At 44.0% G+C, this 72089-nt stretch overlaps 1 long non-coding RNA gene across 1 annotated transcript; it reads right to left on the reverse strand.

Moving 5' to 3' along the window:
• Positions 1-985: 985 nt before the first annotated feature.
• LOC147441484 (uncharacterized) lies at positions 986-46873 on the reverse strand. The gene is made up of 3 exons (XR_015184369.1): positions 46851-46873; positions 1562-2201; positions 986-1492 (listed from the first exon to the last, which is right to left on the reverse strand). It is a non-coding gene; the product is annotated as an uncharacterized LOC147441484 (long non-coding RNA).
• Positions 46874-72089: the final 25216 nt, after the last annotated feature.

Raw genomic sequence — 72089 nt, forward strand, 5'->3', positions numbered from 1 at the left:
CCCACAACACCCTTGAAACCCCTTGGCCTTGCCCTTGCCCTTGCCCACTAACAAGTGAAATTGGTGCCAATGCACCTTTGCAACCATACATGCCATAAATCGATTCAATAATGTAGTTAATGAAACCCTAATCTTTACAAATTTTACTCTATTTTTCTCAGTATCATCCACCACTTGTAAGCCTTGCCCTTAAGAGATAGACTCGTCTCTTCCCTGTTTTTCTTTTTTCGTAGCCTATGAATATTACTCCAGTTTAGGAGAAATATTTGTTAACTCCTTATTTCGTTGGCACCCGTCTCCCTTGCAAGATAACAATGTTATGTTCTTGAACTTGTTTCCATCAATTGTCAAAGAAGAGGGAAGCACGCCATTAGTCCTTGCATCCCTCGAGGAATTCTCCTTCCACTTGTTGCCAGGCCCTTGACCACAAAACCCTTGAAACCCCTTGCCCTTGCTCACTAAAAAGTGGAATTGGTGCAACCGCACCTTTGCAACCTTGTTTACCGTAATTCGATTCGATTATGTAGTTAATGCAGCCCTAATTATTACAAATTTCACTCTATTTTCCTTAATATCTATGTAAGATTTTTCTTTTATCTCTTCCTTTTCCAGCATTTTCCAATTTCAAGCGGCACAATTGTGACACTTTTCCCTTAAGATGACTCATTTCATAGATAGAGGCAATACTGACATGCTGGAGTCTTACCATGAAGTCCCAATTGGCACAAGAAGCTTGGTAGTAAAGCCATGCCAAACAAAGCTTGCATGCAAACTAATAAATTTCACACGACCATGATGTCCACTTTAATAGGGAGAAAAAGAAAAGCTTCTGAAGTTTGCCCCCTCCACAAGGTGATAGAATTCTCTCACCGCTTGATCCTTTGATACAAAATCTTAATATTCAAGCATGGTAATTCTCATCCTTTGATACAAAATCCCTCGAGACGGCCATTATAGAGTGACAGAAAACCTTCCCTTCAGATCTCAAAAAATTGACTGCTCTTCACATCATCTAAATGCGTGAATGGCAGTCATAATCATCCAATAAAAAGCCACCATAAGAAATCATAATTGTCACATTGAATTCAATGCACATAACATATCCATTACGTCGCACCATAAGACACTAAAGCACTAACCACCTCATGCTTAGTAAGGTGAAAAGCATCTGTAAGAAACTGGGTCCAAACAAAAATCGTACAGAAGGTTTGAATAAAACCCAAAATCAAAACCCATGTTGAAGTAGCCAACCCTGAACATTTCCAAGTCGCATCAAGGTCCGGGGTGGAGGGGCAGTAGATCATAGCCGTCAAAGCGGCTAGCTTCCCTGGTGGAACTGGGAGCTGCAGCCGACGGCGGATGGCAGCCAGCTCAGCCTGCGTAAGGAAAAAATGCCATTGTCAGCTTGCTTTTCAGCAGCATACACCACCTCAGCACGTGGAATTTCTGCCACCTCAGCATCCGGAAAGTCCTCCAACCACATCCAATCAAACTGCAACACGTCAACATACGGAAAGTGATGAGGTGCTGACACTTCAGCATGCGTAATTCAGATTCTGACCTCTGTGCCAAGGGAGTTTCAACCCGTATACAGCAAAGTACCCCTCAAATTTTTCAAGGTACCTTTTATTTTTCTCCCCCTTCAATGTCCAAATGCCTTGTTTCCCCTACAACATATATTGTAAACACAAACTGTGATTCCAAACCCCAAAATTAAAGGTAATAAGTACTCCGAAATTCCTGGAACTACATTTATGACATCAACTTACAGCCCATCCTGTTTTTACCAGGTGGCTTACAAGCAAGTAAAATTATAAAGCAAACAGCCATGCTAAATACCGCTTGAAGATTATTTCATGTTCTAACTACATTGACAGTAAGCATTTTCGTCAGAAGCTGATCCTTCATTGTCAAAAAACAGCACGTGCTTCGAAATTCCTGGAACTACATTTATGACATCAACTTTACAGGCCATACTGCTCTCAACCTGTTTTTACCAGGTGGCTTACAAGCAAGTAAAACTAAAAAGCAAACAGCCATGCTAAATACCGCTGCAACTACATTGACAGTTTTATTCCATGTTGTAACTACATTGACAGTTTGCATTTTCATCAGAAGCCGATCCTTCATGTGCTTGAGACAGACTCCCTTCACCGAGACTTTCCAAATTCTTTATCTGATTTAGCGTTTTGCCATGGTTTCTGTGAGACAGAAAATTGGGCATCAGATATGGTGAGTGTATAAACAAGGGCGTTCACAAATGAGAGCAGATTTGAGTCAGAAAACAAGAAGTGAGCAAAATGAAAATCCGTCTTCACTTGTATAGGAAGTTACAAAACACCTAGAATGACTAAGCCCTTGGCTGAAGCTGATTTCACAAGCAGGTCCAACCTGTGTCACAACCTTTCCTTCAAGGAGATACATAGAGATTAGCGTGGGCGTTATCGTGGTAGATGTCTTGTTGGCTATGTTAGAAAGGCCACCATGATAATGTGATGGTGTGAATTCAGCCAGATGGTCATTTGGAGTAGAAGGATACTCAATTTTCATAAGCTACAAAATGTAAACTTATCACCATCTTGAACGCTGGTTCTAGGTCATGAAAATCTTGCATAAATACAGCGCCATCATCACGCTACAGCACAACAAAGCTTTCTACAAATGTGGTAATCCCGATACAGGTCCTCTGGTGTAAGCTTTTCTTTCGGCTTGGCAAAACACTGACTTTTCCTTTTCAACCAGAAAAAAAGACATACCTACAAATCCACACTCACAAACACTTACATTGGCTACAAAACCTGGCACAAGATCAGCGCCCAGGTTTCCACACACACAGATTGAGAGAGAAATGAAATGAAATGAAATGTTATATTAACTTCTTCAAAAGGCCAAAATGACCTATGAGACCAATCTGTTACAAAATGGTGAATCTAATACCATGTCTGGGTACAAAAGAACTAGAACAAAGATACTACTACTAGAATCCATCCTCATCTGCACTCGAGATGTCGAGAGAGTATGGCTCGAATCCTCTGCTGCAGTCGATGTTGTGTAGCCCCTCTCCTCAATCGTGGCCGTCTGGATCTCCGTAGCTCCAGTGCTCGGTCGATGAGAGTGCCGGTAGTAGTCGAATGAGTGTGGGCCGAGCTCTGCAATGATAGCTGCTCCTCTAGCTGTCCCATATCTAGTGAAAAGAAATATGTAATCTGTCTCTGGGACTGTCTCTCTCTATCTCTCCCCAGTAAAGTGTCTCTATATCTGTGTAACTCAAGTAGATATAGCCCAAGACATCTCTGATCCTCGTAACTCATGACCCTAGAGAAAGAACCTAAACCCTCTCTGAATAAGCAGTGGAAACGGCCCCGTATCTCATAGTACACTGTGCAATGACATATTGTCTCTGGCTCTAACTGGCATAAGCGGCATATCCTGCTGTCTGCTGGTATCCCTCTAAATCTACCAGTCTCAATCTCCAGCTGATGTGAGGATGTGCGCAATGGCACACCGCAAACCATGAGACATATGTGTGTCCATGTAGCTGGGTCGAATCACAAACCCATCTCGTGTGAGGTGGAGAAGATGCTCTCTATAGAAAGCCATCTTCATGCCCAACTCCTATGACGGCTCTATCCATGTCCTCCTGGTATCCAGCTGGATCAGGTCCTGACGAATGACTCTAGTAATCTTCACCCGTGTAAGAGACATCGAGGGTGCCTGAAGAGAGTAGTGGAAAGGGGGCAGCCTGTCCATGGTGAAGCCATGCGTCTAAAACCATGATGTCATTTGCGCATACCAGCATGAAGTGTCCCCCTGAGCAGCTATCTGTCTGGAAGACTTAAGGGCCAGTCTAGCATATTTGTCTCTAGTAGTATCCCACAAGTTGTGCACAAAGAAGATTGATCTAGTAAGCGCCTCAATCTCCATAGGAGGGGCAGCTAGCTCTGCTCGAATGATAGCGTGGGGTACAAAGGCCTTGGCTCTGATCAATCGAGAGATCATACATACCAAGGGCCTCTCCATACGTCTCCAACCATCCTGGCCTACAGAAGGTCCCCATGTCTGCACCCCATACAACATAGCTGATGCTACTAAAGTATCAAAGAGCCATAACTTTGTCCGAGGTTCCTTGAATTGAACCTGCAAACACATCCTCTCCAAGCCTCCCAAGGCCGCAAAAGCTCTAGTTAGTCTAGTCTCTGCTGCTCTTCCCCAAGAAAACCTCGACCAAGTAAAGACAACCCCAAGGTAAGTGTATGCATTTGTATACTCTACAATCTCTTGACCATATGTGAAAGTCGGTGTTGATCTCCTGATCCACTGTGGTGTGGTGTTAAACACCATAACCTTGGTTTTACCAAGGTTTACAGACAATCCACTGATTGTCGCTGCACACCCTCTGGTGAGTCAGAGATCAGCACAATATCATCAGCATATAACAACAATGGGATCCACATCCCTGCCAGTTGGGCACCTCTAATCAAACACCTCATCAACATACATGCAAAATAGAGTAGGAGACAATGGGCAACCCTGTTTCACCCCAATGGTGGAGTGAACTAAATCAGATATCCCCTCCAGAGTGCGTACATGTCCCATTATTGATCTGTATAGAGCCATAATCCCCCAAATCAACACCATGGGCACCTCCATCTCCTGCAATCTGCGCATCAATCAAGCTCTCGGTACCATGTCGAATGCTTTGCGGAAAATCCACAAAGCTACAATAAATCTGTCTCCCATGTGACCTGCCCTCCTCAATGATGGCTCTAAGTGTCACAATATGATCAAGAGTCGAGAAACCCCTCTTGAAACCGGCCTGGCCCTTTGCTCGTACACCCTCACCCTCTGCCCAATTACTCAACTGCTACTCAAGAATGGATGCATACAACCGTGCCAATGTGTGCCCAACCATAATAGTGCGGTAATTCCCTGGCTCTATAGGATCACCTTCTTTGAAGATAGGCACAATAGTAGACAACCTCCAAGTCTCAGGTAACCCCTCACACATGACACGATTGAACAACACTGCAAGAACCTTTGCCAGCATACCTCTAGCATGTGTAAAGTGCTCTGCTACTAGAGCATCATGACCATATGCGCTGCTGGTCCTCATCTTGTCAATGGCTCTCTTTACCATCTCAGTGGTAAAGAATGTGCAAGTAGGTGGGCATGGCTCTGTAGGATCTAAAGGGGGTCCTGTCCAGGAACCGTACATAACGATGAGGCATACTAGCCCCACACATCAGGAGAAGTAATCACTTCGGGAGGGCAGTGCTCATGAAAGAATCGCCATGCCTCTCCTGAGTCTCTACTCAAGAACAGCTGATAGAGTCTCGCTCCATCTGGGCCAAGTAAGCTCGTTTCTTCCGTCGCACAAGGCATCGGGAAGCAATCCGAGATTGTCTGAGAGAGAGAGAGAGAGAGAGAGAGAGAGAGAGAAGAGAATTTTAGCGTAGTAGGAAACTATCCCAAGAAGAAGAAGAAGAGAGAGAGAGAAGAAGGAGAAGAGAATTTTAACGTCATAGGAAACTATCCCAAGAGACCTTAAAGATCTATGCGACGAGGAGAGTTGAACTCAAGACCTGTTATTCAAGAGGGAAATGGCATAACCAATCTGCCACACTTGAGAGAGAGGGAGAGAGAGAGAGAGAGAGAGAGAGAGAGAGAGAGAGAGAAATGAAATGAAATGAAATGTTATATTAAACGTCTTCAAAAGGCCAGAATGACCTATGAGACCAAACTGATACAAAAGTGGTGAATCTGTTACAATGTCTGGGTACCTTAGTACTAAAGTACTGAGTGTGAAAGGTGTGAAAGTGTGAAAATAAATGTGAAAAACTAAATACAAAGTATTAAATTAACTTCTTAGGAGCATTCTGGGTGTCTGGCTAGAATGCTTCTAATCCTTTGTTGTAGTCTCCTCCGGTGAAGTGTGCTTCTGCATCTCGGTCGTGGTCGTCTCGATTTCCTAAGCTCAATCGCCCTGTCAATGAGGGTGCCTTTCGTATGAATCTGGGTACTCCTTTGTGCTGGCTGCTGGCCTCTTGCTTCTCCTTCCACTCCTGCTTCTCTCGATCCGAAGAAATCTGTGATCTGCCTCTGAGGCTGTAGTGCTCTTTGTCTTCTCATTAGATTATCCCTGTGTTGATGTAGTTCCAGTTTAGGTACAAGCCTACGCATCTTTGATCTTGGTATTGCATGACTCTATCTAGAGGTCCAAAGCCTTCTTTAAATAGGCAATGGGAACGCCCACGTATCTCACAATATACGGTGCAATGGCATATGTAGTGTAATTCTCTCTCCGGCTCCATTCCGCATAACTTGCAAATTCTGCTCGCAGGTGGGATTCCCCTAAATCTGCCAAATTCAATTTCCAGCTGGTGTGAGGATGTACGAATCTGACCAATAGCACATCTCAAACCATGAGATAGGTGGGTATCCATGTAGCTCGAGCAAATCACAAATCCATCTTCAGATAGCTGTAGGAAGTTTTCTTTGTAGTCGGCCATCTTCGTGCCCAATTCTTGTGTAGGATCTACCCATGTCCTCTTAGTATCCAACTAAATAAGATCCTGATGGATGATTTTATTAATCTCCGTTTGTGTAATTGCCAGTGATGGAGCCTCAAGAGAGTATTGGAAGGGGCGTAATCTTTCCAGTTGCGCATACCAGCATGATGTATCCCCTTTCATTGCTAATTGTCGAGAGGATTCGAGGGCCAGTCTAGTATATCGGCAATTATTTGTATCCCACAAACCATGTATAAAGGACACTGATCTAGTAAGAGCTTCGATTTCTATTGGAGGGGCAGCTAGTTCCGCTCGGGTAATCGTGTGTGGTACGGAGGCCTTGGCTCTAATCATTCGGGAAATCATAGATACCAAAGGTCTCTCCATTGACTTCCAATTATCCTGATCCACACAAAGAGAGAGAGAGAGAGAGAGAGAGAGAGAGAGAGAGAGAGAGAGAGAGAGAGAGAGAGAGAGAGAGAAATGAAATGAAATGAAATGATATACTAAAGTCTTTAAAAAGCCAAAATGACCTATAGGATCAATCCGTTACAAACTGGTGAATCTGATACCATGTTTGGGCACCAAAAAAGAGATACAAAAATGAATCTAGAAGTGCTACTAGCTGGAACCCTGTGGGGTACGTGTGACCATTAATACTATGGGTGCCCAATACAAGAGGGTGATATAATGCGTGATGAATCCACCCTCATCTGTACTCCGGATGTCAAGATAGTATGGCTCGGATCCTCTGTTGTAGTCTCCATCAATGTTGTGAAGCTCCTCTCCTCTGTCGTGGATGTCTCGATCTCCCTAGCTCCAATACACGGTCAATGAGAGTACCGCGGGTGTGAGTGAGAGCTGAGCTTTGCAGTGGTGGCCACTTCTCTATCTATCCAATGTCTAGTGTGAAGAAATCCGTAATCTATCTTTGGGATCGTCTCTCTCCAAATCTCCTCAGTAAACTATCTCAGTGTCTCTGTAACTCAAGTAGATACAGTCCAAGACATCTCTGGTCCTGATAGCGCATGACTCTGGAGAAGGGTCCAAAGCCCTCTCTAAATCTACCAGTCTCAAACTCAAGCAACCCCGTATCTCGTAATACATTGTGCACTGACATATATCATGCATCTCTATCTCTAGCTTTGTATGGCATAGGCGGCATACACTGCTAGCTGCTAGTATCCCTAGCATCATGTGTCCCACTATAAAGCTAATTGTTTGGAGGACTCAAGGGCCAATCTGGCATATTTGTGTCTGGTAGAATCCCACAAACTATGCATAAAGGAGACTGATTTGGTAAGTGCTTCTATCTCCATAGGAGGGGCTACTAACTCCGCCCTAATGATCTTGTGTGGCACGCAGGCCTAGGCTCTAATCAGCTGAGAGATCACAAATACCAAGGGCCTCTCCATACCTCTCCACCCATCCTAAACCACAGAGGGTCCCCACACATGAACCCCATAGAGCATAGCTGAAGCTAGAGAGAGAGAGAAAATGAAATGAAATGAAATGTTATATTAACGTCTTCAAAAAGGCCAGAATGACCTATGAGACCAAACTGATACAAAAGTGGTGAATCTGTTACAATGTCTAGGTACCTTAGTACTAAAGTACTAAGTGTGAAAGGTGTGAAAGTGTGAAAATAAATGTGAAAAACTAAATACAAAGTATTAAATAAACTTCTTAGGAGCATTCTGGGTGTCTAGCTAGAATGCTTCTAATCCTTTGTTGTAGAGAGAGACACAGAGAGAGAGACGCTTCATGTGCCCTCTTCTACTTGCGTTCTTTGGAGACGGATGCCAGCGCATTGACGCGCCCTCTTCTACGGGGTGAAGACACTCTTATTGCTGTCACCGCTTGTGCCCTTCGCCTTTCCTTTTCCTTTTGGAGAGGAAACTGAGGCGGGGATGCGCCTTGGAACACGGCAGAGCTTGAAGCTCCTAATACCATGTGGGAGTGCGCGTGTGCGGAAGCGTGCGAGAGAGAGAGAGAGAGAGAGAGAGAGAGAGAGAGAGAGAGAGAGAGAGAGAGAGAGAACACAAACGCAAGATATGGTGAAGAGGGGGCGATCAGCCCCCCATGACTACCATGAGCAGAAGATCCTATCTATACAATCAGATAGTAATGAAATGTGTACCCCCCCTAGCTCCCCTATATAGGAGTGCCCAAGGTGGGCACCCAACCCAAGTGGGCGGCCGGCCCCAAACTCGGGCGGCCAGCCAAGGTACAACCTATGCTATGGGTGGCCAGCCCGGAGACACTAGCCGTATAAGGAAGTGCCCTAGACCTGTGTGAAGCAGCAGAGTGGTGTAAGTCTAACAATTACATCTTGAACATGATATATGCGAAGGTCCCAATGAGGCACAATAGTGAAAGTCAAGTGTTATCCATCAAAGAGAAGATCCAGAAAGATGAGGTTACTAACCTATGGAAGAGGTAACATGTCAATAGCACCTATAAATTGGGTGGTGCTAATGAGTGATGGATCCTACTTGCTTAACCATGATGATGGAGCATCCTATTGGGTGGTGCTAATGAGTGATGGATCCTACGTGCTTAACCATGATGATCGAGCATCCTAGCATGGTACAATGGTGAAGGTTGGGGAGTCGCAAGGAACGCTTAAGAAGCATTCAAAACTCTTGTTTGATTTGTTTACACCAAGTTGCAAAGATTGGGGTTGTGTAACTTAGTACTTAGCAAGACCGCGGTGTTGCCCATTATATAAATGGCTAATCAAATCCTTGCTGAGCTTCTTTATCAGGGATCAGGGGTGGCCCTATGTTGTGCTTATAATCGCTTGCAAGCTTCGTGAACGTGAAATCCAGGATGTCCACTTGATCTGCTTCCGGCAGCCCCATCTAAATGTCCAGCACTAATCATGCGCTTTGTCAACTTTGGCACACATTTGACACCCTTTAACGTGCAGAAATCACCCCAATGGCACCAATACCCAAACCCCAATTAAAGCGGCAAGATCAAAACTGCAACAACAACAACAAAGGAAACAAGAAGAATGATTGGGAAATAGGTACAGCGGGAAATGCGACTAGCGATACAATGATAATGGCTACTACAATCGCGCAAAATGGGGACAACACCCACTTCATCAGCGACTGCATCCTCAAACGAGAACAAAACAACATCCGTCGGCAATTCAAACCATAGAAACCAGCAGCAGTTGCCGAGGCAGCCAACGTGGCGGTGAATGCAGTCACACTCGTGGAAGTAACCCCAAAGAGAAGGGTGCTCCTAATATGAACATCCTGAGACGGAGCAGAGAATACCAGCGGACCTTGTACAACCACCAGCTGCATCCAATGTTTGGGAAAAATGTGTCTCGGCTTAATATCGTGCCGCTTTCAGTTTCAAAATTGCCGGTTGAGGGCAAGGGGAAAAGGAGAAATTCCACCCCCAAATAGAGAAAAAAGGTGTAAAAACCTGAAAAATTAACCTAACTTTCTAGAATATGATCTTGGCAATTTCAACGAAAGGATTTTTTTTTTTCCGAGAAAAAGATCCTTCTATTAGTTAATAAAACTACCCATAGGGCTACAACCACCTCTACTAGAGAAGGCTACAACAACCATAAGGGGAGACTCTCCCAATGAAAAAACAGCATATGTACAATGAGGGCTAAATCAGGAGATGGGAGGAGGGAAAAGCCACACAAGTGGACGGTAGTGCCATCTGCGCTCACCCTAGACCATGGTGAAGAAAGGCCCCGGGCGCCAGAGTGGAAGGAACGCCTCTCGCGCTCCCACATGCGGTTGGAGCTGCCCTGAAGTCTCTCGAACTGTCCCGAGAGTATGGATCAGCTCCAACTAAAAATCTCAAACAGTCTCCGCTGGTGGCACAAGGCGAGCCTCGAAGATGCGGAAGCAGCGAGCCCGCTAGATGAACCAGAGTGTCGGGCCACAGACCTCTCACTGCACCACTCATGTGGAGTAAGCTCTGTAGCCGGCTGGAGTGTAGGTCGACCGCGCTGTGTCACTATCATCCTGCTGGTGGAGGATAGCTCAAACTGTAATGCAAGGCCTGTGAGAGTGGACCAAGCAGCTGCCCCCCAAGTGTATTGTCGTGCTGCGGAAAGCGTTGGCATCAGCCGAAGGACCCAAAGCCAAACTTATTGTGCAATAGGGCAGTCCCACAGACAGTTACACTAACTCTCCAGAGGATGGTAACAAGTAGCGCATGCTACCGAAAGGCCACTCTGTACTAGCCAGCTCCCCACTGTTGTAGCTCTATGTGCAACTAGCCACTAAAACAAAGAGACTCGCCGCGGCTGTTTGGCATCCCACAATCTCGCCTAGAAGGCTAACAAGAACTCTGCCGTGAGACCCTCCTCTGCCAATGAGGTGCTGCAGCAGGACGAGCCCCTCTCCGTGCTGCCAGTATGTGACGTCCCAGTCGAACAGTGTACTGAAGGAAAGGGACCCCTGGATGGTTGGCTAAAGAGCAAGGGTCACTCCAAAACCACTCTCCAGGATCCCACTACACTCGTGCCAGTGGACAGCTCTCCCAAGCCCAAAGCCTCCAATGGCTTGACTCAAGAGCTGCTCGGTCAGGATCGATGACACAAGTCCTCCCACAGATGCCCACTATGCAGATCCTCTGAAAACAACACTCTGCAACCTATGGAGCCTCCATTGAGACTCTGTGTAAATGACCCTCACCTTGGATCTCGAAGAACATGGAGGGTACAATCTTTGAGCAAGCTCGAACTGCGATGAGGATCTCCAGGCGCGTGAAGGCCCCCATCCATCTAGGAGCTGCTATCTCTACAGGTGTGAGCCACTCAGCTGGTATTGCTTCTGTGATGTCGTTATGCCTTGCAGCTGGATGCTCTGTAACTCCTCTGACAAAACTGAGAACTGCAGCCAGTCACCTAGAGTGCGTGTTGGACCCTCTGTCATGGGACCCCAAGAAACATGAGGCCTACTACCAACGAAGTGGCCTCTCTGAGTGCTGACCATGGGGTTGCAAACAAGGGGCTGTCTCAAGCACTCATCCGTGCAAGTGGGTTGGTGCTGCTCCAAGCCGCTTCGCAGCTGCTCCCAAGAGCGAAGCAAGCTAACAGCAAAACCGTCCTCCAGTCTCCTGCTCAGACCGACTGCGCATCTTTGTGAAGATCCATCTGATGGAAGGTCTCCAGGGGCCTCCTGCCTTAGGCACTTGAGCTCTAAGCCTCTGAAGCAAAAACTCCTTCTAGGGCTCCTCCCCTGGAAGCAGTCCTTTGACAACAAACTTCCCAAGGAGGGCTTTGCTCTGCTGTGCTGAATATATGATCTCCCCCCCCCCCCGACAACAAGGTAGAGTGATGACCTGCCAGGCTACATTGGCCCGGGCTATCTGAGTATCGCGCCCTGACCAAAGAAAGTTCCTGATCAGCCTCTCTACCTGGCTGATGGCGGAGCTCGAAAAGATCCAGCAAGATGTAATGTACCACATAGTAGCCAACAACATCAGGTTGGCCACTACAACTCTGTCTACCAAAGAGAGTCGTGCCGAACTCCAATGTAGTGACTTCCTCCTGATGAATAGGAGGAGGGGAGCAATCTGCTGCTCAAAAGACAAGTCCAGACCAACCTGACAGCCCAAGTAGCGAACTGCAGTCCCTGGGGGGATCAATCTAAAACCCTCGCCTGGCAACCAATCGGGCGTAGGAGCACTACCAACCCAGAAAGCCACTTTTTCCTCCAATTGATCAGTACGTCTGGTGCACAGCAAAACGTCGCTAGAGCCTGCTCACATCTGTGCAGATTAGCCTCCTAGCCCTCCAAGTACAAAGCTGAGTCGTCTGCAAACTCAGCATCCAGCAGCTCATCGCCCCGAATAGGGAGCGCGAAGCCACGCAGACCAACCTGCTGTGAAACCAAGAATCTGCTCATCGCCTCAGCATAGAACAGAAAGAGGAAGGGAGCTAGAGGACATCCCTATCTGACCGAGCGTGTGAGCATGAACCGGTCTCCTCTGCCTCCTACCAAAAGCACCTGACAATGTGCACGTCTGAAGAGAGTTGACACACCTCTGATCCAAGCATCTGAGAAACCCATCCTACGTAGAATACCCTCCAAGAAGTCCCAATCAACTTTGTCCTAGGCCTTCTCAAAATCAAGAAGAAGTATCACCAAATCCTCGCCTCGGAGGCTCGCGAGGGCAGATGCCTCCAAGAAAGTGAAGATGTTGTCAAGGATATTGCACTCCTTAACAAAACCTGTCTGGGTCCCATGTATAATGCTCTCTAGAAGTGGCTAAATCCTCAAACTCAGAGCCTTGGCTAGAATTTTCTAGGTTGAGTTGAGGATGGTGATGGGCTGCCACTGCCGAATCTCATCCAAGGAGCCACCCTCCTTGGGACTGAGGTAGATCAAGCCCTCACTCATGTTGTCAGGCATCTCTCCTACGTGCAAGATGTACTGAAAAGCGCTGCAAAGGTCTGAGCCAAGCAAGTCCCAATACTCCAGGAAGAAACTCGGAGTCAAACCATCCTCACCAGGACAACTACCTCAGGGAAGTGCTCTGAGGGCCGTATGTAACTCCTCTAACTGAAGAGGCAACTCAAGCCTCTGATGCATCTCCGCAGTCACAAGACAAGGCATATGTGCCCAAACCTGCTCTCTGCATGCATCCTGACGCTCTGACTGAGGCTCTGGTGACAGTAGGTCATGGTAAAAGTCGGTAGCAACTGCCACTGACCCGTTAGGTCTCCTCAACTGTCTGACACTGGTGTGCACATGACGGGGTCCCACAGTCTCAAAGAACGCCTCAGTCACTTTGTCACCCACCAGGGTCCATTGAGACGCCTGTCAATGGAAAGCAAACTCATGGCGCCTCTGCTCTATGTTGGCAAGCTCCTGGCAAGCCTGCCACAACTGCTGCTCCAACCAAGGACTATCTAGGTGTTGCTCCTGCATCCTCTCCAAGGAAGCAACCCCCTGTCGGAGGCGCTGCTACTCCTCCCTCGTTGCAGCTAGGCGAGCCGTAGACTCCTGAAGAAAAAAACGACTAAGCTGAGCAAGTCCATAGGCCACTCTGTCAGCAGCAGAGTCCTACGTGTCCAAGCCCTCTGTGCAAAGAGCCACCACTCGCTCTCTGAGCTCTGGATCCTCTCAGGGATGCATAGCATCGTGCTCCCCCTCCTCTGTCTATCTGTCACAGTGAAGATCACTGGTGCATGGTCCGAAAAAGATGTCCCAGCCAAAATGCAAACTGTCCCACCCAAGTCACAAATGTGGCCGCTAGCGTAGAAGCGATCTATCCGAGATAGATTCACTCCTCCCACTCTGCGGTCCAAGAGAGAGAAGGCCAAGCTGTCTGGGGGCCTCACAAAGCCTGAGTGCTACCAAACATCCGAAACCCTCAAAGTCATACATAGTCTCTCCCACGCTACCAACTCAGCCCCGTGCACAGTTCCAATCCTGTCAGAGGGTCCTCCAACATGTTGAAGTCACCCCCAATGCACCATTGCTCTGCATGCGGCAAAGACTCTACAATGTGAGACCAAAACTCTACACGTGCACTTGCCACATTGGACGCATAGATGTTCAGGAAGCCCATGAGGCAACCCTGAACCTGCATAGTAATCCACTGGGCCCCGCCAGGCACAATAATACCTCTACCCACAATGGCCTCCTACCAAGAGTCCGCAATAGTAATACATACCCCTCCTTTGATACCACCAGGTCCAAATGTAGTTGACCAAAACGTTTCATATCGCCCACGCAAAAGCTGACCACATCGTCTAATGCAACTCTCACAAAGATGATGCTCCTACAACATGAGAAGATCAATCTCTCTGCCCACAAGGCATCGTTGAAGCTTTTGACACAATTGACCCCACTGGCCCTGAAACTGGGGCCCACCTAGTCTCTGCACGTTCCATGAGACAATCCTAATGGAGAACGAGAAAGAACTGATGCTGCTGCAACAGCTAACCACGCTATCTTCGTGGCTTGCTTGGATCGGGAATAATCCGCATCCCACATCCCCGAGATAGGCGTGACTGCAAAGAATCTCTAGCCCAGGCCCAAGAAGAGTGTGTCATGCCCAGGGCAACCTCCTCTGTCCAAGAGTCCTCATGTGTATACATAGCATGGTGGGCTCCGCGTGTCAGCAAAGAGGTGGACCACAATGTGTCTACATCCTGCCAAGTCTGGAGGTGTCACTAAAAACTTGGCCAACGGCCACAAAGTCTGTACCAAGTCTGTAACCCCGAGGTCTCCCATGTGGTGAGAGAACGCAAGGACCTGTGCTTGCAGCCACTCCAACACTGAGTCCAGAGTCCACTCAGACTGGTCCCTGCCACATAGGGAAAAAGAGAAGCCAACCGCTATGTCCAGGGCCTCTATCCCTCTAGCTACAAGGAACAGTACATGAACCCTGAAGCAAGCTGCTTCAAAGTCTGGTGAAGGGTCACCGAGAAACCGTGTGAAGTCGTAGGCGAAGAAGTCCCACCTGCGACAAATGTCAAAGCTCGTCAATCCACGAGGAATTGCTGCAAAGGGAGACGTCTGCACCAAAAAGGGGGTTCGCAAGAAAGGTTGTCCCTCTCTTGCCAAGAGACTCGAGGCAAAAGCACTGCCAAGAGATCTCCTAGCAGCCGAGGAAGGTCCTACCCCATGGGTCGGCTATGGGGTAGGAACGGGAGAAGATGAGGAAGCAGGGGGGGTAGTTGGGGATGGAGGAGTGGGAGGGCGGGGAGCGGCTGAAGGAGAGGGGGGAGACGGGGAGGAGGAAGGAGGTGGAGGTGGAGATGGGGAGGGATGGAGGAGAACTCGGGGGGAGGGGGGGGCTGTCGAAGGTGAGGTTGAGGTGGAGGGCGGAGCGTGGACCTCATCCTACTGAAGAGGGTCGAAACGGTTCCCTGTGGGAACCCATTGCTGCTGGCTTGGAGCATGGCGACCAACCGAAGGGCCAAGCTGACGTGGTGGCCCCTCTCGACGCCGACCACGAACCTGCTACCAACCATCTTCGCCCTAAGCTATCACAAACCGGTGACGTGGCAGGCTCCTCTCACGCACACACACCCTGCAGACCTTCGAATGCGCTAAAAGGCTCACGTGGCAAACTATACGGACGCTACAATCTGCGTTGACTGCTAACGTGGCAGATTCTCCGCAATTTCCGCTGAGTTGCTGACGTGGTAGTATATAGGATTTCCGAAAATTACATTGGCTGATTTGGCAGCTTTTGGGTTACAGTTGCTTTTGAGTTTAAGAAGCTTTTGAGTTTAAACTTTTGGGGATCTGCTTTTGGGCATCCCTTGTAAGAATAAATAAGTCCAATGGCATCATTACTCATGGGCATCTAGACGCAGAGTCTGAGTGTGAGTTCTCGCGAACTCTCTTGTACTTTGCACACAAATTGATATGTATAAAAAATACCGAAAGGGGCACCAGTTTTTGGGGCCAATACCTCTTGGCACGGAACTACGCCGGGCCATGTCGTCTTTTGTGGACTCTTTTAAAGTGAATCTCTGCTGTGTCGCCAAAGAATCTCGACTTGGGGTGTCCAAGTTTGTTACATTGGCCCCAGGCTCGAAGGGTGAGTCTGCCTGAGTACCCTGTGACTCTGTCTGCTGCTGCTGGCCAGCCCTAGGGGGCTGGGATTGAGCCTGAGGTGAAGGTCAGGGCCTCCTCCGTGGACAAGCCTTTGCAAGATGGCCCATCTGTCGACAAATGAAACACTGATTCAAGAGGCCCGAATACTCCACGCTTTGGCAGAACCAACCACCACTCACCCGAGGTAGTAGAATGACCTTCGCGAGGGTGTGGGTGTCCCAAACCAAAACACGCATTGTGGGAATGCTAGTTGCCTTGGCAGCTACAAAGGCTGTGGTGCGAGGTGTCTCCAAGACGGTCCCAATCTTTGAGCCAATCCTGGACAAGAGCGGAGGGTACTCTTAGTCTCTCTCCTCAAGCAGGGGAAGCAAACCAAAATCGGCAAGTCTGCCTCCTCGACAAGAATATCGATAGTTGGGTCGAAATCATGGCGCCACTGTCGAAATGAGCTCGAACTGCTTGGATGGCCAGGGGACTCATCGCAATGACCTTGGACGCCATCTCGGGAGTCTCAAACTCTATCTGGTAGTAGTCACGTCCGAGAAGCTGAACATCGAGGATCTTGCCCACCTCTACGAGAAGGCGGGCCTAGAGGAGATCACGCACCTCCCCTCTATTGGGTCTAGTGCCGAGAATCTTGCAGATAACAGAGGTGGCCTGAAGGCATGTCACCTCTGCCTCTAAGCTCACTTGCTCTGTCGGTGAAAGAGCAAGTCGGATGGTAAGTTCTGCGGGGTCGGGCGAGGGGGCTTCAATGGAGTCTCTCTGTGGCGATGCAGAATCTTCCATTTGTGGCTGCTGCTGCGAAGGCGAGCGAAAGGGAGTCGATGGAGTCGAGGAGAGCGAAGTGAAGCAGTACGGCGAGTCGATGCCGCTGGGAAGGACACCGAAGGATAGCACGAGGAGGGAGTGGGGGGGGGATGGAGTGTAAGCTGCGGGCAGCGCAAGGAGGGAGTGTGTGTGGGGCGGGCGGGCGGGTGGCATGCTGGCTAGGCGGACAGCTCAGGGCACCGCGCGAGGGGAGGGGATGGAGCGGGCTGGCAGGGCCAGGGCAGCACGAAGGGGAGTAGGGAGGCAGGCAAAGATGGCGCGCACGAGGGATAGCAGCAGCAGCGAGCTTTCCCCTCACGAGCAGAACTTTGTGGAAGTATAGAGCAAAATAACGAAAGGAATTTTGTATGTTTGGAAAAATGATTTTTTCCGAACACTGGCTGCATCACAAGATAGCTCCACGTCAATGGTGAGCATAGAAATATGTCCAAACAGACGTCACTGTCGACGACAAACTGATGACCTGATGACCGTACCCTGCACCAACATAGGCGCAGTACCCAAGGAGACCCAAGAAGTGGCCATGATGTCAACGGAAGAATCCAGCAAGGAGTCTTTGTCCGGGGCAACAAGCACCCCAATTGCCACTATGGAGTGGCCAGCATGTGGCAGAACAGCACCAATGTCAGAGACAGCACCACAGAAGAAACAATGAAGGTTGAGCGTTGTTTGGTTGCCAGGAACGGCGATGGAGGATACCACCTTATGGGAAGAGTTGAAGCACATGCCACTGGAAATGACAGCACCACAGTTACTGCATCTCTTCCCTAATTCCAGGACATACTCATTAAGGGATACACATCAAAGCCGGCAAGAAGCAGGCCAATGAACCCTGAGAGGCGACCGCACTGGATGTCCAATTGCAATAGATAAAGGTAGACACAGCACCCATCTATGAGGACCAGGTGCCAAATACCAATATTGCACCATCGCACGCCGGCGTGCGCTCCCTGCAGCAAGTACATCAGCGCCGAGTCACGTGTCTCAATATTAGGCATTGACAAAATGGTTTCTGGCAAAGAGCCTGTAGATGTAAGCAAACTTCTCGTGCATCACAACAAAGTCGCGGCCAGTAGCTCTTAAGTTAGCGCCACCATGTAATATGGTTCTGCCAAAGAAGCCGGCTCGAGTTCTTAGGGAGAAAGTAAATATCACAGAGTAAAGCTGCAATTGCATCGTGAGAAAATCCCACACAGAAGACGCAAATCCATGCTCGATGGTGTTTTCCACTATCATTGGCAGAGCAATAAACATCTCAAGGTGAACAATGAATTATCGATTGATTGAGGCAGTGAGAGCACCATTTGCAGAAGTACTTGCAACTGCGCAATCCAGACCGCTCAAAGCTAAGTAAGCACAGCCCCATACTGTGCCACTCTACACGTCGTTGACGGCTGTCTAGCCTCCGTCATGGCTCTGCAGCGAGTGAGCGCGCCCTCAAGGCCTGAGTCACTTCCTACAGCAACGACATCCACACAGCGGCGTGCACACCATCACTAAACGATTTTGATATTCTTGAAAGGGAAAATTCTTAAAATACCCCTTTAATTTGTGAAAATTTCCAAAATGCCCCTCAAATTTCAAAAATTTCCGATATATCCCTCACATTTGACCAAAAATTCCAAAAATACCCTTCAATTTCTCCAAAATTCCCAAAATACCCCTTATTAACCCCGTAAACATCTCTAAAGAGAAAATTTTTTGCAATTCTTCGTAGAAAGATTGATTCTCCCTCAATAGAAGATGATAGAACTAGGATTTTTTATGGTATTGTGGGCTTTTAAGATGAAATTGTTCATCAGTTTTAGACACAGATGCCTCTATTTGTGAGCACATTCGTGAATAGTTTTGTTTAGAAAACTTAAAAATGACTCCCTTTTGTCATGAATATTATAATATGGATGGCCCCAACATGCAAGACCTTGCCCAAAGATTATTAAGCCTCGGCTGCTGTTAGAAATTTGATTGATCTCACTCATTGCTCGATGGTGGAAAAGGGTTTGCAAAGTCCAGAAATGAATATGTCAAATGTAAGGGAGAAAAGTGTGAAGCAGAGGAGGCCAATCTTTGTGGATGCAGGTGTGGTATTGGAGGAGGATAGCCATGGCTTGAGATTGTTACGGTCACCGAACCCATTTGTGGGAGAGGGTATGCATCTGCACATTGGGATAGAGAATATTGGCCCGAGGTAAAGGCTACAGAGATGGTATGGGAGATTAGAAGAACTGAACTAGGACGTAAGATCATAAGATGACATGTTTTGGGATTCTACAAAATTAAACAGATAGATGTGGACGATTCATTAATGATGGCTCACATGATATTAAGCATGGAATTGCCGCACCATGTTTATGGGGTCGTAGAACATATCTTGCAACCGGGTTGAACCATAGCGGGGTTGTGGAGGATTATGTTTGGTTTTGCAATACAAGCAACATGCACACATGGAAGAGTCATGACATGGTGGTGGGACCACCCGAACCTGCACATGTTTAAGAATCTTTGAGATGCACCATGTTTACTTTGCTACATTATCCTCTACGGAGTAATTATTGAGGTCTTGATCTAGTCTTTTCATTGAGTGTGCTCGCTCGGTTTCTTGTCCGCTGGGAAGTACTCGCTCGAGGATTGAGATTCCTCCTATATCTCATGGCCCGGACCTCTTTAGGTTATTTGCGGGAGGAGTGATGAGGGAGTCGTTGAACAGCTCATGGCCCGGACCTGGATAGTTATTTGCGCGAGGGGGGGGGGGGGGGGGGGGGGGGGGGTCATCCGCGATAAATGTTTCTGTGTCTTGTAACATGCATAGGTAAGCATCTGTGTTGCATTGTGATGTGCCAATTGGGTGAGATTGATTGGGTATGTAATTTTAGTGCATCGAGACACCCTTTACAAATCAATGTGGTCTAGTGTGATGGCTAATTTCACTACACCAAAATATCAAGAGCTCTGATATGGAATGAGAAAACTAAATGACCCTTAGATCGTTTTGAGCTAACTTGAGTTGTTTTGCAGTGGTAATCACGGACGATTACTCTTCTTTCAAGAATGGGGGATGTCACAAACTCCTGACGTGTCAATGTCACTGAAGACCGACTAGGTTGGGCGACCTAGCCCTAACCCTAGCCAACCTGTAGATCCTAACATAAGCAGAAGAAGCTGAAGCTCTCACCAACTTACAGCTCTTCGCCGAGTGGTCCAAGTATTAAAGAAGGGTTAGGATTTTAATCCTAGCCCCCGACAACTTATGGTATCCCCGTCCGATGGGGCCTAAAGAAAAACACACACAAGCGACTTGCGTAGAAAATATGATGACGTGGCAGCCATACAAACACCCGTGTTTTGTGCTAGCTAATGACGTAGCACGTTGTACGGACTTCCACGACATGCATTGGCAGCTTTGAGAGAGAGCTTTTGGGACCATATGCTTTTGGGTTTGATGCTTTTCACGTAAACTGCTTTTGATGGCCAAGGGCCTATAAATATGCACCAAGGGCCTATAAAATTTAAATATGTACCAAGGGCTCACTCTCTGGCAAGCTTCCGTGTGGAGATGCATAGCAGTGGTGCCGACGTTGTACTGAGTTGAAGCAATATAAAGAAATACCAAAAGGGGCACCATGGTTTGGGGTCAGCGCTCTCTTGGGACGGGATGCTCTTGGAAACTGATCCTTTAGAACTGAAGCTTTTTGGGGCTTTGCTTTTGGGCATCCCTTGCAAGTTTAAAAGAGCCCAGAGGGCCACTCTTCTGCAAAGCATATAGACGCAAAGACTCCGAGAGAGTTGGGCCCTGCGAGTTGTACTTTGCAAAGATTCTCTCTTTCTTAAAGTTCAGTGATTTTGCAGATCTCTTCATGTGTTGCTATTAATTTCTTGCTTGGAGTGTCCAAGCCTATAACGGCCATTACCCTCGTCACATAATTGCACAAAAAGTTCTATGAGTGGATTATGGTGGCCCTTATGTGTTTAGGGATGCCATTGTTCATATGAAGGTTTGCAATGTTTGTCAACGTTGTGCGCCTAAACCTACCATGCAAGCTTACCATCCTTTACAAGTCTCTATTTCATGGTTTCCATTCGAAAGATGAGGATTGGACTTCTTTGGTCAAGAAGTTACTGCCAATTTTGGCATGGCCCATTTAGGGCGGAAGAAATTCTACCTCAAAGTGTTGTTCATCTGCAAACTCTTGATGGCCAATCCATGCCTTTGGTAAATGGGTCTAGGCTAAAGACCTATCTTCCCAATTCTAACGGAATCACTTTGCTATAGTGTAAATCATCTACCTAGTCACTTCTCCTCTCTTTTGTGTAAGTCTGCACCAATGTAGCCATAAAGATTGTCAACCCCCCATTTTTCCTACCTCTATCTACTCTATCTGTACTCTATCTTGTTTATTCATTAAGTTCTCTGGTTATCTATATCAATCTCCTCAACTAGTATATGAGTAGAGCTCATGCCGATCTATAACAAACTGTTGATGTGTCGACCTACTAAAGAACGGAGCTACCAGCCGAGGGGCCTAAACCCTAAGAAGGACAAGTAACAGAAGAAGTGTCACAAAGTGATGACGTGGTTGCCCGAGAGCAGAAAGCCTAACCCTAATTTCTGCCAGAAACCCTAATTCTGGAAACCCTAACCCTAAAACCTGCAAACCCTAATTCTGCTGCCAAAAACCCTAAAAATGCAAAAAACCTAACCCTAACCCTAAGGGCAGATTTCCGCGTTTTGCGTTGGCTGATGATGTGGCAGGCTGTACGAATTTCAATGATTTACGCTGGCAGCTTTTGGCCTTGCTTTTTGGACCAAAAGCTTTTGAGTTTTAAAAGCTTTTTACTGTAACTGCTTTTCAGGCCAAGGGCCTTTAAATATGAGGCTAGGGCTCATTCTTTGGCATGCTTCCTGGCGAAGGTGCATCCTGGCGAAGGTGTAGAGTCTGGAGTACCGGCTTGTAATGTGTTGATGCAATATAAAGAAATACCGAAAGGGGCGCCAAGGTTTGGGGCCAATACTCTCTGGGGTGGAATTCCGCCACTCCGTGTCGCGTGTCGTCTCTCTCTTTCAATTCAGTTGTTATTGAAGTGTTAAAAGTCTGTTCAGTCTGTTCTTTTCTATTGGCACGTGGTGCCCGCCTTGTGACACGATCTGTATATTAGCTGGCAATTGTAGTTGTGTTTAATGAATGCTGGATTGTGGTCTGTTTTCTATCTCTGCTATGCATCATTCTCTCTCTCTCAAATTTCAATATAGTACAACCCAGACATCAGGAGGCAGGTCACACACCCGCTATACATTTACACTAGAGACTGATTCCGTTTATTCAGAGGAGATCTGGGACCGTCTATTGGAAGGCACAGCTGGCACAAATGGTACATGCCTCTCAGTGGAGGAGTGCACCACTCTACTGACTGAGACACTGGATGGGGCTGCATCAGTGGCATACCCACACACTCAGCCGGGAAAGAGACGACATTCTGGGAGCATGCCCCAGAATAGTTGGTATGATGAGGAGTGCAGAGAGATGAGAGCCCAGCTTCAAAGGGATCTTCTTTTAGGAGTCATCACTTACAGACAGTCTCGGATTGCTTTCCGACGCCTTATGCGACGGAAGAAGCGAGCTTACCTAGCTCAGATGGAGAGAGACTTGTATCAAATGTTCTTGAGTAGGGACTCAGGAGAGGCATGGAGACTCTTCCATGAACACTCCCCTCCCCCAGTGATTACTTCACCTGAGGTGTGGGGCCAATATGCGACATCATTATATACGGTTCCTGGACAGGAACCCCTTCCAGACCCTACAAGCCTTGCCCAGCTACGAGCACTTTCTTTACACCTGAGATGGTACGAAGGGCCATCGACAGGATGAAGACCAGGAAGGCATATGATCATGACGGTTTAGTAGCGGAGCACTTTATACATGCCAGGGATATGCTGATGGAGGTTCTCGCAGTGTTGTTCAATCGTGCCATGTGTGAGGGATTACCTAAGACTTGGAGGTTGTCTAATATTGTGTCCATCTTCAAGGCTGGTGACCCTACAGAGCCCGGGAACTACCGCACTATTATGGTTGGACACACATTGGCACGGTTGTATGCATCTATCCTGGAGCAACACTTGAGTAATTGGGCAGAGGGCGAGGGTGTACGAGCGAAGGGTCAAAAGCCGGCTTCAGGAGGGGTTTCTCCACTCTTGATCATATTCTGACACTCAGGGCCATCATTGAGGAGGGTAGAGCACATGGGAGACGGATCTATTGTAGCTTTGTGGATTTTCGTAAAGCATTTGACATGGTACCAAGAGCTCGATTGATGCGCAGATTACAGGAGATGGGGGTGCCCATAGAGGTGATTTGGGGGATTATGGTTTTGTACAGATCAGTGATGGGACAGGTACGCACTCCGGAAGGGGTATCTGATTTAGTTCACTCTACTATTGGAGTGAAACAGGGCTGCCCATTGTCTCCTACTCTATTTGGTATGTATGTTGATGAGGTGTCTGATTACATCCACAGAGAGGGTGACAGAGGTGCACAGCTGGCAGGGACGTGGATCCCATTGTTGCTATATGTTGATGATATTGTGCTAATATCCGACTCACCAGAAGGTATGCAACGACAGTTGGATGCACTACGCAGTTTTGCAAAGGATAGTGGATTGTGTGTAAACCTAGGTAAAACCAAGGTTATGGTGTTTAACACCACACCGCAATGGGTCAGGAGATCAGTACCTACTTTCAAATATGGTCAGGAGATTGTGGAGTATACAGATGCATACACTTACCTAGGGGTAGTCTTTACTGGGCCGAGATTTTCCTTGAGAAGAGCGGCAGAGACTAGACTAACCAGAGCTGGTGTGGCTCTAGGAGGAATGGAGAGGATGTGTTCGTAGGTTCAATTCCAGGAACCTAGGACAAAGTTATGGCTCTTTGATACTCTGGTTGCCTCTACTATGTTATATGGGGTGCAGGTTTGGGGACCTTCTATCGGCCAGGAGGGTTGGAGGCGTATGGAGAAGCCCCTAGTATCTATGATCTCTCGGCTGATTAGAGCCAAGGATTCCATACCGCATGATATCATTCGAGCGGAATTAATTGCTCCCCCTATGGTGATTGAGGCACTTACTAGATCAGTCTCTTTTGTACACAGTTTGTGGGATACTACCAGAGACAGATATGCCAGGGTGGCTCTAGAGTCCTCCAGACAATTAGCTCTTAATGGGGATACATCATGCTGGTATGCACAGATGGCATCATGGTTTCAGACACATGGTTTCACCATGGACAGGTTGCCTCCTTTTCAATACTCTCTACAGGCACCCTTGAGGTCTTTGACGTGGGTAGAGATTAATAGACTCATTCGTCGAGATCTGATTCAGCTAGACACAAGGAGGACATGGATAGAGCCAATACAGGAGTTGGGCACAAAGCCGGCTTTCTATAGAGAGCATTTTCTCCACCTCACAGGGGATGGGTTTGTGATTCGACCTAGCTATATGGACAGGCATCTTTCTCATGGTGTCCGATGTGCCATTGGCCAGATACGCACGTCCTCACATCAGCTCGAGATTGAGACTGGCAGATTCAGAGGGACACCAGCAGATAGCAGGAATGCCGCTTATGCCATCTAGAGCCAGAGACAGAGGTACATTACATATGTCATTGCACAGTGTACTATGAGATACGAGGCCGTTTTCATTGTCTATTCAGAGAAGGTTTCGGGCCACTATCCAGGGTCATGAGTTATGAGGATCAGAGATGTCTTGGGCTATATCTACTTGAGCTACACAGGCATAGAGAAACTTTACTCAGGAGAGCTGAAGAGAGACAACCCCAGAGACAGATCACAGATTTCTTTACACTAGATACTGAACACCCAGAAGAACAGACAGAGGAGCAACCAACAGTGGAGAGGTCTATCCGCACTACTGGCATTCTCATAGACCGTGCATTGGAGCTAGGGAGATCTAGACGACCCCGATGGAGAAGAGGAGCTACACAGTTTCGAAGGAGGCTACAGCAAAGGATTCGAGCCATACTTTTTCGTCGTCCAATGTGCAGATGAAGATGGATCTCTATGCAGATAGATCTCTACCTCCCAAATTGTCTACACATTATATAGCTCTATTCACACGTTTCACGCCTTTCGCCTTTCACACCTATCCGCTTAGTTTAGGATTCCGCAGTATTTATATCTTGTTATCCCTAGTTTAGTTTAATTTAATTTAATTTATTTTGTTAATCTGACTTGATATCAGATACACCGCATTGTAACTTCCTGGTCTCATAGGTCACTTTGGCCTTTTGAAGACGTTAATATAACATTTCATTTCTCTCTCTCTCTCTCTCTCTCTCTCTCTCTCTCTCTCTCTCTCTCTCTCTCTCTCTCTCTCTCTCTCTCTCTCTCTCTCTATACTATGTGTATTCCATCTTGTTGTGTGAATATTACCCATCAAGTTCCCTCTTTCCTTTCCTACCCACTTCCTCTCAACCCTCTCCATCCCTTCCCTACCACTCACCCTCGCCCCTCCCCTCCTACCTCTCGCTCCTACTGTAACATATTTAGCTACGGCTACAGATGAATGGAAATGATTTTTGTGCGCACAGAATAGGTTTATGAATTTATTGGTACTAATTCATAATTTAAATAAACGGGTAAATTTTCCAATTCAATGTGCATTCTAGAAATTCATCCCTGTCCGGATAGTATGATAAGTAGAACAATAACCGCAGACACAATGCAAAACAAATCAGAACAAGCACAGAAATAAGATGGTGTCCCCAATCCTCTGAGAAAAGTCATGATTTAATATTTTCACGGAAGCCGTTGTAACAAACTTGGACACCCCAAGTCAAGATTCTACCGCGACACAGCAGAGATTCACTTCAAAACAGTTCACAATTCACACTTGAGTCGACACGGCCCGACGTAGTTCCATGCCTAGAGATATTGGCCCCAAAGACTGGCGCCCCTTTTGGTATTTCTTTTTGTATTAATCTGTGTTCAAAGTACAAGAGAGTGGGTAGGTGCTCACTCTCAGACTCTTCATCCAAATGCTCTGAGAAGTGAGGCCCTGCCCACTTATTTATAGGTTACAAGGGATGCCCAAAACCAGAGCCCCAAAAGCTGCCATTCAAAAGCTTTCAACAATAAAGCAATAATCCCAAAAGCTGCTAGTAATTCTCAGCCAGCGCAAAAGTACGATTTCCGTACAGTTGTCCGCTTTTTGCGCCACAATTCACGAAAATTCCGTACGGGTGCCACGCCAACTTATCAGCGAGAATCGCACCGAGAATTGCGGAGCTGCCGTACTGTCTGCCACGTGTACATTCCGGGCATGTACCCTGCTGCCAACGGGTGTGAGTGTGTCCGGGCATGCCATGTCACCAGTTTGTGACATACACCCCTCTTGAAAGCATTGTAATCGCCCTCGATTACCCATGCAAAACCGATAGAGGCCATAAACTGTCTTAGCAGACACTGACTGTTAGTACCGACACACTAGCAACAACACATCTAGCACATGTATCAATTGACAGTCACATCACAAGACATCGCAGGACATCACTTGACATCATAGGACATCACATGAAAAATCACATTCAAAATATCATTCCAAATCTCAGACCATGATTAATCGGCAACGTATTTAGCAATCGCATCTAGATCCAGTCGGGACTTCACAGATGCCCGATTAACTAATCCATATTGCCATCATGTCTATAGAGATTTATGAGACCTAAATGTTGCAGTCATTTCGTCTATCAGTTCCTCCACTTAAACAAGTCAAGTACAAATCAATCAGTATCATTTTCATTATTGGAAATTCTAGTTCATAAATTCATACAGCAGAATACTGTCAGCTAAGCAGTATCCCTGAAACCCAAAGGGACATCAGTGACTCTATCAAAAATCGAGGCAATCTATTGACAAAGGAGCGGAGTGACTATCCTCTTCTGCAAACCCGCTACACTAGATTCACCCATGCTGAAATCGGGGTTCTATCGAAATCGACTATGCTTGTAAGGTGCAGCAGAATGAATGTTGAACTTTTCTCAAGATGAGTGCTCCGAACTGTGATCAAGGTTTCTTTTACTTATGGAAGGGAGAGCCTTCCGTTCTTAATGAGAGAGTGCAATGGACACAAACAAAGTGAATGGACACAGTGAATGGAAGTGCATGAGACTGAGAGATAGAGAAGAGAATATGACACCAGAGACGTTGTAAAACCCTCCTCCGAAGGCCCCACTCTCTATGGCGAGAGTGGTCTACTTATGATTGCATAAATCTCTACAATGATTGGACTTGCCGACGATGTCGACGACAATGAGGACCACAATGAGACGGGCTGAAATCTGGAAATGCTAAGGACTGAAATCTGCAAATCTTGTATCTGCTGAATTCTGACTCTATGTCGGTGACGATGTCGATGACGACAATGCGACAACGACGCGCTGAAAAAGCAGATTTTCCGGGCTGAAACTGCAAACTTCGATGGATCCCACCGTGCGGCGAGGAACTGCTGCGGGAAGGTTAGATCTACGAGGTTCAGGACTTGTTCTACGAGTGCTAAAGGCTGAAAACTGAAAACGCTGGTCCTATGGCTGATTCTGTCGCGATGATCTGCAAAAACGTTGAGGTTGATATGCAAACCAAAAACGCTAGGGCTGAAATTGGTCCTCCTGCTGCCGGTTGTCTTGCAAATGCAAAACGCTAGGCTTCTTGATGGGTCTTACTGTTGCCGGGGCTGATCTGCTGTTCAACAATCGCCAGGCTGCCTGTAGAAGAGAACGTTAGGTCCTTGCAGATACAAAAACGCTAGCCTTGCTGATAGGGGGGGGGGGGGGGGGGGGGGGAGGGAGGGGGGTCTTGCTGAGAAGTTGCCTGTTGAGCGGTGCTCCTGCTGCCTCTTCTGCTAGAAAGTGCTAGCGCTAGGTTTGCTTATATACAACTTAGCAAAAATGCCCTACCTACTTTCCAACAAAAGTCACTTAAAAATAATAAGTGAAAAATGTCAAAAATAGAGAAAATAGATCTATGCACTGTAAAAATGCTTCTGATGGGTTTTGATGGAAATCTGATGGTCATGCTGTGTGCAACCAGAGGATATGCATCTATTCTAAGCGTCTAGACATGCACGGTTTGCGAACAGACTCACGGCAGTGCCAGATCACTTCCTATTCTAGACTGACTTGACTGAACTGACCCCTTGTCATGTTGTAGCTTGTCCACGGACACATACGGTTGGATGTGTCACTTGACATCCCCTCCTTTTCAAAGTGAGGTACTGGTACCGAACTGTATGGCGTCAAGGGAGACCACCAATAGCATCCGGAATCCTCGAAAGGACTCTTCGCCGGCCCACTCTGAGGTGTGGGTCGTGCGATACTTGAACTTCATAAAGGTCTGCAAAGTCTTCTTCTTTGGGCCGCGCCGAAAGCGACACAAAGTCTTATGTGACTCCTTCAATGCTTCAACTTTGTCGATAGTCATGCTTCTTCCTTCTTCAAGAATCTCCGATGCTGAAAATTCATGAAACCACTTCCAACACAGAAACATGAACATACCCATTCCATGTAAAGTGACTAGAAAAATTCTACTCCTTCGAACAAATTGTGCATGCGATGCAAATGAACAAAGTGACGGAGTGCCAAACCGTTCATCAAACACATGCAAACAATGGGGTCGAATCTTGACTTTCTGATCTAAATCAATCAACTCTGGTAATTCACAACGGAAATGCCCATGCTTGGTGCTCATACTTTCTTGTGCTCTTTCTACAACTGTGTCGTGCCAAGGAAGATACATGAAATGTGACTTCCTTGAATGCATACTTTTCAGCTTTTCATGAATGATCCGCATAGATCCGTGCTCATTCATGAGTGAAACGTGTTCAACGTACAATATGTCATCCCTAGGAAAAGGGATCACATAAAGACGCTAACTAAAATACAGGAAACGATCACGAATGAAACACTCGAACAATACGTGATGACTAATCACACAAACACATAGTACTTCCTGTGAGGGTTCTTTGGACCTAGGCTCGAGAGCCAAGATCGGTTCTTCGTGTTTGATCGAATCTTCCTGTGGGGGTTCTGTGGACCTCGACTCGAAAGCCAAGATCAATTCTTCGTGATTGATCAAATCTGCAACGAGGTTAGCTTCGCGAGAAAAAGCATCAACTAACCCATCATCCTTGTGAACAATCACATCGTGATCATACAAATCATCATGCTCATGAGAAATCACATCTTGATCACCATGCAAATCATCATGCTCATGAGAAATCACATCTTGCTCATCATGCAAATCATCATGCTTGTCATTGTCATTCAAATCATCATGCTTATCATTATCATTCAAATCATCATGCAAACCATTTTCAGGCAATTTCTCATGCTTATCATCATGCAAAATCCTGTGTGTCATGCTTTGGAGAAGAAGAGACTGAGAGAGTCTCCTTTTCCCAAATCTCTTGCATCTGTGCCTGCACTTGAGAAAAGAGTCGCAACAACTCGTGCATGTGGCGCGCTTGCTCATGCTCACGCTCTATAGCTGCCTTTCTTTCTGCTTCTATTTCTGCTTTTCTTTCTGCGTGTCTGCGATCAAATTCTACCATTCTTTCTATTCTTCTTGCTTCGCGTTCTAACTTCCTGTCCATAAACATCTGCTCCAACTCCTCCATAGGAGTTAGTGCAATCCTTGGCGTAGATGGGGAAGGGGGAGGGTCGGAAAAACCTCCTGGTGGGGAAAATTCTTCTTCGCCTCTCTCTATTGCTCATCACTTCCAAGCGAAGTATCCATTCTGCTTCGAGTGATGACCATCCACTGAAGTCCTGGGTTCTTGTGGGTTCTTGTGGGTTCTTGTGGGTCTTGGGTTCTTAAGCTCACGAGGAACTTGGGTTCTTGGGTTCTTGAGGTTCTTGAAGTTCTTCTTTCGCTTGCAATCTGTGTTAGAGAAGAATCTTCTCTTCACCCGAGTTCTGCTCTTTTCCGCGGGCGCACCCCTTGGCGGCCTTTCGCTCACACCAAGGTTGCTTTTTCCCACCTCACGTCGATTGGCCGGCCGCTAAGTGCACGGTCCGCTCTCAATGAGTGAAAAGACGCACAAGGGGAGGCTAGACAAGCCCTTCTTTCTTGGGTTTCCTGTCACTCTTCAAAAACACTACTAGTAATCGACACGCCCAAGTGAACTTGGGTTCGTGCAACTTCAACAAGCAAAAAAATTATGTGGTTCTTGTGGTTCTTTCCTTGAGTGATACAGAACACTGCCAAAGCTCTGATACCAATGTAAGGTGCAGCAGAATGAATGTTGAACTTTGCTCAAGATGAGTGCTCCGAACTATGCTCAAGGTTCCTTTTACTTATGGCAGGGAGAGCCTTCCGTTCTTAATGAGAGAGTGCAATGGACACAAACAAAGTGAATGGACTTAGTGAAGGGAAGTGCATGAGACTGAGAGATAGAGAAGAGAATATGACACCAGAGACGTTGTGAAACCCTCCTCCGAAGGCCCCACTCTCTATGGCGAGAGTGGTCTACTTATGATTGCACAAATCTCTACAATGCTTGGACTTGCCAACGATGTCGATGACAATGAGGACGACGACGAGATGGGCTGAAATCTGGAAACGCTAAGGACTGAAATCTGCGAATCTTGTATCTGTTGAATTCTGACTCTGTCAGTGACGACACGCTGAAAACACAGATGCTGAACTCTGCGTTTTCCGGGCTGAAACTGCAAACTTCGATGGATCCCACCATGCAGCAAGGAACTGCTACGGGAAGGTGAGATCTGCGAGGTTCGGGACTTGTCCAGCAAGTGCTAAAGGCTGAAAACTGAAAACGCTGGTCCTATGGCTGATTCTGTCGCGATGATCTGCAAACCAAAAACGCTGAGGTTGATCTGCAAACCAAAAACGCTAGGGCTGAAATTGGTCCTGCTGCTTCCGGTTGTCTTGCAAATGCAAAACGCTAGGCTTCTTGATGGGTCTTGCTGCTGCCGGGGCTGATCTGCAATCGCCAGGCTGCCTGTAGAAGAAAACGCTAGGTCCTTGCAGATACAAAAACGCTAGCCTTGCTGATGGGGGGGGGGAGGGGGGTCTTGCTGAGAAGTTGCCTGTTGAGCGGTGCTCCTGCTGCCTCTTCTGCTAGAAAGTGCTAGCGCTAGGTTTGCTTATATACAAGTTAGCAAAATTGCCCTACCTACTTTCCAACAAAAGTCTCTTAAAAATAATAAGTGAAAATGTCAAAAATAGGGAAAATAGGTCTATGCACTGTAAAAATGCTTCTCATGGGTTCTTATGGAAATCTGATAATCATGTTGTGTGCAACCAGAGGATATGCATCTATTCTAAGCGTCTGGACATGCACGGTCTGCGAACAGACTCACAGAAGTGCCAGATCACTTCCTATTCTAGAGTGACTTGACTAAACTGAACCCTTGTCATGCTGTAGCTTGTCCACGGACACATAGGGTTGGATGTGTCACGTGACAATGCTAAACCGAATGCTTCAAGGTAAAGGTTCACAATCTGAGGAGTATCTGCTAGGTCCTCCTCCTCCATCCACTTCGCATCCAATGCGGAATAGTTCTTGAATTTAACCAAGAACCGCCTTATCACTTACCTTTCATCTTTCTATCTTTATGTGCCAGTATTTGTTCTAGAACGAGTATCTCCTCGCTTTCCTCCACTTCGGGTTGCTCATCTGGCTTCCCATCATCGGGCAAATCGCCCTTAAAAGGCTTCAAGAGACTCACATGAAAAGCATTGTGAATTCTCGAAGTATCCGACAGCTTCAGTGTAAAGGAGACATCATTTATCTTTTCTTTTATCTGGAAAGGTCCATAGTATCTCATGCTAAGCTTTGGAAAAAGCCGCTCATTTACCTCTTTCTTTCTCAGGAGTGCCTTCTCAAAACGTAAGAGCACCCAATCGTCTTCCTTTAATTTCAAATCGTGACGGTGTCGATCTGCTGCCTTTTTGTGTCTTTCCTGAGATTTCTCTAAAGCCTCCCGGACCTTAGCAAAAGCAGTGTCCAAGTCCGTTGTGTACTGGTCGGCTTCAAAAATCCTATCTTTCGTGCTTAAGAAGGGTGGAACCTTCGTAGCACCTTCAATAATCTCAAATGACGCCTTCCCTATCGAAGAGTGGATCATGTTCTTGTAGGCTAATTCCACCAAAGGTAAAAACCTTTCCCATTGAGTCTTCTGATCCGAAATGTAAGACTTCAATAAATCCAGTACGACTGAATTTGCAATCTCAAATTGCCCTGCCCATCTGTCAACGGGTGGAAACATGACGAGAATTGCATCCATGTGTCAATGTCCTCCCAAATAGCCTTCCGAAACAAACTCGTGAATTGGGGATCTCGTGAATTGGGGATCTCTGTCGGAGACAATTGAATCAGACAGAGGCCATAAACCAATTCAGTAGATACTGACCCTAAGTACCAACACACTAGACACGACACATCTAGCACTTGTACAAAGACGACAGTCGCATCACTGCACATGACATCACACGACATCACATGACAAATCAATCACAAAAAAATTCATTCCAAATCTCAAACCATGACTACCAGCAACGTATTTAGTAGTCGCATCTAGATCCATCCCGAACCTCACTGATGTCGGATTAACTAATCCCATATTGCGATCATGTCTATAGAGATTTTCGACTCAAGCATTATCGTGTGCTAGTCATTCGCCTCAAGCACTGTCATGTGTGAGAAATCATTCGCCTCGAGCACTGTTGTGTGCGAGAATTATTCACCCCAAGCATTGTCATGTGCGAGTAATCATTCGCCTCAAGCACTGTCGTGTGCAAGTAATCATTTCAGGGGATCACAATCCATCACTAAGTTCATATTGAACAGAGTTGTGTGGCCATCTCATCCCGCAAGAACGCTTGATCAGTTCCATTGAATCAGTCGTGATTCAATATTCATGATTCGTTATCCGGTTCATTCGAAAGTTGTCACTGCTCCATAATCATCATTGTCTCATTCTTAATCATGTTACCTATTTACAAATAGCAGGTTCTTTCATTAGTTTCATTTCAAATTCATAATACTTATCGTTGTCAGGTTTATTTTGGAGCGGTCATTGCTCCCAATTCGTCATCCATTATCATCGATTTCATTTGATATCTGCACACATCTACCAAGTTCTTCCAGAGAACATTAGTCTCGTACATAAATCAGAATCATCTTCGGAAATTCCTATTTCAAAGTTCAAGCTCTGATACCACCGTAACCGGCTTGGGACTTCGAGTCTAGAATTTGTCTCGCTATAAGAGAGAATCACTTGAAATACTTCACAACTTTAAAATCACAGTTCAATCTGATCGACACAGCCCGACGTAGTTCCGTGCCCAGAGAGATTGGCCCCAAAGACTGGCGCCTCTTTCGGTATTTCTTTTATATTAATCTTTGAGCAAAGTACAATTCCTAAAGGGTCCTCCGCTCTAAGACTCTGCGTCGAGATGCCCTGAAGAGTGAGGCCCTTGGGTTTCTTTTATTCTTACAAAGGGTTGTCAAAAGCAGAGCCCCAAAAGCAGTTAAACTCAAAAGCAAATTGTCCCAAAAGCAACTAGTCCTCAAAAATTGGCAAAAAGCAGCCAGCGCAAAGTACGAAAATTCTATACAGCTGTCAACGCAAAAAGAGGACATGTCCGTACAGTCTGCCACGTGGGCATGTCAGTGGAAAAAGCGAAAATCCGTATTGTTTGCCACGTCAGCAAGTCAGTGCGAACTCCGTACTGCTGCCACGTGTCAGCATGTCCATACAGTTTGTGCCACGTCATCCCATCTATCCGCGGGTGGTCATGCCACGTCATCAGATTGTGACAGAAAGGGAATCAGCTGGTAGATCAGAGAATTCCCCAAATCCAAATTGAGGTGCCAAGGACAGGGAGGCCAGAAGGGCTACCAACAGTTCAAAGAGCACAAGAATAGAATGGAAAAGTAAGCTAGGTCCACCGGATAATTTGGTCAAGGGTACTTTTTGGCCCTCGGTGCAAAGTGGATGGAGGAAGAGAACCTCGCAAATTCTCTTTAGAGAGAGCTGTATCTTGAAGCTTTTGGGTATTAGCAGTGTCTATGCCAAAAGTTATCGATGACTCAGCAGGGTTGAATCTAGTGCAGTGCGGACTGCACAAGGGGAGCCACTCCATTCCTTTGTCATAGATGCCTAGATTGAATAAAGTCACTAATTTCTCTTTGAGATTTTAGGATACTGACGGGCTAACAAAATTTTGTAGAATGACTTTATGAACTGTGTGCGCTGAATTGGAAATTTCCTTGATTGAACTTGTGCTCTTTCATATATGTATTGTTAGAGACATGTAGAGAAAGATGAAATGTCTGCAACATTTTGTCTCATGAATGATTGAAACTCCGTGCAGCTAGGCATCTATTAGAGATTCGTGAGATCTCGATGTGATGCCTAAGTGAACGAAATCTAGTGCATCAAGATGTCTATCTGGACGAGATGACTGGATAGTGTTGCGAGTGCATCAAGAGTTCCGGAAGGATGAGATGGTTACACAATGATCTAAGTGCATCAAGAGTTTTGGACAGAATGAGATGGCTAGTTTGAATGATTGAAGCACAAGTGCGCAATATGATTTGTGAGTTGCATGCTATGTGGATGCATTGTCTTGTGGGGACGGTCATGGGCATGGTCTGTTGGTGGCCAAATACATGGCTTGTTCCGCTGGAAAAGGTAAAAGAGCCCTCACCCCATAAACTGCTCCTAGGAGATAATGAAGCCCCAACTGGATAGCAGATGAAACACTTGGTTGTGGCATCTCTTCTTCAACATCTCATAGTCATCAAGATCATATGCGCATGTGTCTTTGCCATATGTGTTGGCATGTGCAGCAAGAGCTCCTATAGTTTCCATGTCGGAAAAGAAGATTTCTTGCCTAAAAAACCCAGGAAAGGTGATGCCTCTTAGCGCTTGCTTTGCAAGTGCCCCAAGCTCACTGTACTTGTTTTTGCATTTCTCTCTAAATTAGACGCTGGTTTGTATGGAAAGGTGAATCGCTTCTTTATGTTGGATGTCTTGGCTTTGGTCTTCATTGGTACCTTGGACTTTGTGCTAATAGCACCTCTCCTATGCCGATGCATTGTATCCATCAGTGACGGCTTCAGAGTTCATATGCTTGATGTAAAGGAGATGCTGCATAAAAAGTTAAACCTCATGTTGCAGATTCAGATCCGGAGACGTGGCATCTGTAACTAATTTAGCTCACCCTGCTTCTCAACTGCTTGTTCCTCGTGCACTGACGCTTTTGCCTCGACTTGCTCTTCCTCCTCGACTTCAACTTTACCTTCCACATACTCATACTCTTCCTTGAAATAACAAGGTATTGTTGCTAGGTCCATGGTGGTTGTAAAAAGTAGGATCGCACTCTCCGTAGAAGAATGGTAGATTGGCGCTCTGATAACACTATAAAATGGTGAGTCACTACAGAGCAGTGAAACAAACAACACACCACATCTGAATTGAACAATAAGTACTTCAACAAGCTAAAATTGCAATCAAATATTCCAAGTTTTCCATGAAGAAAACTCATAAAATTCTCCAAGTATTGTTGTAGACACCAGCAAATCCTTCAAATTTGTGACCTCAAAACCGAAGTGTGTCCTTGTAAGGTGCAACGGAATGAATGTTGAACTTTGCTCAAGATAAGTGCTCCGAACTGTGCTCAAGGTTCCTTTGTTCTTATGGAAGGGAGAGCCTTCCGTTCTTAACGAGAGAGTGCAATGGACACAAACAAAGTGAATGGACACTGTGCCTGAAAGTGTATGAGATTGAGAGATAGAGAGAGAAAAGAATACGACACCACAGACGTTGTAAAACCCTCCTCCAAGGGCCCCACTCTCGTTGGGGAGAGTGGTCTACTATTGATTGCACAATCTGGTACAAGATGCTGATGCAAATCTAAATGGGGCTATGTCGATGTCGACGGTGTGGACGACGAGGACGAGATTATGGCTGAAAACTGAATGCTTGGGATGCTTCTTGTCGCTGAATTTGCCAATGCAAAAGGCTGGTTTTTTGAGGCTGAAAACACTGGTTTTCTGACGATGAGGCTGATGCTGAAAACGCTAGGGTGTTGAGGGTCTTGCTTGGAGGAAAAACGCCACCAAGGGAGAAAGGTCCTACTTGAGAGAGAGAGAGAGAGAGAGAGAGAGAGAGGGGGAACCTGCTGCCTATGGCAGGTGTTCTCCTTGCTCTTCTGCCAAATAATGCTAGACTAGGTTTGCTTATATATTATCTTACCCAAATTGCCCTACTCAGTTCCCAATAAAAGTCACTTAAAATAATAGGTGAAAAATGTCAAAAATAGGGAAAATAGGTTAAATGCATTGAAAAATTCCCTTGAAGGATTCTGATGGATTCTGATGGAAATGCTTATGATCATGCTATGTGCAACCGGAGGATATGCATCTACTCTAAGTGCCTGGGCATGCATGGTCTGCGAACAGACTCACAAAAGTGCCAGAACACTTCCTAAGCTAGACTGACTGGACTGATTGAACCCTTGTCATGTTGTAGATTGTCCACGAACACATAGGGTTGGATGTGTCACGTGACATCCCCTCCTTTTCAAGGTTAGGTACTGGTACCGAACTGTATGGCGTCGAGGGAGATTGCCAACAAGGTCTAGAATCCTGGGAAGGACTCTTCGCCGGCCCAGTCTGATGCGTGGGTCATGCGATACTTGAACTTCATAAAGGTCTACAACGCTTGCTTCTTTGGGCCGTGCTGAAAGCGACAAAGTCTTCTGTAGCTCCTTCAATGCTTCAACTTCGTCTAGAGTCATGCTTCTTCCCTCTTCAAGAATCTCCATGGCTGAAAATTCCTGAAACCACTTCCAACACAAAAACATGAACATACCTATTCTATGTAAAGTGACTGGAAAAAATCTTGTCTTCCTAAAAGACTGTGCATGCAATGTAGATGAACAAATAGACGGAGTGCGAAACCGTTCACCACACACACGCAAACCATGCGATCGAATCTTTCTCAACGGATCTAAAGCAATCAACTGTGGCAATTCACAACAGAAATGCCCATGCTTGGTGCTCATACTTTCTTGTGCTCTTGCTACAACCGTGTCATGCCAAGGAAGAGATAAGGAATGTGACTTCCTTGAATGCATACTTTTCAGCTTTCCATGAACAATCCGCATACAACCTTGCTTGTTCATGAGTGAAACGTGCTCAACGTACAAGATGTCATGCCTAGGAAAAGGGATCACATAAAGACGCTGACTAAAATACAGGAAACAATCACGAATAAAACACTCGTACAATGCGTGCTGACGAATCATTCGAACACATAATACTTCCTAGGCTCGAGAGCCAAGATCGGTTCTTCCTGATTGGTCTAATCTTCCCGTGGGGGTTCTTTGGACCCAGGCTCGAGAGCCAAGATCGGTGCTTTGTGATTGATTGTCTCTGCAATGAGGTTAGCCGCACTAGAAAAAGTATCCACTAACTCATCCTTCTTGTGAACAATCACATCTTCTTCACGCAAATCATCATGCTTTTGAGAAACCACATCTTGATCATGCAAATCATCATGCTTGTCATTGTCATCCAAATCATCATGCTCATCATTATCATTCAAATCATCATGCTTATCATCATGCAAATCTTGTGTATCATGCTTTGGAGAAGAAGAGTCTGAGAGAGTCTCCTTTTCCCGAATCTCTTGCATTTGTGCCTGCACTTGAGAAAAGAGTCGCAACAACTCTTGCATGTGTCGTACTTGCTCATGCTCACGCTCTATGGTTGCCTATCTTTCTGCTTCTCTTTCTGCTTTTCTTTCTGCCTGTCTGCGATCCATTTCTATCATTCTTTCTACTCTTCTTGCTTCGCGTTCTAACTTCCTGTCCATAAACATCTACTCCAACTCCTCCATAGGAGTTACTGCAATCCTTGGCGTAGATGGGGAAGGAGGAGTGTCGGAAAAACCTCCTGGTGGGGAAAATTCTTCTTCGCCTCTCTCATGCTCATCACTTCCAAGCGAAGTATCCATTCCACTTCGAGTGATGACCATCTATTGAAGTCTTGGGTTCTTGTGGGTTCTTGTGGGTCTTGGGTTCTTAAGTTCACGAGGAACTTGGGTTCTTGGGGGTCTTAGTTCTTGGGTTCTTGGGTTCTTGAGTTCTTGAGGTTCTTGCGGGTCTTGAGGTTCTTGAGGTTCTTCTTTCACTTGCAATCTGTGTTAGAGAAGGATCTTCTCTTCACCCGAGTTCTACTCTTTTCGGCGGGCACACCCCTTGGCGGCCTTGCGCTCACACCAAGGTTGCTTTTTCCCACCTCACGTCGATTGGCCGGCCGCTAAGTGCACGGTCCGCTTTCAATGAGTGAAAAGAGGCACAAGGGGAGGCTGGACAAGCCCTCCTTTCTTGGGATTCCTGTCACTCTTCAAAACCACAATTAGGAATCCACTTTGCCCAAGTGAACTTGGGTTCGGGCGACCTCAACAAGCAAAAAAAAATATCTTGTGGTTCTTTTCTTGAGTGACAAGAACACTGCCAAAGCTCTGATACCAATGTAAGGTGCAACGGAATGAATGTTGAACTTTGCTCGAGATGAGTGCTCCAAACTGTGCTCAAGGTTCCTTTGTTCTTATGGAAGGGAGAGCCTTCCGTTCTTAACGAGAGAGTGCAATGGACACAAACAAAGTGAATGGACACTGTGCTTGAAAGTGTATGAGACTGAGAGAGAGAGAGAGAGAGAGAGAGAAGAGAATACGACACCAGAGACGTTGTAAAACCCTCCTCCAAGGACCCCACTCTCGATGGCGAGAGTGGTCGACTATTGATTGCACAATCTGGTACAAGATGCTGATGCAAATCTAAATGGGGCTATGTCGATGTCGACGGTGTGGACGACGAGGACGAGATTATGGCTGAAAACTGAATGCTTGGGATGCTTCTTGTCGCTGAATTTGCCGATGTACAACGCTGGTTTTCTGACGATGAGGCTGATGCTGAAAACGCTAGGGTGCTGAGGGTCTTGCTTGGAGGAAAAACGCCACCAAGGGGGAAAGGTCCTGCTTGAGAGAGAGAGGGGGAACCTGCTGCCTATGGCTTGTGTTCTCCTTGCTCTTCTGCCAAATAGTGCTAGCCTAGGTTTGCTTATATATTATCTTACCCAAATTGCCCTACTCAGTTCCCAACAAAAGTCACTTAAAATAATAAGTGAAAAATGTCAAAAATAGGGAAAATAGGTTAAATGCACTGGAAAATTCCCCTGAAGGATTCTGATGGATTCTGATGGGAATGCTTATGATCATGCTATGTGAAACCGGAGGATATGCATCTACTCTAAGTGCCTGGGCATGCACGGTCTGCGAACAGACTCATAAAAGTGCCAGAACACTTCCTAAGCTAGACTGATTGGACTGATTGAACCCTTGTCATGCTATAGCTTGTCCACGGACACGTAGGGTTGGATGTGTCACGTGAGAAAAGGTTTTGGCAAGCCCTGCAGAGCATTAAATCGTCCAATCTCTTGACGGAATCATTCTTGATCAAGTCTTACTTTGGCAGGATCCTTGTTTCCGATGCATTTTCTATAATCTATCGTATCCTACATCAAGGGCTTAGGGTACTTGATCAAGACTTACTCAAACCCCATCTGCAAGGCTTTCTCACATGAAGCCTTGTATGAGATCTTTACAGTTGAGCCTTCTATGGCTAGGATTATCTTTTTAACAATTTTTGTACTCATTTGATACTTATTGAGACTCGATCAACTTGTGAACAATTTTCTCTCAAAGAGGGTTTTGGGCCACTTTCTAGAGTCATGAGATACCAGGATCAGAGATGCCTCGGATTATACATACTGGAGATTCGCAAATACATAAAGGACCTCTTGAAGAGGGGCACAACGAGAGAGATCTAGCAACAGTGGAAAATTACAGATTTCTTTCAGTCACAGACAGAGGAGTCCGAGCAGCCCCAACAGCATAACAACACTAGAGACACCAGAGGCATACTGCTTGATAGGGCGATAGAGTTGGGGCGGTCCCGTCGCCCACGGATGAAGGGGCCCTCTCGACATCGACGCAAATTGCGACAGAGGATCCATACCATACTGGCGGGACATAGGAGCCGTCCCGACAGAGTGCCTACCTTGGAGGACATTGAATCTCTATAGCCTTTTGGATACTGATGTATATGTATATGATGCCTTGTATCAACTCACCCTTTGTATTCCCTTTGTAACAGCTTTCACCCCAACCCTACCCACTATTTTCTTTTCAGTTCTTTGTACTTTTTGTATGTAAGGTGCAGCAGAAGTGAATGTTGAACTTTGCTCAAGATGAGTGCTTCGAACTGTGCTCAAGGTTCCTTTTACTTACGGAAGGGAGAGCCTTCCGTTCCTTTAGTGAGAGAGTGCAAGTGATCACAAACAAAGTGGATAAACACTGTGAATGAAGGTGCTGAGACTAAGAGATAGAGAGAGAAGAATACGACACCAGAATGTTGTCAAACCCTCCTCCGAAGGCCCCACTCTCTATGGCGAGAGCGGTCTACTATTGATTGCACAAATCTCTACAATGCTTGGACTTGCCGACGACTAGACGGGCTGAAATCTGAGAATGCTAATAGCTGAAATCTGCAAATCTTTGTCTGCTGAATTCTGACTCTATGTCGATGACGATGTCGATGGCGACGATGCGATCACGACGCGCTGAAAACGCAGATGCTGAAATTTGCGTTTTCCGGGCTGAAACTGCAAACTTCGATGGATCTGACTGTGCGGCGAGGATTTGTTACGGGAAGGTGAGATCTACGAGGTTTGGGGGTTTTTCTGCGGGATCTAACTGCTGAAAACTGAAAACGCTGGTCCTAATCTGAGTCTTGTCAAGATGAATCTGCAAAACGCTGGGAGTCCATGCTGATGCAAAAACGCTAGGACTGGTTCCTGTCCTGCTGTGGAAACGCTAGTGATATGCTGTGTCTGCCAATGCCGGAGCTGATCTGCAATGCAAAAACGCCAGGCTTGGAGATGGTTGAAAAACGCTAGGACTGCAAGTTGCAAAACACTAGGTTTGCTAGGGGGATCTTGCTGAGAAGGTGCCTGTTGAACCTTGGTTCCTGCTGCCTCTTCTACCAGAAAGGCGCTAGCGCTAGGTTTGCTTATATACTTGCTTGCTAAATTTTTCCTACCTAGTTCCCAACAAAAGTCACTTAAAAATAATAAATGAAAAATGGCTAAAATAGAGAAAATAGGTTTTCTGCACTGTAAAATGCTCCTTATGGAATCTAATGGTAATGTTGATGATCATGCTGTGTGCAACCAGAGGATATGCATCTACTCTGAGTGTGTGGACATGCACGGTCTGCGAACAGACTCACAAAAGTGCCAGAACACTTCCTAATCTAACTGAACTGAACCCATGTCATAAAGTAGCTTGTCCACGTACACATAGGGTTAGATGTGCACGTGACATCCCCTCCTTTTCAAAGTGAGGTACTGGTACTAAACTGTATGGCGTCGAGGGAGATCGCTAACACTGTCTGGAATCCTGTTAAGGACTCTTCGCCGGCCCACTCTGATGCGTGGGTCATGCGATACTTGAACTTCATAAAGGTCTGCAACGCTTGCTTCTTTGGACAGCGCCGAAAGCGACACAAAGTCATCGGTGGGTCCTTCAATGCTTCAACTTCGTCTATAGTCGTGCATCTACCTTCTTCAAGAATCTCCGAGGATGAAAATTCCTGAAACCACTTCCAACCCAAAAACATGAACATACCCATTCCATGTAAAGTGACTGGAAAAATTCTAGTCTTCTTTAAAGACTCTGCATGCAATGCAGATGAACGAAGTCACGGAGTGCCAAACTGGTCATCAAACACACGCAAACAATGGGGTCGAATCTTGACTTTCTACTCTAAATCAATCAACTGTGGTAAATCACAATGGAAATCCCGATGCTTGATGCTCAATCCTACTTGTGCTCTTTCGAAAACTGTGTCATGCCAAGAAAGAGGTATGGAATGTGAATTCCTTGAATGCAAACACTTCATCTTTACATGAGTAATCCGCATACATCCGTGCTCATTCATGAGTGCATCATGTTCATCGTGCAATATGGCATGCCTGTGAAAGGGATCACATAAGGACGGTGACTAAAATACAAGAAAGCATCACGAATGAAACACTCGAACAATGCGTGCTGACTAATCATTCCAACACATAATACTTCCTGTGAGGGTTCTTTGGACCTTGACTCAAGAGCCAAGATCGGTTCTTCGTGATCTATCGAATCTGCAATGAGGTTAGCTTCACTAGAAAAAGCATCAACTAAATCATCATCCTTGTGATCAATCACATCATGCAAATCATCATGCTCGTGAATAATCACATCTTGATCATGCAAATCATCATGCTTATCATTATCATCCAGATCATATGTGTCACGCTTTGGAAAAGAAGAGACTGAGAGAGGCTCCTTCTCCGGATTCTTTTTAATCTTCGCCTGCACATTAGAAATGAAAGATGAAGAATGAACAACTTGCTCTCCACGAATGACAAGGGGAGAGTCACTTTTGGCATTGAAAATGAACGTATTTTCCGCCCAATCAATGAGAGGGTTATGCTCACAAAACCATCGAATGCCCAAAAGCATATCACATCATGAAAGAGGAGAGACTACAAACTTTCTGCGGAAGGACACTTATTGAACAGTGAACAAAACATCAAGGCACTCTCGCATGATGAGAGAGTCCATACCGGGAGAGAAGCCTAACACCTCGTTGCGAACCTCCAAGCGGGCTCTTTCGACAAGAGAGTCACTAATCAAATCATACATACTGCCTAGGTCAAACAATATGACAAAACGCTGACCCTTCACATGAACATAACACTTGATAAGAGACTCATCAAGAGAAACTTGGGTCACACTCGTGTTCTCATTTATTGCATTGACAGAGGAAGTGGGTTCTGTGGGTTCTTTAGATTCATTAGATTCAAGCTTAGGACATGTTCTTTTTATGTGACCCTTGATGTGACAATGAAAACAACGACCTTCCTTAGAATAAATGCTTTGTTCTTCCGACGTGATGTATCCTCCTAAAATTCCTTGTTCTGCTTTTTCATATGGAGTGAGCTTAGGTTTAGCAATTGTGTTAGTTTTATCCTTAGGTTCATTGGGAGAGTTCTTTTCCGAGAGACTATTGGAAGATTGGTTAGAAGAGTTACCGTTCTTACCATTCTGAGGAGTCTGAGAGGTACTTGTGAAAGCGTTGTTTTCCTTAGGCTTTCCCTTGTTGTGCTTCATCTCTTGTGCAAGAGCAATCGCTACCGCCTTGTTGAGATCGATTGGGTCGAGGACTTCGACATCAAACCTGATATAGTCGTCCAATCCGAAAATAAAAACCTCCTTGCGATCATCATCCGATTTGCGTAATTGGGTACCGAGTTGCAAAACACGATTAGAGAAAAACATAACTGGCATACCATTTTGCTTGAGACTGCGCTAATCGTCTTTCAATCGTGCTAGGTACTATGGTGGCATAAACCGCGCCTTGAGCTTGTCTTCGAAGTCAGCCCAATTGAAGGAAAGAGGCGTGCCTTCCTCGGCTTCCTCTAGGTACACGGTCAACTAAGCTTCTTTCCATGCGTGGTACCAATTAATGGCATCACCGGCAAGGTACATAGCTGCCGTCAAAACCTTGCTATTTCTTGTCTTCTTGATTGTCGCAAAATAAGCATTAAATTGATGCAACCAAGAATGAATAATCGTAGCATCCATCTTACCATCATACTTACTAAACGTGATCTTCTCTGTGACGGGGTTGTTGGAGTCCGAATCTCGGCTTGCACCACTTGATGAACTACCAACATCTTTGGCTGGCTCGGATTTCGAGGTGAGAGTCTGTCGGACCAACTCTTGCATGCGTAGGTCTCTGCACCTCACGCTCTGTCTCCAAGGCCGCTCGTCTGTCTTCGGCCGCCAAGCGCTTTTGCTCACGCTCACGCTCAATAACTGCCTTCCTTTCTGCTTTTCTTTCTTTTCATTCATCGCGCTCGCATTTCAAGGCAACACGAGTCAATTCTTTTCGTGCCATCATGTCCATCATCGACTTGACCAAAGCCTCCATAGGATTTGGTGCAAACCGTTGCGTAGATGGGGAAGGGGGAGAGTCGGAAAAACCTCCTAGTGGGGAAAATTCTTCTTCACCTTCGTCATGCTCATCACCTTCATGCAAAGTATCCATTCCGCTTCGGGTGATGACCATACACTGAGATCTTTGGTTCTTAAGTTCACGAGGAACTTGGGTTCTTGTGGTTCTTGGGTTCTTGGGTTCTTGAGGGTCTTGAGGGTCTTGGGGTTCGTGAGGTTCTTGAGGTTCTTGAGTTCTTGAGGTTCTTGAGGGTCTTGAGGGTCTTAGGGTTCTTGAGGTTCTTGCGGTTCTTCTTTCGCTTGCAATCTATGTTAGAGAAGGATCTTCTCTTCACACGAGCTCCTCTTTTCCGCGGGTGCACCCCTTGGCGGCCTTGCACTCACACCAAGGTTGCTTTTTCCCACCTCACGTCGATTGGCCGGCTGCTAAGTGCACGGTCCGCTCTCAATGAGTGAAAAGAGAAACAAGGGGAGACTGGACAAGCCCTTTTTTCTTGGGTTTCCTGTCACTCTTCAAAAACACGATTAGGAATAGACACACCCAAGAGGTCTTGGGTTGCGTGCGACTGCAACAAGGAAAAAAAATTATTGTGGTTCTTTCCTTGAGTGATACAGAACACTGCCAAAGCTCTGATACCAATGTAAGGTGCGGAGAGAGAATGTTGAACTTTGCTCAAGATGAGTGCTCCGAACTGTGCTCAAGGTTCCTTTTACTTATGGAAGGGAGAACCTTCCGTTCCTTTAGTGAGAGAGTGCAAGTGAACACAAACAAAGTGGATAAACACTGTGAATGAAGGTGCTGAGACTGAGAGATAGAGAGAGAAGAATACGACGCCAGAATGTTGTCAAACCCTCCTCCGAAGGCCCCACTCTCTATGGCAAGACCGGTCTACTATTGATTGCACAAATCTCTGACGATGTCGACGACGATGAGGACGACGACGAGACGGGCTGAAATCTACAAATCTTTATCTGCTGAATTCTGACTCTATGTCGATGACAATGTTAATGGCGATGATGCAATGACGACGCACTAAAAACGCAGATGCTGAAATCCGCGTTTTCCGGGCTGAAACTGCAAACTTCGATGGATCTGACCGTGCGGCGAGGATCTGCTGCGGGAAGGTGAGATCTACGAGGTTTGGGGGTTTTTTTGCGGGATCTAACTGATGAAAACTGAAAATGCTGGTGCTAATCCGGGTCTTGTCGCGATGAATCTGCAAAAAGCTGGGAGTTCATGCTGATGCAAAAACGCTAGGACTGGTTCCTGTCCTGCTGTGAAAACGCTAGTGATCTACTGTGTCTGCCAATGCCGGGGCTGATCTGCAATGCAAAAACGCCAGGCTTGGAGATGGTTGAAAAACGCTAGGTCTACAAGTTGCAAAACACTAGGTTTCCTGGGGGAATCTTGCTGAGAAGGTGCCGGTTGAACCTTGGTTCCTGCTACCTCTTCTGCCAGAAAGTGCTAGCGCTAGGTTTGCTTATATACTTGCTTGCTAAATTTTTCCTACCTAGTTCCCAATAAAAGTCACTTAAAAATAATAAGTGAAAAATGGCTAAAATAGGGAAAATAGGTTTTCTGCACTATAAAATGCTCCTGATGGAATCTGATGGTAATGCTGACGATCATGTTGTGTGCAACTAGAGGATATGCATCTACTCTAAGTACGTGGACATGCACGGTCTGTGAACGGACTCACAAAAGTGCCAAAACACTTCCTAATCTACCTGAACTGAACCCATGTCATGAAGTAGATTGTCCACGTACACATAGGGTTAGATGTGCACGTGACATCGTACCAAGACTTGGTATTAGATTCACCACATGTAACCGTTTGGTCTCATAGGTCATTTTGGCCTTTTGAAGACGTTAATATTACATTTCATTTCATTTCATTTCTTTCAATCACAAACAGAGGAGTCCGAGCAACCCCAACAGCATAACAACACAAGAGGCACCAGAGGCATACTGCTTGATCGGGCGATAGAGTTGGGACGGTCCCGTCGCCCACGGATGAGGGGGCCCTCTCGACGTCGACGCAGACTGCGACAGAGGATCCATACCATACTGGCACGACATAGGAGCCGTCCCAATAGAGGAGCCGTCTCAACAGAGTGCCTACCTTGTAGGACATTGAATCTCTATAGCCTTTTGGATACTGATGTATATGTATATGATGCCTCGACTATCAGAGAGCTCCGAGGTATCAGCTCACCCTTTGTATTCCCCTTGTATCAGCTTTCACCCCACTCCTACCCACTGTTTTTTTTTCAGTTCTTTGTACCCAGACCTGGTATTAGATTCACCACATGTAACCTTTTGGTCTCATAGGTCATTTTGGCCTTTTGAAGACGTTAATATTACATTTCATTTCATTTCTCACAATACAATTTTCACCCTTAAAAATTCTCTCTCTCTCTCTCTCTCTCTCTCTCTCTCTCTCTCTCTCTCTCTCTCACCGCAGTCACTTTTGGTCTCATAGATCATTTTGGCCTTTTGAAGGCGTTAATATTACATTTCATTTCATTTCTCACAATACAATTTTAACCCTTAAAATCTCTCTCTCTCTCTCTCTCTCTCTCTCTCTCTCTCTCACACACACACACACACACACACACACACACACACCGCAGTCACTTTTGGCCTCATAGGTCATTTTGGCCTTTTGAAGACGCTAATATTACATTTCATTTCATTTCTCACAATACAATTTTTACCCCTTAAAAACTCTCTCTCTCTCTCTCTCTCTCTCTCTCTCTCTCTCTCTCTCTCTCTCTTACCGCAGTCATAAGATAGGTTGTGGTCATGACAGTGATGAAGACACCGCCAAGAATCACGATAGGGCCAGTGGCGAGACTCCACCTGTTCGCAATCGCCATGTCTCGCTAATATTTTGCACTATCAAGAACACAAGTTGAAGAGGAATTATTCTTACGTGGCTGGGTGGCTGTGTGTGTGTGTGTGTGTGTGTGTGTGTGAGAGAGAGAGAGAGAGAGAGAGAGAGAGAGAGTAATGCATACCTGGATCCACTCTCCACTCCAACAACAACAGTCGAACTCGAGCGCTTAGAAAAGCTAGGATAAATTTTTTGGACTTTGTCCTCGATTTCAAAAAATAATACATTAATCGGAATCTTTTGAAGATGCTCCGAAGGTAAAGGCGCACGATGAGCGAGTAGAGGCAGGGAGGGCCGCGGTGGCCTCAAGCTCAGTGACGAATCAGCAACCCAGGGTAGAGATGGGACTAGATATGAAGTCGGATGTTGAGGCGGAGACAAAGCAATGCGCAGAGGTCGTTGCATTTTTTTAAACTTGGTGAATCGATTGCAATCGCAGCTCGACATGTTGGTGCATGTGGTTAGGCTGGAGGCCTTAAAGCGCTGCATGCTGAGGGGCCTAGTTCAATTTTTCTCAAGTCCTTTTACAAGATAAGGCCCTGATAAAGGGGAGCATGAGATTCGCAAGAATCTGTGGTGAAATGAATATAATAATGAAGCCTACCATAATACAAGTCAAAAGACCCATTTACAAGCTAAGGGTTATTTCACAATCTTCCTGGTACATCAAAATACGCTTCGAAAACCTCAAAAACCTGACAGATGATCACGTGTGTTAAATTCGGCGCTGTCACTACTTGAATTTGGCCATTGGCCAAAGACTTCCGCACACCGGTCATCGGCCATTGACTACCGGCCAACCGACCAGCTGTTTTTTGGTCACTTTTCGATCGTCGTTCGGCCACAATATTTTGACAAAAAGGAATAATTTGACGAATGAATTTTTATTTTTCGACAAGTGATTTTTTCTCACTCACGATGGCTTTCCTCATAATCGGGGCCTAACAAATGTGCATTTTTGTGGAAAAAAATTACAAGGGGTGAATCAGGTCCCATACTTAACAATCTTCCACTTGGAGAGTGATCTCCACACCAAACCTGTGACTGCTTTTCATCATGGTTTCTTATCCTTGAATGCCAATTGAAGATGAGCAAAAACTCAACCTATCCTTTTGTTAACCACCTTTGCTAACATGTCTGCAAGATTCTCATTTGTGTGCACCTTTCCTAGCTTTAGTTGTCCCTCTTATCCAAGCTTCCCCAAGAATCTGCGAAGCCATAGATTCCTTGAATGCCAATTGAAGATGAGCAAAAGCTCAACTTATCCTTTTGTTAACCACCTTTGCTAACATGTCTGCAAGATTCTCATTTGTGTGCACCTTTTCTAGCTTTAGTTGTCCCTCTTATCCAAGCTCCCCCAAGAATCTGTGAAGCCATAGATTCCACTTTCGTGGTAAAAAGTGAGACCACTTTTTGCAACTTTAAAGCCCAACCTATTGTCGTTCTCCTTTGAGTATCTTTGTCACATGCCATATGTGCATCAGCATACTCTTGCAAGGAAATGTTAGTGCCTCCAAAATACAAAGCATTTGTGGTTGTCCTTTTTAGATACCTTAGTATCCACTTCACAGCTTATCAACGCTCTTTACCTGGATTATCCATGAACATACTCACAACTCCCATTGCATGTGCAATGTCTGGCCTTGTCCAGACCATAACATACATTAGAGAACATATCGATGCAGTATATGGAACTTTAGACATGTAAACTATCTCCTCTTGTGTCTTCGGACAAATCTTTGGTTAGGTTGAAGCGACTAGCCAAAGGTGTAGAAACATGTTTTGCATCTTGCATTGCAAACCTTTCTAGTGCCTTCTTTTATGTAATCCTCTTGAGATAGCTTTAGTGTCTTCTTCATCTGGTCCCTTGATATCTTCATACCAAGTATCCGCTTTGGAGTACCTAAATCTTTCATTGAAAAAGATTTAGATGGCTCCTCTTTTAGGTCTTTGATATCATGCATGTTAGCACTTGCAATCAGCATGTTATCAACATACAACATTACGATGATGAACTTCTCATCTCCCAAATTCTTGGTGTAGACGCAGTGATCTGAGTTGCATCTTTTGAATCCGTGATCCAACATCCATCGGTTGAACTTAAAGTACTATTTGTCTTGATGCTTGCTTTAGATCATACAAGCTCTTCTTTAACCTACATACCATTTTCTCCTTACCCTTTTCTTCATACCCCTTCAAATGAAGCATGTAAATTTCCTGCTCCAAGTCACCACCATGAGGGAATGTCGTATTTACATCCATTTTCTCAATATTTAAGTCATGAGCAATTGTAAGGCTTAAGACAAGCGAATGGGATTCATTTTTACAACGGGATAAAATATTTCACTGAAGTCAATACCTTTCTTTTGAGAAAACCCCTTTACCACAAGCCTAGACCCGTACCTTTTCTTCCCGCATTCTTCTTCCTTCAACTTGTACACCCATTTTTTTTGTAGTACCCGCTTACCTTTAGGCAACTCCACCAACTCCCATGTTTGGTTGCAATGTAATGATTCCATCTTCGCTTGCCTGCTCTTTGTCCATTCTTCCTTGGATTCGTGTTGCATAGCTTCTTCGTATAACTCTGGCTCTCTAGAATCTAAGACCAAGAGATGATGGAAGGAATAAACAAACCTTTCTGGAGGCCTACTTGCTCTCATAGATCTTTAGGTCATAGGTTGAGGTTCCTCATCTGGTTGACGTTATTGCAAGTTTTCACCACTTGTACTCCTTGAGTCTTCACCGTCCTCAAGCTCGATGCACTCATCTCCTGTAAATTTGTGTTTTTTCTTTCCAAGTAATTTTTGTATACATTTTGTTCATTGAAAATTACATCCCTACTCCTAAAGATTTCACCATCTTTAAGATTCTATAGGTGATACCCAAAGTCCACTTTGTTTACCGTAAACACAATCCTAACAGAACTCTAAGTCCACTTCTTTCAAATCTGGTATAAGCTTCTTTGATTGAAGGATTTGCATTACTTTGGCACTCATATGCCCTAGCTGATATCTTCCAATGTTGGCATCTTTTGCCGTTGAACTTCTCGATCTTGAGCTTACCTTCCTCTGCCATTACTCCCACTCAAATCAAGGGATCGTTTCGTTAAGTTATTTTAGCTACGAGCAAACCTTGCTTTGATACCACTTGTTAAGAATAAAGGCATAGCTAAGAAGAGACTAGAGTGGTTTAGTTAATGGAGAGAACTAATTTTCACACACAAGAGAGATAATGGAGGAGAGAGAGAGAGAGAGAGAGAGACAGAGAGAGAGAGAGAGGGAGAGCAAACAATATATGTGGTTTACACAATGTGGGCTACATCCACGAGAAAGCAACCACTTAATGGCTTTACACTTCAATCTTGAAGTAGGTTACAAAGGGATTATACCCTTAATGGAACTCCGCCTGGCTTCACTCTCACCACCTCACACACACATTGCTTCTTCACCAACTCCACAATCCACCATTGCGTTTTGTGTGTAGAAGAGGCCTCCTTTTATAGGCCAAAAGGGTTTCCCTCTCTCATGAGAGACACCCATGTGTATAGCCGTCCTCGTGTAGACACGTTCATCTTGAACTTTCTCATGCACCCTTGTGTGGTTGTCCTTAGGTAGACAAGTCTGTCTGAAATTCATCCATGCACCCATGTGTAGCTGTAGCCAAGTCCGCCTGAAGCTCATCCACTGGCCATTGAATTTGACCACGAGCCAAAGACTTTCGACGACCGACCACCGGCCAATCGACCAACTGATCGACTATTTTTCGGTCACTTTTTGACTGTCGTCCGGCCACAAATTTCTGGTGAATGAATTTTTTGTTTTTAGGCAAGTGATTTTTGTCACACATGATGGATTCTTTTCATAACGGGGGCCTTGCAAATGTGTGCTTTTAAGAAAAAAAATACAAAGGGTGAATCAGGTTCCATACTTAACAGAAAACACAATGGGAATAGTGTTGATTGACTATATGCTACTCTTTGAAGCCATTATATATAGCATAAAGAGTTTTATGCTTGAACGATGGAGCTTGAAATCATACCATCGACCCTTATATATTGACCTTACATATGGAGAAACAACTAGGCATAAAGATTTCATCCAAAGTGAAGAAAAGTTGTCTCTTTATATGGATTTCAAATTGAGCAAAAGTTATGGATGACAAAGCTCCAAGATGATGCACCATTAAAAACTAAATGGGAAGCTTTGAAGAAAGTTATTTGTCCTTGTGCCAAAGAATGTTTTTCCATAAAGCATGGAATGTAAACAACTACTAGATCATAATTATTGGGTCTCTTATAGAAAAGTTATTTGGGTTCATGATGGAGATAAAAATGAGTGAGCGGATTGAGAGAATGGAAAGCATGAAAAAGGACAAGCATATTTTTGTCAATGGCATAGCACCATTGACCATCTTGTCACTCTTTGAGTCCTCATTGAGGAAAGCTACTTGAAACTCAAGTGATTGTATCGTTGTTTTGTGGTTTCCTTTCATATGATTCCATGTAGCAATTTGTGGAAAAGAATGGAACAATCCCAAGTATGAAGTGAGTGTATGCTTGCGGGTTTTCAAATGTACGAGAAGGTGATATGTCAATTGCATGAGAAGAGGAATTTCAAAAAAAAGTTGCAAGCACTATTGGGATTCGGGTTGGAATTAAACAAGGACGTCCATTGTTACCAACTCTCTTTGGTCTATGCATTGCAGTAATCATGATTTTAGGTTACTATTGGCAATGCAGTAATCATGATTTTGTTGTATGCAAATGATGTAGTGCTTCTATCACATACTTTAGAAGATGCCCAAAAGCTTACGGTTGTCCATGAGAACTTTTTCTTGCATAGTGGGTTGATTGTGAATGAATTTAAAACAAAGGTTATGCTTGTGGAAACCAATCATAAGGAGGAGCCATGCATTGTGTACAACAACAAAACACTTGAAGTTGGTGAGAGGTTTCAGTACCTTGGCCTTAAGGTTCAATCCAAGCACAAATGGCATGAAAGTGCTATGTGCCATTTGGAAGCTAGGACGAGATTGTATTATGCATTTGTGAACATGTGTAATACGAGGGATATCAAATGTTGGGTTCTCATGACAAATTGGTGACACTGGTTCTTCTTTATGTAGTCAAAGTGTGGGGTGGGAATAGAGTCAAACTCTACTTGGAAAGAGTTTGAGAATGTCCAAAAGCATTTTCTTACGATCTTTCTCCATGTTAAGACACAAACACCATGTATGGTCCTACTTCTTGAGTTGGGATCTCTTCCAATTGAGGTTATGGGCATGGAAAGGGTTGTGAAGCACATGATAACAATGCATCAAAACCCCTCTTATCAACTTTATGAAATTGCATGGGAAGCAAGCAAAAAGTTCAAAAGACACATTAAATTGAGACCTTGAACACAGGGGATGCAAGACATAAAGAAGTGTTTTGGGAGATGGGATGCATTACACTTGGTACTTGATGCCATCATGTATCAATAGACTCACAAGTGATTGAAGCTTTTCTACAACACCAATGTATTATGTCTTGGGAGGAATCCAATTGGTCACGCTGTAAAGTATTGGGGGGCTGGCCTCTACAACACCTCAAACCAACACAAACAAAAGAGGATGAAGGGAATAGATCTTTCAAGATAATATGGGCTGATCCTCACTTATAAATTTTGACAGCCTCACTTACACTCAACCTCAACTAGCCCCGACTAGCTTCCCTCTACACATCTACAACTCCTATTATACTTGGATGCACTGAAGGAAGAAAAGGGATAAAAAACCAAAGAAAAAAAGTTATGAAAAAAAATGGAAATCTCTACACTTTTCCTTATAAAACCAAGGGCTTCATTCATTTTCAAATGTCCTTCCATGTGCTAGTAGAGACTCCATATGTGCTCCCATATATATACATAGCTTGACCAAAACCCATCCAAATCAAGCCCAATTTGAAAACCCACAAAGTTTTTTTTTAAAAATCAAAAAAAGAGATGAAAACCTTGGGAAAAACCTTGCCCTTTTGCACATGTACAAGCAAGGAATTGCATCGCATAGACTACCCTCGACTAGCTGCACCACAGGGAATTGCACGCAACATAGCTACCCTATCTTAAACCAAGATGAAAAGTGGTCAATATGCATAAGCATCCACTTTCATCAGCCCATTGAGGAGAGACACACTCTCAACTCATCACACCAAGCTCTTGCAAGGCAAGAGGGGCACCTTTACATCAAAACCCCCACCCTTCATTGCAGGCTGCAATAACAAAAGTTTTCCTCTTCACAATTGAAGACTCCTCCTCACTCACGATCCCAAGCTGATAAAATTTTAGTTTTTATTCATATTTTTAAATCATTTTCTCATTGTTTTAAGTCTCAATACTTTCATGTAAAAAACAACAAAACTATGCACCCCACACAACTGGCTCGCATGCATAGAGATAGATGGCACACATCATCTTTGTACACTTTGTACACGCATGATTTATTTACATCCAAGGATCCAAAAGCATCAAAAAACATCTCTCAAATAATTTGGGACAGTTTACATCATTCCTCGAAAAGCACTTCACATATTGCCCCTCTAACAAGCATGGAACTTTCAAGTGTTCCATATGCATTTCTTGCTTTATCACATGATTCTTGTCACATAAGGCTTGAGCTTGATCCCACTGACTCTTTCCTTATGCATATTTCCATCCAGGTCCTTGATCTGATAGCTTCCATTATCAATCACCTCATGCACCACAAAAGGACCTTCCCACTTTGCCTTGAACTCGGTTTGAAAAGCGTTGTCCAAAGCACTATTATACCTCATAACCAACATGCCATTACATAGCCCCTTTGCCTTTATCTTTTCATTGAATACATCAGCCCTTCTTTTTCTCCAATCCTCATAGTATCTAATATCACTCTACCTATCCAACAAGAGGCTATGCATAGATGCCAGACTCTCCTTTACATGTTCCAATGAAGGAACCATCACAGTAACCGCCATAACACATCCTTCGCCATAAACCAAATGAAATAGAGTGAACCCCGTGGCTGATTTTTGAGTCACTCTACATACCCACAATGCCCTCTCCAATTACATATCCCAATCTTTTGGATGCTCTTCCATAGGCTAATTGAACAATATCTTTTGCAAAAACTACATTGAATGCCTCTACAAATCCATTGCATTGTGGATGATAAGGAGTAGCATACCTGTGTTTGATCTCCAATTTGTCCATTAATTCAGTAACGAGATCATTTCTAGATTGTTGTTGTGGGAGCAAATCACACCACCTATAAAGTGCATGCAACACTACCTAGATCAACATAATGTCAATCGAGGACACATATGACACGATAGGCATACGGAGGCAATCTCTTTAGCTTGTCAGGATGAGAGCATCCCACACATACAACACTTTGGAAGGCCAACTAAACCACAATAAAGAATCCCATTGCTCTCAACTACACCACCCACCCCACATACACACAAACGGAAGGAAACTCACCAAACCATACAAGAATCGTATGAAATTTAAGGAACACCATCCCCTCACTAGGATTCACCTATCCCAAAACCTATGCACTCAAAATCCTCACTCCAAATCCATATGCCGAAAATGCGTATGAAGACAGAGTAGAATTTTGGAAGTGCTTGAAATTGAAATCTATGAGTACCTATGCATAGCTTAAGTCGCCACAATTCTAATGACTACTTGCAGGCAGAAAACATACGCTATTTGATACACTTACGACCACAAATAGCTAGTAGATGCGCTAGCACGCATGCTCCATTTCGCATAGAATCCTTGGCGTTGTTGTGTAGCTCTCTCCGAGCCTACTGTGAAGGTGCAGTCGGATCTCAAATGTGATGACCAAGCGAGAAGTAGCGTCAAGGTGAAGCTCACACTCTCTCTCTCTTTCTCTCTCACACACAATCAACAATAGCTCAAAACTCTGATTATGATACATGGTATTTTTGTGTTGCCTTTTGCAAAGGGTGTACATGCTCAGCAAGCATAAAAAAGACCTTGACAAGTACCTTAGATTTTGTACAAAACTCATCAATTCTTTTGTACTTTTAGAACTTTCCATCATAAACAAACAGTCCGTTTTTGTAGCATCTAGAGCTATCCCATTCTCACTTACCTCATGGCCAAGAAGTATCACTCTTAGCTCTTGCAATTTTTACATTTCAAACGATTGAGTTGACCCCCATCATCATCAATCCTTTTAAACACCATATCAAGATTTTGCACATGAAGCATTCTATCATTGTAAGCACAAATATATCCATAAAAACTTTTACAAAGCTTCCAAGGTAAGGCCCTAAAATTGCCTTAAGATAATCTATATCGTCTTCAATAGACTTGGAATAGATGATGGTTCAAATTTCATTGAGTTGTTTTGGGACGGCCAGTCTTCTATAATCTTGGGCTTGTTGAGATGCAGCACATACCATTCTGAGAGATAACATGACCCGAATACTTGACGTCTCACAAAAATTACTCAGGCTTTTTGCAAAAAATGGGTGCTTGTTAACTCCTTAGAATGTACAATATGATCCTCAAGAGACTTGAAGTATATGATTATATCCTAAAAGTATACTCTTGTGCAAGCCCTTTTCTTGCAAGATATTTAGTCCATCATCCTACAGTAGGTTGTTAGTGGATTTTTGAGCCCCCATGACATTATAAGATATTAACATAGGAAAAATACAGTGCAAAAGGCTAATTTTTGAATCTTTTTTGGAAGATTATTTTTTTATCTCTCCTAAAGTAAGAAGATACTTGAAGCTCATCAAATAGATATATATATATATATATATATATATATATATATATATATATATATACACATATATACATCATTGTTCCTTCATGGTGGACTTGCTAAGTGCTTGATAGTCCACATACATCTTGTATAAACTATCCTTTCTTTGCACTAATAGCTTCAAAGAAAAAACAGGAGATGGACTTGGTTTTATCATTCCTTTCTCCACCACTTTACGTAAGTTGTGATGTCTTCTTATCATGCAATTGATACGATGTATGGATATTTTTAGGTAGAGAACATCTTGGAAGAAGTTCGATTCTGTGATAGTCTTCTTCCTCATGCAATGAAGCAGTCAATTCTTCTAGAATAGACTTAGTGAGGAGGTCAATATATTATTCAATAAGCATATAATAATATGGTTTCTCTTTTGATGAATTAGTTAAAAGAGAATTGTGAGGCAAGAGGTTCTAAACTCATACTCTCCTCCCAGCTGGCTTCTAGGCCCGTGGCCTAACATTACCCCCCAACCCCCCCTGGACAAGTGTTTTTGTCCTCAACAAATAAAGAAAGAAATTTCTTCTTAAGAACATTAATGTTTTTCCAAGTGGCACAATCCTCAGGTCCGTGTTTCCACTTGACTAATGCTTGTCGATGCACATGATAACAATGCACTCAGGTTCATGCGATTGAGTTGGAGGTTCAATGAAATCAACAAAAATCTGTTGGTTAATGAAATTGTCATCCCTATGCAAGCGTTTACATAATGACTTACATGGAATATTGGATAAATGCAAGAGTGTGCAGGTAATGAGAGTTTGTAGGCCATATCACCAACTCACTTGCGTATCTTAAAAGACCCACAATACCTTGGAGATAATTTAGGCGTTGGCCTAGTCTTCAAACTTTCTGAATGTTGTGGGACACACAAAAATACCTCTTCCCCCTTTGTGAAGATAACTTGCCGATGTTTCTTATCAACATACTTTTTATATTGATCATGTGCTTGTCAAAAAATTTGACGAGCCAATCTCAACATTTCCATATGGTCTTGGAGGAGATCCTCAACCTATTGAAGCTTTTCAGTTTCCAACCCCATCATAACTACTGGTGACCTAGGTTAAAAACCATACATAACCATGAAAGGACCAAACCCAATCGTCACATGCTTAGCACTATTGTAAGCAAACTCAAGAATAGGGAGATAATCTTCCCAATTGGATTGCTTTTTTCTAACGTATGCTCGTAGAAATCCTCTAGCACCTGATTAACACGTTCAGTTTGGCCATCCATTTTGGACGATCTATTGTACTGATGTTGAGTTGTGTGCCCAAACTGCATTGCATTTATACGCCCATACCAAAAAAAATATACGTATAGAACGCCATTTTATGCCAAAATCCCGTATAATCATCGTATAGCCATTTTTTTCTTTTTGATCAAAAAATATTTTATATAAGAATCGTAGCCGATTTTGATCGAAAGCAGTGCCAGAGCTTGAGGAAGATTTTGGGACAGGCAGAGCTTGAGGTAAAATTTTCAACTTGTCCTCTTCTTTTCTAACTTGTTTTTGTGTGTTCTGCCAGACTTGTATGGTGTAGTTGTTTTACTCTTACCATAGAGTTGGCTTGCAGGTTATAGGCCACTTCATGGTGTGTAGCCATCCAGCTCACTCCAGAAGTGTGTAGAAACTAGTCACTTTTCTCTTGTTGTGAAACCACTTGGCTCACTACAGAGAAGGGTTTTAAGACAAACTTAGATTCTCACTCATGTGGTGCAGTTGTCTCTCTCTCACCACAGGGCTGAGTTTAGGGTTTAGTGGTCGACTCGTGGAGTGCAGTAGGCATGATGCTACACCTCTCACTCCAGAATGACCTATAGGTTTCTCAATTTTAGATTAGCTCAAATTATCGCTTGTTTCACGTAGACACACAAGAGTTCTGTTTGTCAAACAGAGAGTGGAGAGATACATAGTTTATGCCCTCTTCATCTTTGTGTGATGCACTGGTTACTCTTGTGTTTTGAATTCCAAAGACACTACGTTGTTCATCGCTAGATGACTTGGTGTTGTCTTGGATGTAGATACATACGATATTTGACCTGCATCTGAGATTGTTAAGTTGTCCGCTAATGTTTGTGTTGTGAGTTCCACACACTTCATCAGGGATTGGATTAAGTCACATCATCGTTCTTACTACACAGAAATATGAGGGATACATTTGTCTACCTAAGAGTGGAGAGATGCATACCTATGCCCTCTTCATCTTAGCATGACATGCCTTGTACTTTTTGATCCGTAGATACACCACTCATTAGTAGATGACTTGGTGTTGTCTTGGATGTAAATATGTACGATGTTTGACCACAATCTAAGATTTTTAAATTGTCCATTGATGGTTGTGCCGTGCGTTCCACACACTTCATCAGGGATTAGATTGATTAAACTATCAATCAACATTACAACATCGTCCAGGACTTGTGTTGAGCATACCTCACACAAGGTAGGTTGTTCACATTCACACTCTGATTGTTTACATGTATTATGTAATGCACATAACAGGGTCCAATTCTTGTGATGAGCATACCTCACACTCCTAGACTATTCACCTTTCTCTATCTCTCTCGTTGTGTATTCTCCTCTCTATTGTACAATGTATCGCAATCATAATATATCGTCGTTTGCTATGAATTAAGTCATATTGTGTATGGAATCTGAATTAACAAACATGACACGAATTTGATAGTTTCCCCTCTTCTTTGACAACATTTATGTTATAAAATTATACCTTGCAGATATGGATGATATTAAGCTGGCAAAACATCAACAAAAATTTGCCTTCAAAGTGATAGTACGCCACTTTCATCACATGTAAGATCCTAAGATTCATCGTTGCTTAAACCCCTCTGCTACTAGTTCACAGAGGCCTTAGCGAAGTCTGTCTTTGAGCAGCTTCAGCACGCATTTACGCCCGCTGCTTTTGACATATCTCTAATAACATCAAGTTCATTATTGAACATGGTCAATCAGTCTATTGGATAGATTGCGAAGATTTTTAAGGATCTAAAAAATCATGAAATCATTACTTTGCCAGGCATAACTACTCACATATAACTTGTGCAACAGTTGTATGCTAAGTTCATGAGTAATGGAAAGTTGGGAAGAGCAGCAAAGTGCACGAGAGTGGAAGTCAGCTCTTCCGATGCTACTGCAGAGCTAGAAATTACGGCTAGAATAGAGTCTAGTGCTAGTGCCACTCTCGCTCTCGATCAGTCTCAGCTCCCCTCTGTATTACATCTTTTGCCAGAAACTGCAATGTTCAACATATAGGCTCTGCAGCGTGGGAGAAGGGAGATAGGCACATGTGAAGCGTGTAGGTGTCACACACCCTGTATTTTAAGAGCCACTGTATGCGGCAAAAATTTTCAAAGTCCACTTGCATGGACCCACAGTGGATCAGCAGGTCAAGGATGAAGCTATAATTGGACAATGCTCATCGCAACATTATTTAACCACTTGCCATGGTCCACCACATAGAGCATCCAATGCTCATTTCACATTTTTGGAATGGCGGCCATGTAGAGCAGTGGATAAGAGAGTGCACAGCAAATAGCAGTCAACCTGCCATTCGTGATTATGTAACCACAGAATGAACAATAGAGTTATTCCAAAATAACATTTTGCAGATAATAAACGCTCTTCTTTAGACCCTGAAGTATCTACATGAGCATGACTATCTCCACAATGATCTTCACTCCCACAACTATGCTTCACTTTGGACAGAAGGGGGTCTATGCAGGCATTGTGGATTGGGGGTCATGTACAAAGACCAGAACAACGGCATGCTTTCCTCCTCTCCGCAACTTGCAAATAGAAACTAGAAAGCAGAACGAGAGAGATTTTCCATGGGCTACCCCATAATGCATATCTACTAATCCCCCTCCCTGGAATAAAGCCATGGATATCTACTCCATGTGTCATACTTGTAAACGACTCTTGAAGTGCATGGAAGTGCCACAAGAGCAAAACAAAAGGGATTTTTTAGGCAATGTACTTACCCACGTTGAGAGTGGCAAGCAAAACAATCCCTTAGCCCGCCGACCTAATGCTTTTGATCTTTCCCTATGTCGAAACGGTGCCCATAGATTGGGCTATGACGTTGTAATGATATCTGGTCTATGAACAATTGATGATTGAAGTGATGAGTTATTTATTATCCTCTTTAGTTGTGCTTGTAAATTGTATAATTGATCAAGTTATCTTGTCGCTTTTCAACAACATGGTGATAAATATTATGTCTCTTTATTGCTGCAAGATTAAGTTAGCATGTCTATTTCTTTGAAGATTTGAAAGTGATAACTTGTTAACTTTACGACAAATCTCTCTCATGATGACATGTTCGCTTGATTGCCAAATATGGAAGAAGAATTTAACCACGCTGAAGCACACGCCATCTACAAAGAAGAGAGAGAGGCTAGAGCGTTATGGCCAGGAGAAAGATCTCAAAGCTATTGCACGGATCAAAGAGGACGAGTCCGGGTTGCAAGGTGAGCCTCTTAGCCTTAAGGAGTGCAGGAAGCTATGTCCAAGACACTTTGTGTGCCAACATTTATTTTGAATTAGCGGCAATGAATCAACTCCTGTAAAGCTATCAGATTTGCAGCACAAAGGACTCACACGAGTGTTGCTACGAAGATTCATACGTCGAGAGAGAGTTATGCCAAACAACAACCAAATGGAACTCTACTTTATACAACAATGCTATGTTCACGACATCCTTGGGAGATGCGTGGATTGGTCAGACTGCCCCAAGAACTCTGGCGTTGGGCATGGTCGGATTTTGTTGAGAAAGTGGCTGCAAGTCACGCCAATAATGCAATGCCTCCATGCAAACGGCCCATAGTTCTGCTTCCCAAAGAATTAGAGACACTCGTTGCATTGGCAAGACAAGGGCAAGATCTTGCAAGCCAAGGAGAGACACTTGATATTTTGCACGGCAGAATCCTTGAGCTTGAGATAGAGCTATCAAAGGCCCAAGCCAAGCTACAATAGTATGCAACACTCTACGGACCATTGCCAGATCAGGCTGGTACTTTGCAGCAAGGACCTCCAGGACCATCTCCTACGCCTGAAAGTGCTGAGTTCGACATAGACAAACTACTCAATGAGCTGACTCAATCTTTGGGTTGAGCACTTTGCTCATTTTACCCCTATCTATTTTGGCAAAGGGCTACAATTTTTGTAATCACAGTTCATCATTTATCCCCTCAGCTAGCCATTTTTGTATTCTCGATTAAACAAATTGTCTTGTATTGTATCTAACTATAACTATGATTCTTATTGCAAAAGTAACTTGAGAGAGAGAGAGAGAGAGAGAGAGAGAGAGAGAGAGAGAGAGAGGTGAACATGTTGTAGTGTAAAATGGCAACGTGTCATAATCTTCACATACGCACAACGAGCAAAACTTATAGACCTGAAGTCATACATCTTCATCTCCATCAAACACACCAATCATATCATCTATTCCATCCATATCAGAGCATTCTGAAGCTACCTCCCATTCCATATCATCGTCATCATCTACTTTCGCAGCTATAGCTTCATGGGTTTGAAAAACACCATAGTGTTTTTGTGCTGCTCTTGTCGCAATGCTCACCGGCTTATGAATGAATCTCATGTTGCAGAAAACATAAGCCAAATCTCAGCAAATTGAGGATGAAGCTGGTTTCATTTCTTAGTATGCATAAAGTCAAATGCCAACCAGTTCCTCTCATAGCTTCCACTTGATTCTGCAATAGATAGAACCCTAAAGCAATGCGTTGCAGCTCCACTTTCTCCCCACCATACTCCTTCCACCATAGAGGCGCACTTGTGTGTGCAATGGAATCTATATGCCATGGATCTTGGAACATGCCAACTCTATTAACATAATCAACTCGCTGATGAAAAGTAGTCTTCCCATCCTCTTGTCCTAATAGTTGCGAGCACACTATTTTGAAGTCACTCATGAATTCTTTATTGGCTGATTGTTGGTGCATTTGAAATTTAGGATCTAATACAAAGGCAACACCATGCAACGGCGTATGCAATTGCCCCCATCGCTTATTGACAGTTGTGATTATGGAAGCTTTGTCCTTTGCACCAAAGCTAGCATGCTCTCTTACTTAGTGCAATGCCTCTGACATATACCAATAGACTTGACCAAAGACAAAAGAGTCTTTGTCGACTATTCTCAAAAGACCTACAAATGGTTTGGCCAGGGTGACAATCCTCTCTACATTACGCCAAAAAACTTGCTAGGTCACAAGCTATACCCACCTTGTAGCTGCCTCTTGGTAGCTAGGATACTTGCTGAGCCATACGTCTATCAGCTATCGTTTCAATCAATGAAGGCTTCACTTCTTGCAAGCTGGCAAGAACATAACATGCAGTTTCAAACCTTGTCGCACAAAATATCTGCAAAGTTTTGTTGGGTGATTTTAATTAAAAAAAAGCATATGAAAATTGATGCTCCCTAATAAATTTCACCACATGATTAGCATCCAGCATCGTTTTTTTAGTGATGGCCATTTTTCCAATGTCTTTTAATAGCAAATTAAGAGTATGAGTGGCACTCGGGGGGTGCATTATGTAATTATGTTAATGTATAACATAGGTTCAATAGGAGGGGTTTTAAAATGCAAAAATTTTAGGCAATTTAACAGAGATGCATTAAAATAAGGGGTTTTTATATTCAATTTTGGAAAACTTTCCTAAAATAAGGGGTCATTTTATTCATTCAGACATGTTAAAAGAGGGGTTTTTTAAATACCCCATGAATGCACGGTATATAGGTGGGTATTGAACGGTGAACCCCCCGAGGCGTGGCACATGGCACCCAAGTAATTTATGGGCACTTAACTTGGATAGCCCTTCCTGTAGCCTTGTAATTGGATGCATTATCTGTGACAATTGCAGTCACATTCTTTGGTCCACTTGCCTTTGCCATGGCACGCTCATATATCCTTGCTAGATAATCACTGGTCTTCTCTTTTAAAGAGGTGTAAATGGGTTCTACAAACATAGACCCTCTAGGATTGATAAGCATCACATTGATGAGCGGCTTCTTCTGATAGTTGGTCCATCCATCCAACGCTATGGTGCAACCATATGCAGGAACAAAGTCCATCACCGTGCGCTTGAGGATGGCTTCAGTACTATCTTTCACTTTATCTAGATACTCTATGTGCATCTTATTATAATCAAGAAACACAAACCCTTTTTTGGTCGTTCTCATTAAAGCATCTTGAAATATGGGGTTGCGCATAGCATTGAATGGTATACCACACGCCACAAAAGCTTGAGTCCATTTCAAGTGCTGTTGGAATTAGGGTTGCAGAGAAACGCACACAGCTTGGAGAAGATGAAGGAAGCTCAAGGCACACAATAGAGAGTGTGTTACTTAGTGTGTAATAGAAAGATAGATAGCCCTAGAGTGATGGGCGTATATACAATGCACGGGGGAAAAAAACTCCTAAAGAGGGAAAAAATGCCTCGGCGGTCCTAGTGTGTTCACACACATCACTACCACATGTATATGGTAACAAACCCCCCTTGCAGTGATGCGGTGAATGAGAGCTGGCACATGAGTAAAGGGAAGTGCCATACCATGAGGACATGATCAGTCCACAAAGAGGAGTAAGCCAGGGAGTAAGCCCAAAAGTTTTGCTGAAAGCTTCGAGCTTCTCACGAGACAATGCCTTTGTGAAAAGATCTGCAAGGTTGTCCCGTGTTGGCATATAAGCCAAGTTGATCTCTCCTGCTAAGAGCCTCTCCCTGACATAGTGGTAATGCACCTCCATGTGCTTTGTGCAAGCATGAAAAACTGGGTTCCTCACAACTGTCAATGCACTCTGACTGTCAGTGTACATAGTGTTGGCAGTGTCCTGTCCAACACCCAAATCAGCCATAAGGCGTCTAAGCCATACACACTCAACCGTAGCTATGAAGACTGCCCTGTACTCAGCTTCACAACTAGAAGTGGCCACAGTAGGTTGCTTCTTGCTCAACCACGATATACATGAACTGCCAAGCATGAAACAAAAACCACTTGTGGACACTCGCATGTCAAAACAACTAGCCCAATCTGAGTCTAAAAAGCATGTAAGTCTGGCGGCAATGATCCCCCCTTGGGATAAAATAAGCTAGGATGTAAAGTTCCACTAAGGTAGCGGAAAATCCTCTTGACAGCGTGCCAATGCTTAGACCCTGGGCTATGCATAAATTTGCTGACCTATGGGACTGAAAATTGAATATCCGGCCTCGTGTTGCATACACAAATGAGGCAGCCAACAGTAGTTTCGTAAATAGTAAAATGAGTAGGATCACCAACATCATGTAGATGTAACTTCAAACTTATTTCCATGGGAGTGGCAATAGGTTTGCAATCCTCAAGTCCAAACTTACATAGCAATGTTTCTATGTAACTTTTTTGACACAAGGCAATACCGCCATCACACTGCTTAAACTGTATGCCCAAGTAACGATGCAACATCCCCAAATCTTTCATCTTGAAAGTAGCATTCAAATCAGCCTTAAATTCAGCAATATGTCTCTCATTTGGTCTAGTGATCAGCAAATCATCTACATAACGAACCACAGTAAGAAGTACATCGACCTCACGCTTTACATACAATGTGCTTTCTGTTGGACTGTTACAAAAGCCTCCTTTGACCAAATGAGTGTCAGCCTTCTCATACCAAGCAGGATTCAAACTTCCACCACTGAAAAGAGGCAACAAAGTGTCATAAATGCCCTGTGAACTTACATTATTGTCTCTAGTACATGACAGCAAGGGCTGAATAGAATCTTCCACAAACACTACATCCCATGGGACCAGAATACGCTTTGTTTGCGGATGATACAACCAATAAAAATACATTTGACAGCCTTATCATCCAATTTTTTGCGTTGTGTTTGTGGCACCAAAGCATATGCCAAACATCCGAAAACACGCATGGGCTCAATAGAAGGCTTTCTATCATGCCATGCTTCATATGGAGTAATAGACTGCAAAGCTTTTGTAGGACACCTGTTAAGTACATAAGTGGCACATATGATGGGCTCAAGCCAAAAAGAATCCTGATCATACATCGTGCCATTTTCGTAAGTGACCTGTTTTTTCTCTCAACAACACCATTTTGCTGAGGTGTATAAGGCAGTGTACATTGGAGTTTTTTCCCAGAAATGCATTAAATTCATGAGACATATACTCCTCCCCTCGATAGGAACGGAGAGTGCCCATAGTACATGTCGGGACATTTTCAGCCATAGCCAGAAGTTGTTTTGAAGCACATAAAAACTTTGGACTTCGCTTTAAGCAGAAATACCCATGCATGCCTAGAGTAATCATCAATGAAAGTCACGAAGTACAGGTAATTGCCCAAGGACGGAGTTTGCATGGGCCCACAAACATCACTATGCACAAGCTGCAACCTTCATGTGGCCCTAATTGAACCATCCTTTGGAAACTTAGAACACTGCACTTTACCCAAAATACAGCCTTCACAAACATGTTTGACAGGTGCTTCAAGAGGCGGAAAAGAAGCAACCATATCAAATTTCTACAAACGCAGCAAACTGGCAAAATTCAGATGCCCAAAACGTGCATGCCATAGTTTTGCATCTGGAACAGTCCTTGAATTTGCAACTGCATTTGCAAATTGTGAGCTTATACAGCCCACGGCACAAAAGGCCAGATGCAACAATTTCATCACCAAAGTTGAGATCATGAATTGTACATCTGTCATCCACAAATTTGACTACAAGTCCAAGTCTAGCAAGCGTGGATACAAACAAAAGATTCTTCTTGATCCCAGGTACATAAAGTGCATCAACAAGTGTGAAGAAACTGCCATTTGCAGAAGTAAGCACAATCTTTCCAGCTTCCTGAACTGGATAAGAGGCATTGTTAGCACAAGTGACTGAATTCTTGTGAGGACAGACTCAAGAGAGGTAACAATTCATGATGTGAGGTAATGTGCTTTGTAGCACCACTGTCGACATACCACACATGTGAATCTGCATCAACTGACATGCATGCATCATGGACAACAGGATTGTAAGTGCACTTTGCACTAAAAACCCATTCTGCATCAACATTAGCATCATAGGCTCCTTTCATAGAAGACTCAACAATGGTTGTATTCGTCATGGAACCAGCATTTGCAGTGGAACCACCCTCTTTCTTCTTAGCCTCTTTGGGCTTCAACTTAAGACACTGCTTGATCAAGTGATCATTAGCTTTATAATAATGGAAACGCATCTTCTTTTTGCCCTTATCACCAGAATTTCTAGACGCATTGCTGCCAGCAGAACCATTAGGAACATAATTTTTGCCACTCGTAGCAGAACCATAAGAAGTGGCTGCATTGTTGTTACCACCCTTTCTTTGAGAAGCAATAAAAGCCTGTTCAACTGCACGCTGCCTAGTCCTGTTTTTCTAGAAAGTGACTCTTGCAACATCAATGTGCATAATGCATCAAACTTGACAACTTTAGGATTTCCTTGGGTCATAAGTCTCCAAGTACTAGCAAAAGTCTGGTAAGAATCTGGTAAGGCATCAAGAACAGTCTGTACAAGGAACTTTATGAAATGACTTCACCTGCAGAAATAAGTTGCTCATTGATATCCTTGACACCAACAAGGAAAGTGTCCATATCATCTTCCTCATGCATAATCTTCGATTCCAGCTCTTTACGTAGCAAAGCAATTTTAGCCTCATTGCGGCTTGCATAAAGACCTACTAGAATATCCCAAGTCAGTTTTGCAGATTTCACTGAATGAATGTGAGGAGTAATGGTGCGCTTCACAGACAATGCAATCAACACATCAGCCTGCGCATCCTTTACATCCCAACAAGCTTGTTTTGCCGTAGGCAAAACAACTCTAATAGTAGCAATTCTTGCAGCAAGACCTGCAACATCCTCAACATCGCCTCCATCCTCAGAACCAGGACATACATCAATGCCCTGCACAATATTCCAAATGCCCTTTGACACAAGAACATGTTGCATCATGTAAGCCCACATAGGGTAATATTGTCCCCATCCAATCTCGCCTCAATAGCAAACATCTTGAACACATCTGCGTTGTTGTCAGCCATGGTAAATGCCTGCATTTGATGTGAAAACTGCCTAAAATGAGGAGAAACTGAGTGAGACCAGCACGTGCTATATAGCACAACCCATAGTAGACTGTATGGGACATGTTATGTAGTATTTGGCACTGACAAAAATTCTCCACAAAATGACAAAATTGCTTGTGTAGACCTGCCTATAGTGAAAACGAAGGCCGAAATGAGCCCGAATCAAAAATTTGTGAACGCTTGCCAAAGCTCACTAAAATCGGAGAAAGTGAGCAGGCATGTGCTGGAGATGCTGTCGACTAAGCCCAGGAGGACACAACCTACTTTGATACCAATTGTTGGAATTAGGGTTCGAGAGAAACGCACACAGCTTGGAGAAGACGAAGGAGGCTCAAGGCACACAATAGAGAGTGTGCTAGTTAGTGTGCAATAGAAAGATAGATAGCCCTAGAGTGATGGGCGTATATACAATGCACAGGGGGAAAAAACTCCTAAAGAGGGAAAAAATGTGCCGGTGGTCCTAGTGTGTACACACACATCACTACCACATGTATATGATAACAAGTGCAGCTCAAGAAACCATTGCTTATCTATAGCTTCATATAACATTTGGCCATTGGATGATGCTATAGTAACTTTAGTTGAGTAGGATTTGCTGCTGCTAATGTTGAAGCATGTCCATGAAAAGGAGTTGAGTGGGGAGTGTAATCATTTGCTTCCGTAGGCCCATGCTTTGTCCTCTCATTGACAAAAGACATTTCAACATCCATTGTTGCTTGTTTGGCATTAATACTTTTCTTTTTAGCTACAAGAATTTTCTCTACAATGCGAGCATACTTTGGCAATCTAGCATGAATATCTCTTGGCGGCACCGTACACTCAGACACATTACCAGAGACTTTAAACAAATGCTCTTTGATTCTGGTCGCATTACCACTAAACTCATGGCCGCATGTCTTGCATTTCAATCGAAATATTTTCTTTCTAGCACGTAGCTCATGGACGTAACTCCACTCATGTCCTTTCACCATGCTGACAGATAAATTTAAGCTGCCTAATCAAAATTACTTCAAAGCAACAAACTACACAAGCAATTTTGATCAATATAGTGATCAAAATTTGTCCACATTATCAATTAATCTGGCGCTACATTATCATTAACAATGGACAATAATAGTCTTTGCATTCTTCAGTAAACTCATGTCAATCAAATCATATTTTGATGCACTAAATAACGTTTCAATCTCATTGCACTATATCGCTTTATCTAAAGTGCAAGCTTTTGGCTTTCACACATTACGATAATCAATATCCATTGCACTATATCAATTTATCGCTTAAAGCTTTCACATATTACGATAATCCGTAATATTGATCAAATTTTGCAATTGATTCTCATTGGAAATGAGGATTAATTGCAATCTTTGACAATTGTCATATCTATCTGAAGCGCGAACATGAAGTTCACACTCCACTGTAGATCTTTGAAAGCTTATCTATCTGCATTTGATGTATGTGTACAATCACAAAGTATGATAGACGTAGCAATCCAAATAAACATAATGTAATATCAATGTATTTGGACATGAGATTCCTAAATTTTGATTCCAGTGAGAGCATAGTGTGATGGTTCTACACAGGACGACAAAATTTCTATCTATGTCACTTTGAGGTGAGAAAGCATCTGCACGTCAAAATCGAACTTATCTAAATGAAATTGACCTCTATTCTATTCTATTTTGCTGACAGATAACCTCATGTGAGAGTACACTCTGCACACAATGGTAATCTCTAAATTATATCACTAATTCACTTCCACGTGTCAGTAAACTGAGCATGTAGCAAGTGATTTCTAAAAAATAAACACCTTGTATAAGTGAGAGTTTGAGCTCTACACAACATACAAAGTTTACATAATTTGATTTTAAAACAAATAATTAATAAAATTTTAGCAAAACATTAAATTAGATTTAATCAAAAATTTGAAAAATTTTGAATTTTTATTTTTTAAATTATAAACAAAATTCATTTTTTTTGTCGACATGGAATACCTTTTGTGAGGAACACTAGTCTCAACAAGGCGCGTTGCCGGTATATATACTTTTGTTTTTCAATCAATACATCTCTTGATCAATCTTTCTTTTCTTCCTAAACATCTTTCGATCGAAAGATACTTCAATCAAAAAACTGAGGAAAAAAAAACGTTGCTCGTTTTTGCTGACAAGTCACCATATAATACACCTGTATAATATGGGGTCAAGTAAAATACGCTCGTATATGACGTATTATATGTTTCTCGCATAACGTATAATGCAACTTAGTGCCCAAACATTTAAACACAACCCTCCAAAAATTACTATTAAATTTGAGATCACAATCACTCACAATATTGCTTGGCAATCCATACATCCTATACAGATTGTCCATAAATAACTCAGCTAACTATGGATTCTTATTGTGGATATGGTTCTCTCCATCATTATCGGCTCTCACATAGCTTATGCTCTAATAACTTCGCTTAGACTCTTGTAAGGAGATTAAACTCCTAGATTCTCATTTAATCCAAGTGATGGTGCCGTTAATGGCCCTCTTTGGCTATTGATTAAGCTTTACTCAAGGTTTATTTACCATCATGGTGATTGTTAGAGCTATCCGTGTCTGCTGTCTTCTCTCTCTCATATCTCTCATAGCCAGAGGTCCTGTGCGTTCGTGACTCACCTCTTGAACGCATATTCCCCGACATCTTTGGTGAACCCAACACAAAACGAGCCGGGATGGGAGGTGCAAATAGAGAATTCTAAGTAGGTGATGAAATTTATGGAAACATTAACTTTTAAAGGATTGATAAAAATCTGGCAGTTCCAAATTTTTTGAAGATGCTTGAATTGTCTAAGGATGTCTGCTCAAAGTGGAAGCCATGAAGACGGAAAAGCAAACTGATGATGCGGTGGAGATGTCACTTGATGTTGTATGGGAACAATGTGGTGTTTTTTAAGGGCACAATCCAGAAGGTTCCATTGCATGCTATGAAGCGGAGATGAAGAGTTGAGGGATTCCCAATGATCAGATGATCGTATCTTTTAGACATCTTATGGGTTTTGATCTCAAAGATGAAGTTCAAGTGTTATCAAAGAGCTACCATGAGTGATGGAGTGATTTTGTTGATGCTTTTTTATATACAAGCTCCATGGCCCTCGATCTAGAGAAACACACTATTGCAAGGCAAAACCAAGAGGACAAACAAATGAGGAAGGATGTTCTATAGCTCACAGAATCACAAGGATAAATTAGCAAGCTACAAAACTTTCATAGTACCAGAAGGGATGCATGGATACCAACTGAGTGAAAGCTTGTATTGGTGGTCCAAAAAGGGATGTCTTAGACACTCCTTTTTCAAGTGATTTTGGGGGGAGGGAACTCGTTTGAGTCACTAATGAAAAAGGAATTAAAGAACAAGGGGGGTGCATTTTTGAATGCCCACTCCTTGTATGTGGTCTCCAGACACTGAGCCGGCGGGGGCTCTCCCTCTCTCTCCTTTTCTTTGCTGCTTGTGTTTTGCATAGAGCATCCCCTTTCTCTCCTTCTCTATGCATTTTACTCTGTCGTGTGTCCACATCTTTTCTCCATAACTCTCTCTCTCTCTCTCTCTCTCTCTCTTCTATGCACACAGGATGCAACCTGCTCTTCAGTTAGGTGTGTGATGATGTTTTTTTGTCTTCATGCATTGAGATCTTCTTTGTGATTGTTATGGATGCATGTACATGCCTTAAGCTCTTTCTTTGCAGGTATTCTTGACCTGGCTCCATGCCCACCAATGCACACCCGAATAGAGTTTCATAAAGAGTTCTCAAGATGCTTATAGGATTATCGGGGTGCACAGAAAAGGGAACAAAGAGAGAGAGGCAAAGGCACACTCTCAGTACTGAAAAGCTTTCAACCACCTTCAAGTGGAACTTGGAATTTTACAAAGTGCTTATATACTTTCTCACCATTTTCAAGTAGTTTGATGACCGCTTTCAACCATCTTCAGGTGGTCGGAAATTTTCCAAGTGCTTATATAGGTTCTCACCACTTTCAAGTAGTTTGATGACCGCTTTCAATCCTCTTCAGGTGGTTGGAAATTTGCCATGTGCTTATAGAGATTCTTACCACTTTTAGGCAGTCTGATGATCGCTTTAACCACTTTCCGGTGGCTGCAATTTGCCCAGTTCTTTAAGGTTCTTCTTAACACTTCCAAGTGGTTTCAAAAGCCAAAAAGTGGTTCCAACCACTGGGAGGTGGTTTAAACCGCTTGGAAAAGGTTAAAAGCCACTTAAATAATGCAAAACCACTTCTAAGTGGTGCTAGCAACCTCAAAAGCTGCATTTATATTAATTTCTTCCACCACTTTCATCACTTTGAGCTGACTGGAATTTTTCCAAGTGCTAATTTATAAGTTCCTCTTTAGTGCTTTAACAAACCCGAAATTTGGTTGGAACAAGGTGTAGGTACTAGTTTCAATCAAGTTAACCTTTTTTGGTATGTTTAACCACTTGCTAAGAATTTTGAACCATTTTAAGTTTTTGTACATTGCTACTGCTATCTTTAAAATACAACAGTGGCATCTCACAATATCTCATCATTGCCTCCGCTCTTGCACAAGTAGAATTGTACATATGGTTTCAGGGCATACATCCAATCGTGCACATCTCTCTTAGATGCTTTGAGAGTATGAAGCCTTTCTTTGTTCAAAAAATGAAGGACCGTAATACATGTTCCTACGAGTATCACGTGCAGGATGTGTACATCAAAGAGTCTTTCAATGAAATGTGGCAAAGAAGGTATGGAGTACACAGATGTTCTTGCCAATGTAGATGTGAGGTTTGTGACCTTGCAATTAGTGGTAGTATAAGTGTGGCTGCAAAATTCACATTTGAGACCCTTACAACAATATGGGAGTCCTTATTGCGTCCCAAACCAAAAAATTCCATGTTTCATTTACACAGTTGCTTGATGGGATAATGCGATCATTGCGGTACTAAACTACTCAGACGTCCTCTCGAGGTACATAGAAACAACAACTTCATGGTGGCTGCAAAGGTTTTTTTGGTGTGGAGCCTCACAAACTGGAAGAAGATGGTCAGTGCCACAAAAGGAAAGATCTTGTTATTCAACAGATTAAGTGCTCCACATTCATTTCTTTCATGAAAGAGAAGCTCACCAAGTTCATCAAACATAATTATATCTACAAATTGCAGGTCAAC

This window comes from Adiantum capillus-veneris, chromosome 15 (genome assembly GCF_014529385.1).
Source record: "Adiantum capillus-veneris isolate H3 chromosome 15, ASM1452938v2, whole genome shotgun sequence".
In the NCBI taxonomy this organism is placed as follows: domain Eukaryota; kingdom Viridiplantae; phylum Streptophyta; class Polypodiopsida; order Polypodiales; family Pteridaceae; genus Adiantum; species Adiantum capillus-veneris.